The sequence below is a fragment of the Sitophilus oryzae genome, unplaced genomic scaffold (genome assembly GCF_002938485.1).
Source record: "Sitophilus oryzae breed Bouriz unplaced genomic scaffold, Soryzae_2.0 scaffold_379_pilon_pilon, whole genome shotgun sequence".
Lineage (NCBI taxonomy): Eukaryota > Metazoa > Arthropoda > Insecta > Coleoptera > Curculionidae > Sitophilus > Sitophilus oryzae.
Window position 1 is genome coordinate 893,742 of NW_022146950.1, and position 72,089 is coordinate 965,830.

At 34.2% G+C, this 72,089-nt stretch overlaps 6 protein-coding genes across 11 annotated transcripts in view; 3 read left to right on the forward strand and 3 right to left on the reverse strand.

Annotated features, from left to right (window-relative positions):
* The first annotated feature begins 7,958 nt into the window (after positions 1-7,958).
* LOC115885297 (dynactin subunit 5) lies at positions 7,959-9,712 on the forward strand. Of its 2 annotated transcripts, none has more exons than XM_030904158.1 (5): positions 7,959-8,035; positions 8,092-8,143; positions 8,202-8,389; positions 8,454-8,565; positions 8,693-9,711. In XM_030904158.1, the coding sequence occupies exons 2-5, from the start codon at positions 8,096-8,098 to the stop codon at positions 8,891-8,893; spliced, it is 549 nt and encodes a 182-aa protein (XP_030760018.1). In that variant the 5' UTR covers positions 7,959-8,035; positions 8,092-8,095; the 3' UTR covers positions 8,894-9,711. The 2 variants fall into 2 exon arrangements, with proteins under 2 accessions (XP_030760018.1, XP_030760017.1); XM_030904157.1 differs by having other exon boundaries at positions 7,996-8,025; positions 8,693-9,712.
* Positions 9,713-10,077: 365 nt separating this feature from the next.
* On the reverse strand, positions 10,078-12,202 carry LOC115885298 (leucine-rich repeat-containing protein 15-like). The gene has a single exon (XM_030904159.1). It carries the CDS (start codon positions 11,332-11,334, stop codon positions 10,420-10,422), a length of 915 nt encoding a protein of 304 aa, XP_030760019.1. The 5' UTR covers positions 11,335-12,202; the 3' UTR covers positions 10,078-10,419.
* A 6,526-nt stretch (positions 12,203-18,728) lies between these two features.
* On the reverse strand, positions 18,729-42,916 carry LOC115885256 (DNA topoisomerase 3-beta-1). 2 transcript variants are annotated; one of them, XM_030904104.1, is made up of 13 exons: positions 42,874-42,916; positions 42,639-42,819; positions 42,315-42,584; positions 42,126-42,263; positions 41,724-42,072; positions 41,468-41,668; positions 41,316-41,416; positions 32,864-33,087; positions 25,041-25,313; positions 23,511-23,728; positions 21,783-22,007; positions 20,594-20,749; positions 18,729-19,108 (listed from the first exon to the last, which is right to left on the reverse strand). In XM_030904104.1, the coding sequence occupies exons 2-13, from the start codon at positions 42,727-42,729 to the stop codon at positions 18,778-18,780; spliced, it is 2,577 nt and encodes an 858-aa protein (XP_030759964.1). In that variant the 5' UTR covers positions 42,730-42,819; positions 42,874-42,916; the 3' UTR covers positions 18,729-18,777. The 2 variants fall into 2 exon arrangements, with proteins under 2 accessions (XP_030759964.1, XP_030759963.1); XM_030904103.1 differs by having other exon boundaries at positions 42,639-42,907.
* A 200-nt stretch (positions 42,917-43,116) lies between these two features.
* On the forward strand, positions 43,117-47,110 carry LOC115885253 (maternal effect protein staufen-like). Of its 2 annotated transcripts, none has more exons than XM_030904096.1 (8): positions 43,117-43,415; positions 43,489-43,569; positions 43,855-43,958; positions 44,019-44,270; positions 44,328-45,005; positions 46,294-46,464; positions 46,525-46,646; positions 46,982-47,110. In XM_030904096.1, the coding sequence occupies exons 1-8, from the start codon at positions 43,304-43,306 to the stop codon at positions 47,061-47,063; spliced, it is 1,602 nt and encodes a 533-aa protein (XP_030759956.1). In that variant the 5' UTR covers positions 43,117-43,303; the 3' UTR covers positions 47,064-47,110. The 2 variants fall into 2 exon arrangements, with proteins under 2 accessions (XP_030759956.1, XP_030759957.1); XM_030904097.1 differs by having other exon boundaries at positions 46,985-47,107.
* Positions 47,111-47,218: 108 nt separating this feature from the next.
* Positions 47,219-56,701, forward strand: LOC115885252 (electron transfer flavoprotein-ubiquinone oxidoreductase, mitochondrial). The gene is made up of 10 exons (XM_030904095.1): positions 47,219-47,387; positions 47,581-47,679; positions 47,829-47,950; positions 48,005-48,194; positions 48,255-48,404; positions 50,293-50,475; positions 52,806-53,010; positions 53,064-53,233; positions 54,157-54,420; positions 56,188-56,701. The coding sequence occupies exons 1-10, from the start codon at positions 47,354-47,356 to the stop codon at positions 56,568-56,570; spliced, it is 1,800 nt and encodes a 599-aa protein (XP_030759955.1). The 5' UTR covers positions 47,219-47,353; the 3' UTR covers positions 56,571-56,701.
* Positions 56,702-65,727: 9,026 nt separating this feature from the next.
* LOC115885270 (helix-loop-helix protein 1) overlaps positions 65,728-72,089 on the reverse strand; it is an 11,599-nt gene continuing 5,237 nt past the window's right edge. For 2 of the 3 annotated variants that reach the window (XM_030904120.1, XM_030904121.1), the window contains exons 2-3: positions 67,251-67,377; positions 65,728-66,504 (exon numbers count right to left, since the gene is read on the reverse strand). In XM_030904120.1, the coding sequence (XP_030759980.1) occupies positions 66,258-66,504; positions 67,251-67,318 (315 nt within the window). In that variant the 5' untranslated portion in view covers positions 67,319-67,377 and the 3' untranslated portion in view covers positions 65,728-66,257. Of the gene's footprint in view, positions 66,505-67,250; positions 67,378-71,504; positions 71,581-72,089 lie in introns of those variants that run through there. The other variant, XM_030904122.1, reaches the window with a different exon arrangement.

Here is a 72,089-nt window from a genome sequence, read left to right on the forward strand (position 1 = left end):
AGAAGATCGTGCTGGGACCGTGAGAACCTGCAGCTTTGATCCCCCTGATTCGGAGATGTCCTTTGACGATTTCATGGCCCGATACAACAGCAGTGAGAAGGCTCGCTATGGTGTAACCAAAGAAGATCAACGAGACCTCTTTTCCGTGCCTCCTGATTATTCGCTCGCTCATTGTGTGGCTCGAGATTTGCGGATGTCCAGAGGAATCGCTGCGACGTTCAATGAGAAGTTTGGGCGTGTCGGAGAACTACGCCGACAGGATCCAGAGGTTGGAAGCGTCTTGAGGCTAACCGACAATGCACATGGTCAAGCAAGGCACATCTTCTACCTGGTCACCAAGGAATGGTCCCCGAGTAAGCCGACTTATCTCAATCTATGGAAGACCCTGATTGAACTGAGAGAAGCCCTGCTAAACAACAACATTGCACGATTAGCCATTCCGAAGCTGGCGTGTGGACTCGATGGTTTGAGTTGGCGTACAATCCGGAACATGATTGAAGTCTTGTTCAGATTTACGGGAATCGAGATCCTCGTTTGCTGCTACAACCCAAAGCTGAGATCGGGAGAGAAAACTGTAGACTGCTATTTCTACCAGACTTCGCAATGTACCAGGGGCCAGCTTTGCAAATACCTCATTCACCGTATACATCTCGGGACGAGCATGTGCCTAAGAAGGGGGCAGTGTTGCGAGCCGGTGTGGACTCGACCTAACCTCACAATATGGCCCGCCCTCGGATGACCTTAACATTGCATAGACACCGCAATGATTCATTCGTTCGAGAAGAATCGAGACCCACTAGAATGGACTCGTACATACGAGAACATTCGAAAACCTTCCCTATGCGCCTAACGATCTTTGGACTATTCTAGATTTCTTTTACCTGTCGGTATAAAAGCCGGCGGCAGTAGTAGCCTAGAGAGGGCAGTTATAAATATACAGTTGACGCGCTAAAATTCAAAATAAATTCTTAGTTATAAATCGTTTGTAAATAGTTCTATAAGTCTTTTATCGTTATTGTTTTTGTTAATTAGTGTTAAATAAATAGTGTTTAAATAAATTATGACTTTCTATCCACACGGAACCGACGAAAAACGTAACAATCCTAACAAAAATACTCTTCGTCAGCACATCAGCGCAGCGGCCAGCAGCCTGCATGACGTAACGCCTGCATCAGCGAATTTATACTCGCCGCACAATTTTATAAAAGTAAACAATATAATATCGTCCGTAAAAGGCGTAGAATAATAATAAATGTAACACAATGTTTTTTTTGGCAGTGGCAAATATTGGCAATATTTTTGTACATATTCCAAAGCTGGAGACTTTAAGCCAGGGTTCGGAAGTAGTTAATTAAGACGTAATTTACCTGATTAACTACGTGTAGTTTTTCTTCAAAAACTACGTCTTTTCCCGTTCATTATCACTAATATGAAAACTACGTTAATAAACTATGTATTGATATTAAGGAAACGTGTACATATTCCAAAGCTGGAGACTTTAAGCATTGAACGGATACTAATTTCCATGCGGAATATTGCCGAATAGTCTTACACCTTATAAATGTCTCTGATTTTTTAAATATAAAACACTATAAAGAAATAGAATAGAAGGAAACGTTTCCAAATAAAAATATGGCATAAAACAGGACATGACAGCTGGCTCTGTATCCATCATGACAGTTATTATAAACAATTTGCAAAAAAGCACTATAAACAATTCCACTATTTTATAATCTTAGAAATATTCAGAATACACTCAAAATAATTCATACTTATAATTGAAATATATTATTTATTTGATAGTCAACTTACGACTTAAAAAAAACTAATAAACGTGCTTACATTTAGTATTTATAGACTTGTATTCAGTTAAGATAAAAAATGAAAATAAAAATATTTCACTTTTGGCCAGGTTTATAGACTAAATACCCCTATGTGCGGCGCCGGCGCGGCGGGAGCGGCGTTTGGATATGGTTAGATTAGGTTATTTAATCAGGTAAATTTCCTCTTAATTAACTACTTCCGAACCCTGCTCGCATCTCCGAAAAAGCCATATAACAATACACGGCATATACGCAAAGTTACGCATCACGTGTATTGTTATATGGTTTTTTCGGAGATGCGAGATGTGAGCGATATGTGGTCAAGAATAGGTCCCCAGAGACGGCGCTGGTTGCCGGAAAGCAGAAACCTGCCTCCACTATGTTCGTACCACGGGGGTGTCACTTGTATGGGAAAACAGGCAACAGTCAAATTTAAACGTGCCAGGACCAACGACAAAGAAAGCAACATCTGCCAGGCATTGGCTTTCTTTGTCACTCACATTGCTTAAATCATGATACCGCGGCCATTTTGTCAACAAAGAAGCTGGCCGGCTGTCCTGGCAAGTGATTTAAAACAATTTTGCTTTTTACAATATTAAATTACCATTTGGATGTATTTAATGCGATTATTCAATTAACTGGTAAGTCAGAAATTACACACAAATACTTTATTCGTAAATACAACTAAGATGTAAACGTAGTTTGTATTTTTAGATTTCAACTTTTGCAAAGACCCGCCGATAGAACTTGCCTGGCAGCGTACCTGTTTAACTAAACGTATTATTTCCTGAAAATAATATCAAAACACGTAAGTACCTCTATAATTTATGATGAAAAATGATTTTGATTATGTTTTATGTTATTTAAATACTTTCTAACCTCAAATAATAGTAAGATCCTTGTTTATATCGCACAGCCCGTTCAAAACTGTATTGTCTTCAAAAAATGTTAACAAAAAGAAACAATTATTACAAAAACAATATCCTTTTAATCTGATTTATACCTCAGAAGGATGCCAGTAAAATTTTATTAAATCAACATTATATTATTTGGCTATTAATATGCAAAAAGGAGCATATTGCCTTAACTTAAATTTTCTTTTACTTCTGTTGACAATGTTCTCTATATTCTCTATTTTAGTTAGTAAACTTTTGAACAGGATGTGCGATATATAAAATACATAATATATCCAAGGGTATGATCTGATAAAAGTATTTTTTGATGCATTTTTTGGTTGTTTATGCACGTTGGCTTGGTTTATGTTTTATTAACCTTATATTTATTTGGTATAATAGTTTTTTTTGCCTTTGGAATGGCATGCATTGAGGCTAGATAGTGTTTGATTAGATCATTAAAGGAATTTAAATTTGCACATATTTTTTGTGATATTAGTGAGTTATTATGATACAACTACTAGGTAGTTGTATCATAGTGCCTTATTATTTACCTATTATATACTTATGTATTATCACTGATAACATACTACTAAAATGTATTTTTAATAGATGTTATCTTTCCAATTCACTAGTTATTTGCAAAATGTATTTTGAACTAATTTAAGTCATTATTGATCATCTTTCTTTTTCAGGTTCCGGGATATTCTTTTTCATTGTTAAAAAAATATATATATTTCAATATTATTGTAATATAAATCGCAGCTCTAAAAAGTAAATGATATTGTTTACTAATGTGTAATTTATTTACTATGAATTTTCTCTGAAAATAATAAGTCTTTAATAATATCATTGATTTGCTGTGTAAAGTTAATAGACATATTTTTTTAATACATTAAATTATATTAAAGTAATAAAAAATATGTTTATTAACTTTAAACAGTAAGTCAGTGATACTTATAAAAATATTTTTTTTTAAATTTCCCCTCTTTTAAGGCCCGCCCCTCCAATTCCCCTCAATTTAGCTAGTACTGCCAGGCGACACCAGGTGGCGTCTGTTTCCATTTTTTAACATGAAGTTAGCATTTCTTTAATGTACCTATTCTCTGGTTCGTACCCTTAGACAGGACAACGTCAGGCCGTCACTAACACCTCCTTACGAAGGGCCTTACAGGGTTTTGCAGAGAGCCGAAAAGTACTACAAAGTTGAAGAAAAGGAAAAACCTAACATCTCAGTTGACCGACTCAAGCCTGCCTACCTACCATCCAGCTACACTGTTCGCGAAGAGCATTCCTACGCCAACTGGACAGCACAAATTTCGACTGCGATGGCACAAACACCAAGTAAGTGAAGTAAGTCATCCGTTCGCTTCAAAATTTCCGCCGGCCAGCTCACGCGGGGGGAGTATTGTGGCAACACCGCCGTCTCAGCTGTTCATAAAAATGGTTTGGCAACAGCGACCAGAAAACTACCTTTGGCAACATTGATCTGTAGCAACAAGCCCTCAGGGTGCAGCCACACTATCCTAAAAACGGCGTATCGGCGTAACGGCGTAATGACCTTGAATGGATTTCCAGTAATTCTATTGGCTGAAATATTTGACAGATGAATTTGACAGATAAAATTTCTGACAGATGAATTTTTCAGCCAATAGAATTACTGGAAATCCATTCAAGGTCATTACGCCGTTACGCCGATACGCCGTTTTTAAGATAGTATGGATGCACCCTCACAGATCAATTGTGCTGACTGACAGAAGACAGGTGTCATCAGAATGAAGCAACACGAAGCAGTGCCTTCTATTAAAAGATCAGCCTCCGGGCGAGATTTATGACGTCACGCTAGTTAGATATAACGGATTAATAAATATGTTGTAGAATACATGGAAAACATAATTATTCCTCAGATTTTTGGTTTGTATTTTAAAAATGATATAGTTTAAATGAAATATACATAATATACAGTTAATAACTACAACATATATACCTATTTATAGTAGTAAATACTTTGGAAAATAAACTATGAACCATACAAATGCAGCAAATGTTTTACAATGTACAAATAATGTATAGGTACATAAGATAATGGGTAAAATGTAAATATATTTTAAATTTTGGGGTTTGAAAATCGATCTAATTTAACAAAAAACATTTAATATCTACTAATAGTGATGTATTATTATTTGCATTCACAAAATGTATATGTATATTTTGCCAGTATCAATGTTCGAAAAATTATATTTACAAATAATACAATATTATCTAAAAAAAGGCGTCAGCGATGGCTATGAAATGAAGAGCGCTGGCATTTTATATGTTAAATTATTCTAAAATTTTTGATTTTCTTGGGATATTTAGGTTCGGGAAAAACGCTGATTAAGTTTTCATTTGGGTTTTCATTATTTTTATTTCGTTTAAAAAAAACGTTTCGGCTAACTATAGCCTTCACAGTGTTGTGTCATATGAGAAAAATAGTGTCAAATATAATCCAAAAAATTACATATACAATATAATTCACACCTCATAATGTTTACTGCAATTAATAAACTAATATAAACTTATCAAAAGATGACCACATATTTTTTAAAATTATTATTCTTAACACTAAAATTATCTACATTGACTATGGAGTACGCAGTAAACATTATGTGCGTGGTGTGAATATTTTATATGCAATTTTTGATTATATTCGACACTATTTTTTTCATATGACACAACACTGATAGAGGCTATAATGTTAGCCGAACTGTTTTTTTAAAACCAAATAAAATAATGAAAAACCAAATGAAAAAAATCAATCAAGTGTTTTTCCCGAACCTAAATTCCAAGAAAATCAAAAAATTTAGAATATTTAGAATCAAGGTTCAAGAATATCAAATTTTCCAAGATTGTAAAATTCTAGTTAATTATTTTATGTGTACAGTTATTTAGGGAATGGCATCGATGTTCATTTCCAAGCCAACTAGACGCCGATTTTTTTTATCGATGATACGGTATAATTCTTACGTAAAATGTAAATAACATTAGACCAATTAAAACAAAGAAATATGAATTTCTTAGTATTTTTAGTAACACCTTTATTCTTAAAACTTAATTTTGTATTATGCAAATATACCAATTTTATTGTTATTTTATTCATATTGTATTCAGCCATCACTTAAATATTTGATATTAATTTGGTATTATAAATAATCAATACTATTCATTAAAAATTACTGAACAAATATATGTTATGCTTAACATACATTATATATTATCAAACAAAAACACATTCTTCTTTTTTAAACTGTATCAGTTACAAAAATCTTTTTAAAATTTGAACTCAAAATAATAATCTTTTTCATGATCTCTAATACACATATTCTTTATTTTTCCCTAGATCATAATACCTACTTACGTGTTTGAATCTATCGAAACTGAACCAGCAACACTTGGAGTGGAGATTCCACAATATGAATAAAATAAACATAATTGTCCAGTTTTCATTAATGCCATCATGGGAGAATATTATTTTTAAATTTATTAAAGATATTTTCAATAAAATTCTCTTGATTTATAACTCGTACCCACTTTTCTTGCTCTTCCGGACACTTTAGGCTGCCTAGTATAATAACTATCCTTAGTAACCATCCTTTCCACCAGGAACACAACAAAGATGAGGCATAGCACCAATAACACACTCCACTTAAGCTTTATTGATGAATTGTTAGAGTCTTAAAAACACACACAAAAAATCACGATAAGTAAAAAAGGTATGGGCACTTTTAGGTTAAATCACTTGCACCACGTGTAATTTTTAAAATTTCTATTTTTTTGTGCGAAACCGAGAGTGACCATATATCTGGTAGTAGTTTATGTCACTTCAACACCAAAATAATTAGTTTTTTGCACTACAATAATAAATAATACCAAAAATCAAAGAGTTAAAACCAAAAATCAAGCGAAAAAATATGAAACGGAATCTAACCCAATATCTAAGTATGTACAGCTGATGAAGTAAACAAAAGTCCGCCCGTAGGCTGATCTTTTAATAGAAGGCATTGCACGAAGCGGTGGTGTCAATAATTTCCCGCTAACAAAGCTAATCACGCAAAACTACTTCGAGTTTATTAGAGAACAACGGCATACGGTCGAGTCAGCCCATAGATAAATGCAACAAGTTTAGATTGGAAAGCCCGTATAAATTTTGGATCGCGAAATTATTTTGGGTCGCGACCGTTATACGCGATCTGGCGCTGCTATAGCGGTCGCTAAGAACAACGGCAAACAAAAACAGAAATAATTTTCTCTTGTCAAAGTCAGAATCTTCATAAATCATAATAATGTTTCAAAATCTAAACCGCTCTCATTAAAGAAATCCCGAAAAGTGTTTATAGCGTCCATTTTCAAAGTAATTATTGCTATCTTGTGAGTTTAATTCAAGTTTTATTTACTCCAACCGGTGATAATTGTGAAAAAGTGGCATTAAAAACTTAAAAAGCTGTGCTGCGAACTGTGAACTGCAAAAACCATCGTGGATCGTGGTATACCTAACGTCGGTTTCCAATGTTTCATAGGTATTTCATACATGCGTTCTTATATAAAATAAAGTTTCTTGTATGCAACACACTGTATTTTATTTATAAAATTAAACGAAAATAATAATAAATTTGAATAAACAATATTTGGCGATATAATTCCGGAAAAAGCCGAACCGCTCCGAAATTTTCAAAAGTTTTGTGTCGCGACCGTTGCAAGAATAGCGCCAAATAGTGTTTACATTGTCCTTATGGGCACTTTCCAATCTAAACTTGTTTCATTTATCTATGCGTCAGCCGCTGCTGGCACGTATACGTAGACGTAAAGAATCTTTTACGTGTATAAAAAATATAAGAAATGCGCATGCGTACGTAAACGTTTACGTGTTTGTAAGCCGACTCGACCGTATGCCGTTGTTCTCTATTATTTTTAAGTATTTGTTAAATTTTCTAAAAAATAAACCAAATAAAATTGGTGTAAAAACAAGTGAGAGTTTTAGTTCAACGGCTAGAGCCCCCACATGCTCCTTCCTTATCTTCTTCAAAGGAAAACCCCTATAAAGAAGAGATATTTGACCTACTTTATATATTATCTATGGCTGCATTACCTTTCTTATCTGAGGTAGGATGACGACAGCGTAGAAAATTAAAAGTAGAAAACGTTAAAAACATATGAAAAATATTCAACCATCCATTGATCATCATATAAAGTATATGATATGAAAAATAAAAAATAATTCTAGCCTCCATAAAAATAATATATTTTTGAAAAATGATGAGCAAAATTTCTAGGTTAGATCAGGTTAGATTAAAGTTGACGTGACTTTTTTGTATTGTTTTGTAATTTGTATATTTTAGAACGATGGAACTGCAAGATATCAATTATAATAAACTGGATTATGTAGAAACAGTATGTAATAATTGTTTACTTTCATAAATGATTTAAATATATCGAATCGCTGTTTAAGGCTTCAGGAAACAAAGTATGTCGTCAAACAGTTTTGTGCGGATCACAAAATATAATTCTGCAAGGTAAAGTCATTGTCCAAGCTGAAGCAATCATAAGGGGCGACTTGGCTAACGTTAAAACAGGACGTTACTGTATAATTAGTAAGGAGGCAGTGCTTAGGCCACCCTACAAGAAGTTTAGCAAAGGGTGAGCAGACAAAAAACAATTATAAACAATTTATATAATTATTCACTGTTATATTGTTCTGTAGTGTAGCTTTTTTCCCGCTAAGCATTGGAGATCATGTTTTTATTGGCGAAAGGACTTTAATTAATGCAGCCCAAATTGGGAATTATGTTCACATAGGAAAAAATTGTGTTATAGTAAGTAAACATTTAGAACTGCGTAAATTAGGAAAAAAATATCATTCTTTTTATTAGATGATTACACGCCCCTACATGTAGAATATTAATTATTGTTTAAATATTATTAATTGTTTTATGTTTATAGGGTCGGCGATGTATACTTAGGGACTGCTGTGTGATTGAAGATAATACAATTCTAGCACCGGAAACGGTGGTACCCCCATTTTCAAGGTACGGTGGTGCACCAGGAGTTCCTGTGGGAGATTTGCCTGAATGCCAACCCGATTTAATGATTGACTATACGAGGAGTTACTATCAGCATTTTCAACCAACTAAACTTATATAGCATCTTTATTTAGATCTTACAATATTGCTAATCTTAAGTTTTATGTGATATATCTAAAAATATTTAACACAGTAAACGTATTTTATAATTATTAAATAATTATGTACATTTTTATATTTTCCCGCAGGGTAACCCAGCGTTCTAGAAATGCCTTGCATGAAGTTTTCTGGTATGAAATTTTTTATTTAAATCTGTTTTACAAAATATATGGACAATAACAGGGTGGTCTGAATTGTATTTGGGAAACTTCGGTAGCACATTTTGCAAATAAAAATAAGTAAAAAAGTTTGTATAATGGTATATCCTAATATGTTTCGTTTCACAGATACAGATACAGGGTGTAAGTAGTTTTATTTTTATTTCAGTTTTTTCCAAATAATTTCTGTTTTTTGTCATGAGAAAATTTATTTCGTTGTAAATATGACCCCCTACTTGTAGAGGGTACCACCTAGGTACATTTTCCTATTTTTCAGCTGGTTTGAAGAGTAATAACTTTTCGTCCGTACCTGTATAAAAATAATGAGTGAAAAAATATACATTTCCCATATTTTTTATGTAAAAAAAGTCTCTTGGTAAAAATCGCTAAGAGCAACCGTTTTCAAGATATTTTGAATGAAAATAGTCAATACATGTCATTATTGAAAAGTAAACATGTTGAATAGATAGTTATTTGATTGAAATGATAAATTTGCAAACCTATTTTTTAAGCTATTCATGTTTCTGTTGAATCTTTGGCACAAAAACATTTCAAATTTATTATTTGTCTAATAGCTATTTAGTCAATATGTATAATTTTCAATTATGACATGTATTGATTATTTCTGTACCAAATATTTTGAGAACCATTTCTCATAGCAAATTTTACCAAGAGACCGTTTTTACGTAAAATATGACGGAAATGTATATTTTTTCACTCAGTAATATAATACAGGTACAAACGAAAAGTTATTACTCTTCAAAACAGCTAAAAAGTACGTAGGTGGCGCCCCCTACAAGTAGCAGTCATACTGACATCGACATTTAATTTCTTATATCAAAAAACATCCAAAAATCGGCGTTAGATCAAAAATTATTTGGAAAAAATCGAGATAAAAACGAAACTTCCACACCCTGTATCTCCAAAACGAAACATTTTAGGATATGCCTACATTTATAAGAACTTTTTTACTTATTTTTATCTGCAGATTATACTGCCGAGTTTCCCGAATACAATTCGGACCACCCTGTATCGAAAAATAATTAAAATATGAGCAGCTTTTTCCCGCACATTTTATAAAAAAAATTGCAGTAAAAAATCTCAAACCAAAAACCCGATATTGAGGTTTTTCGGAAAGCTGTATCACCCTGTATAATATAATTTTTTAAACAAGAAAATTAATCATATGAAATCAAGAGCTTTGAACATTCTGTAATACATATATAACCCTTATTTATATTTAAAACTAGTAATACATTATAATAATTAAATTAATAATATCATTTAACCTAGGTTACAGCTACAATATAAGTTACATTCCATTTAACATTTAGTTTCTTATATTTTCATACCAACTTATACATTCGTCAGTTAACGGATTGTTACCTATATACCATAACACTTTCGGAGATATATCTACCAATCTTTTTGGAATACATTTTAGTTGGTTGTGTTCTAGTCTAACCCAATCCACTTTCTTTAATGTCCCTAAACTAGCCTCGCTGATCTCTTCCAGTTCGTTTTTGTGTAAAAACAACCACCCAAACATTTCAATACCATTAAAAGCACCATCACTCAGATATTTTATTCGGTTATTATTCAGGTACACTTGAGTAGACACGTTCAATTTGACGTTAGAATTATAATGAAGCCCATTAACGTTTTGTAGAGCCTTGGCTGGTATGTTTGTGATCCAGTTATACTCAAAATTCAGCACGGCGATGTTCGGGCTGCGTTGAAACCACTCGCTTGACCAATATCCTATTCTGTTCTGGTCCAATATCAAACTGTTTAAGTTAGGAATATCGTTGAAAGCTTTCGGATGGATGCTTTCGATGCTATTATTCGTTAGACAAAGCTCAGTTACAGGGAGATTGTTAAAAACACCTTCGCGAACTGTACTGAAGTTATTATGCCTTAGTTTAATCAAGTAGAGTTTGGGAAGGTTTGAAAAACATCCCCCGTCCAAATCTGTCACACTACTATTCTCTATAATGATATCCACTAAATTGGGCAACCCATATATAGCTCCTTTCCGTAAAACCGTAACATTTTGATCGAGTATTTGAATGAAGGAGACTTTTATCAAGGATTCCGTAGGCGCGAAACAGCCGCTTATTGTTTTAATGTCTTTGGCTCCTCCTAGCGTCACGTTCGTGTCGAAAAATGTATCTTGGCAAGAAAGCGCAACGTGAACGAACGAAAAAAACGCGAAAAAAGCCGCAACTGTTGTCGCCGAAGCCATTTTATTTATACTGAAGTCGTTTTGACAGTTTCGAGCGCGATAAAAAATTTATACGCTGAAAGCGTTCATGGGGTTGTTATCTTTGAATGGAAGGAAAAGGTCAGCGCTTGGGTTACTTAATATGAAGTAATTGTTAAAAATAGGCTGGCTATATTGGGTTTTTATTATTAGACGTAGAGACAGTTCAATCAATGTAGGAGAAGTAAATAAATTAATTCTTATTATGTAAATTTACATAAAATTTGCGCTATTGTAGGGTATATTTTTATTCGATTTCTACTATTTTAAATGTCTTAACGTGCATTGGCTTCCCCTGCGTAGTAGATATTTTTTATTTAAATGCGTAACTTGAAATTAAAAACATCCTTTCATTCACATTTTATTACACATATATTATCACATAAATAATTAAAATGTTCTTAATTGTTATCAGTTTATTAATGAAAATAAATATCAAATACGCAAGCAATAAATAATTCCATATTTTTTAATTAAATAAAAATTGATAGAAATCTATACAGGGTGAGTCTTAAATAAGTGCAAATATTTTCAGGACTAGTAGATCTGGACAAAAGGAACATACGGTAATCGAAAAACATTTTGCGATGCACGTTATCAATCATATCGAAGTTGACACTAAAGCATATAAACCTGACGAAATGAAATTTTGGTAAAAATGTTTAAATTTGTTGTATAATTTTTTAGGATACCAAGCAGCTGTTCATTTTACTTTACAGAGCAAATGATCGTAACAGATATTTTATATAGATTAAAGCTGCAAAAATTAGTTTAAACCGTAATTAACATAAATTCATCACAATCTGGCAGCGCTGTCGCCATCGCTTGTCACTCAAAGTTTATCGCGCGCATCGAAAATTGTTTTGCGATTAACGTATTTTCCCGATTTAAAGAAAAATGATGTTTTAAAAAAAAATTGAGAGCCACCGAATTTTTTCTATATTTATATCCCTTTTAGTGCCGTAACAATGGTAATATAATATAACGTGGGAAAATTTGCGGCAAACAGGCAGTTCTAAAAAGTTTTCTAAAATATACAGGAAAAACCCATAGACGTGTTCCTGGGGTCTAAATATACCACCCGTAAAAATATTTGTGCTTATTTCAGACTTACCCTGTATAAAGATCTTCATATTATCGATTTAAAAGGGTATAATGATGCGTGAATATTTCAAAATTAATTAAAATTAAATTTAATTTATTTTTAAAAAGCAATCATCTCCCAATTATTTTTGTACTTAGTAACTTAAGTCTGTATAAAGAAAAAAAAAGAGAGAGTAGTCAATACTACCTACTTCAGTTTAAAACAGTGCATTTAATATAATTAATTTTTAGTATAATTTCAATTAATAAATATAAAATATGACCAGTTGATTAATAAGATTTATTTAGCAACGCAAAATCTTAATTTGATTATTATTCAAGTAGTACTTAGTCCACCGGGGGTGCAAGGGGTATTGAAGCGATACATATAGCCTAGCTTACCCAAAAGTCAACCTCACCTTCACGTGGTGCACCCTGTTTACACAAACGAGGCTCTGACGTCCGAGTATAGGCGGTATAACCTTATACAACCCTCAGACCTACCATCTTCTGGGGAAAAGGAGTAATAAAATACACCTAGCCGGCCGAGAACGTAGCACAAGGGAACTATCGTCGCAGTCCTCACTGTGCCATAGCCATCCCGTGCTACAGTTGCAGCCAAAACTGTGCGGCAGCGTAACCGCCACAGTTAAACCTTTTCACGCAGCTTACACACAGCAATGATGGAACATTCGAGTGGGACAAAATTATCGTCCGGAGGTAAAATACCCCCTCAATCGGATCTCCGGGAGGGGGTGCCTACTCGAGCGTATCATCGGAGAAACAAAAACATCAATGTTTCACGTTCGCGGCGTGGAACGTCCGCACTCTACTGGACAAGATAAATTCAAATCGACCAGAGAGAAGAACAGCACTGGTCTCACAGGAACTCCACCGATTAAATATAGATGTTGCCGCTCTAAGCGAAACACGCTTTGCAGATGAAGGTAGTCTCACTGAGGAGCATTACACCTTCTTTTGGAAAGGTCATCCCGCAACACACAGGAGAATTCATGGTGTAGGCATTGCGATCAAAAACGAAATCGCCACCAAGTTAACAGAAGTACCTATTGGTGTCTCCGAACGTCTTATGACCCTAAGGTACCCCATATCAGACAAAACTTACGTCAACATCATTAGTGCCTACGCTCCCACCCTTGACGCTAAAATTGAAGATAAGGATAAATTTTACCAGGCTTTACAAAATGCCCTTCAACGAATTCCAAAGCACGAACGAATCATCTTGCTAGGTGACTTTAATGCCCGTGTAGGCAAACAACAGGAAATATGGCCTCACGTATTGGGAAAACATGGAATGGGAAACGCAAATAGCAATGGTGAACGCTTATTAACAACATGCGCAGAGTATAATCTTTGCATCACCAATACGTGGTTCATGTTGAAGGACAAGTTTAAAGGTACCTGGAAACATCCTAGATCAGGCCACTGGCATCAATTGGACCACATAATCGTTCGAAGGACGCATCTAAAAGATGTTAGGCTCACAAAAGCTAGAGTAGATGCCGAATGCGGCACTGACCACCGACTTTTAATTTCAAAATGAAAATCCAGTTAAAACCCAAACATCCACGCTGTAAAAGCAAAACAACATGACCAGATTGAACGTACGGGGTCTAGAAAACAACAATACCGCCGACGCCCTCCGGGAAGCCATCAAAGAATCACTTCCACCGATAACTTCAATCTCAGTATTGGAAGCTGAACAAGGCTGGACACAATTAAGGGATGCGATTCACAAAACCAGCGAAGCAGTACTGGGAAAGTCGAACAAAAAGAAACAACCAGACTGGTTTGACGAAAATCAACCGCATATACAGGCTTTGTTGGAACAAAAGCATAGAGCATATCAAGCCGTCACTGCAAATCCACATAATCCAAGACTGGTAGACAACTTTAAAGCAGCCAACAACACGCTTCGAAGAGAACTGCGCCAAGTAAAGGATAACTGGTGGTCACAAAAGCGAATCAGATTCAAGAGTACGCCACGCATCACGATTATCGTAAATTCTTCGAGGCTGTAAAAGAAGTATACGGCCCAACTAAGAAGGTAAGCTGCCCAGTCATGGCTCAAAATGGCGAACTTCTAAAAGAGGAAGAACAAATTAGAAATCGCTGGAAAGAACATTACAGCCATATCCTTAACCAAGAAAACAACCCCAATGTGGAAGCATTAAACACAATACCTCAGTATAACAGCCTCGATGTATTAGACATCCCAATAACAGAACAAGAAATAAAGACCTCCATAAAACAGCTTAAAACAACAAATCAGTTGGCTGTGACGATATTCCGGCGGAAATCTATAAGTGTGCAAGTAAAGAACTTATTGGTCATCTTAAGGCTCTCTTTGATGTCGTATGGGAAAGCGGAGAGGTACCTCAGGATTTTCGAACGCGAATATAGTGAATATATTTAAGAACAAAGGAAGTGCATCAGACTGCGGAAATTACCGGGGAATTTCGCTATTGGCTATCGGCGGAAAAATTCTTGCAAAAATAATGTCAAACCGCCTGCACCCATATATAGAAAAAATCCTTCCAGAATCGCAAAGGGGTTTTCGTACCAACCGCGGCACCGTCGATTCCATATTTTCCATCCGTCAACTACAGGAAAAAGTAAAAGAGCAGGAGTCTAAACTTTATGTTGCATTCATCGATCTAACAAAAGCCTTCGACTCTGTGAACAGAGATGCGCTTTGGGCAATTATGGAAAAGTTCGGAGTACCCAACAAATTTCTTACAGTGTGTAAAAGCCTCCAAAACAACAAGTCAAGAGTGTCACATCATGGATCACTGAGAGACCCATTCCTAACAAATACAGGAGTTAGGCAGGGATGTGTCTTAGCGCCTCTCCTATTCAACATATTCATGGCAGCGCTCTCCATTATAGTGGACAGCAAACTGCAGGAGAGAGGATTGGGCATTAGATACTGATATGACGGCGGTCTGTTCAACATAAAAAGACTCAGGGCAAAAACACGTACAAAATTTATCACAGAACTTCAATACGCTGACGACTGCACTCTAGTTGCAAACACGGTACAACAATTACAAGAAATGTTGAACACATATACCTGGGCATACGAGGCTTTGAGCCTTAAGCTAAACATCGACAAAACTAAAATCATGTGCACTCACCCGGAAGATCACAACAATGCTATAAAAATCGGAGAAGAACTATTGGAATATGTGGCGGAATTCAATTACCTTGGCAGTTTGATTTCGGAAAAGGCCAATATTGACTCTGAAATTCAGCACAGGATTAGTAGCGCCTCAAGGGCATTCTGGAAATTAAAAGACAGGGTTTTCTACAATCATGACTTGAGTACAAAAACAAAACTTGCAGTATACCGAGCAATTATAATCCCCACCATGATATATGGGAGCGAAACCTGGGTGCCTTACCGCCGACACATGAACGCATTGAACAAGTTGCAACAGAGACACCTTAGACAACTCTTAAGAGTCCGGTGGTTCCATCATGTCTCAAACGTATCGGTCCTTGAAAAATCTAACTGCGAGAGTATTGAAGTCATGGTCACAAAATCCCGCTTAAGATGGGCTGGTCACGTATGCAGAATGCAAGAAAACCGCATACCAAAATCTCTGCTTTACGGTGAGCTTGTGGACGGTAAGAGGAGGCCGGGTGGACAACTGAAAAGATACAAGGACATTTTCCACGAAAATTTAAAGGGAATTAACATGCAGAATGAGTGGGAAAAAGCAGCTCACAATAGAACTCAATGGAGAAGGGTTGTAAACTCAGTTAACAGCGGCAACCAAAAAGTAGAGAGGCAACAAAGCAATGAGATTTTTGAATGTCCGGAGTGCGGTAGGCAGATAACATCACGTATCGGGCTTTTCAGTCACAGAAAAGCTCATGAAAGAAAACGCCTTGCGTGACCATTTTCTTTATGTGTGTCGAATACTCGTCAGCGAGTAACGGCTGTATGTATGTATGTACTTAGTCCACCGAGAGCACAAGTGACAGCTGTTGCGTGTCATTTTAATTTACAAGTTAAGCCCCGTTCTCAGAACTTCGTATTGTCGCCAGCGACACGTCAAATGAACCAATGAGATTTGTGGAAAATTCAAACAGCTGTCAATTTTAAATTTAAACAACTCTCATTGGTCCTTTGAAGTGTCAAACTAACCTGTATAGTCAGCGACAGAACGTCGTTATGAGAACGGGGCTTTAAGCGTAGTTTTTACGTATACGAATTTCAGATGTTTTCTGCAAAAATCAATATGATGGTAACACAAAATTCGTAAAAAAGTTATACAGGGTGGTCCGAACTGTGTTCCGGAAACTTCGGCAGCATATTCTGCAGATAAAAATAAGTAAAAAAGTTCGTATAAATGTATGTCCTAAAATGCTTAGTTTCGGAGATACAGGGTGTAGAAGTTCCATTTTTATTACTAAATTTTCCAAATAATTTCTGAAGTAACGTCAATATTTCGATGAAAATTGGTGCCTGGTAGTTTTTTGACATAAAAAATTTGATTTTCATGTCAATATGACTCCTACTTGTAGAGCGCGCCACCTATATATTTTTAACCGGTTTGAAGAATAACTTTTTGTCTGTACCTGTATAAAACTACAGAGTAAAAAAATATACATTTACGATGTTTTTTACGTAAAAAAGGTCTCTTGGTAAAAATCGCTACAAGTAATGGTTCTCGAGATATTTGGAATCGAAATTATCTATACCTATCATCATTGACATAAATTAAACATATCGAATATCGACTAAATCGTTATTAGACTGAAATCATAAATATGTTTTTGTGCCAAAAGTTCAACAGAGACTGTTTTATCATATTTTTTTCGCAGAAAAAATTATGATTAATTTAAAAAAATTAAAATTTCCCAAATTTACTATTTCAATCAAACAACTATCTACTCAACCTGTTTATTTTTGGTCAATAATGACATGTATTGACTGTTTCCATTCTAAATATCTTGAGAACGGTAACTCCTAGAGATTTTTACCGAGAGACATTTTTTACGCAAAAAGTCACGAAATGTATATTTTATCACTCAGGAGTTTTATACAGGTACGGTTGAAAAGTTATTACTCTTCAAAGCAGTTAAAACCTTTGAATAAGAAGACTAAGGAAGGAGCATAATGCTATCCATGTATTCATACATGGTGGGCGGAAAAAGCACTCTAGGGTGGGGATCCTTGACAGTTCTGTTTGACGATTCATTTGACACATTTGAATTTGATTTGAAATTTTGTCGATTTGTCAGTCTTTACGGAGCTTATGTTATTTATTATTTATTCTATTACTGATAGTTGTATAAAGGTAGTAAATCTAGATGGAAATTGTGGCAGAACTTAAATTAACAGTGACACTATGGCGATTTATCGAAAAAGACTCTAAAATAGTTGGTTGTGTAGCGTGCGGTAGATCTCGGCAAAAATTGAGTGAAATAATGGAACAACTTTTCGTTAGTAAGTGACTATATAATATACATACGTGTAGTAAACCGATCGTTTATGAAATTCACTTAAATTAACTAAATTATATATTTTTCTTGCATTTTAGTTTTTATTTGTTACTTGTCAAAGATTAGATGTCAAAGAATTTAGATACGTCAGTTTGACTTACCTGCTTCAGTAGCGCATCGGATGTTTGTGTTAATAAATACTTATTATAACTTATCTATTTTTATTAGAATTATATATTTTTATAACAATTTTAATAACTACCAGCATTTATTCACAACGTAAAATAAAACAACAAATTATTGAGTCTACCCCACGTCTACCCTACTTCATAGTTTTACATTTTTTAAATAAAATTAGAACGACACTGATAAACCGGAATTTAAGTCGGCCATATTTGAGGCCCATCGCGGTGTACCTAAGATTTTTGATATGCTCCTTCCTTAGTCTTCTTATTCAAAGGTTAAAACACATGTAGGTGGCGCCCCCTACAATAGGAGTCATATTGACATCAAAAGTAAATTTTTCCATATCAAAAAACTCCCAGACCACCTATTTTTATCCAAATATTGACGTTACTTCAGAAATTATTTGGAAAAAATCGAAATAAAAATTACGAACTTTTTTACTTATTTTTATCTGCAGAATATGCTACCGAGGTTTCCGGAATACAGTTCGGACCATCCTGTATATAAACTTTCGTTACAGTTGAGGGGTTGGAATCTCTAGTGTTACAACAGAAAAATAAAACACTATTCATATTGTGGTGAATAGTGTTTTGATTCCTAAAAGCATTAAAGGTTAGAGCCAGAAAAACGCCTTTCTTTAGTTTAACCTTTTTTTCGTGAGGTTATAATAAATAAACAAGACTATACAAAATACGCTGCCAATTGCGCCATCTTGTCCTTTGGCTTTCCCCTGCCCCTACCTCCTCCGCCACGTCCCCCCCTACCGCCTGCGGATTTGCCGCCCCTGAACGGCCTAGGGGGTCGACTGGCGACGGCCGTTTTCGGCCTGTCGACAAGTTTGGCAAAGTCCTGACTGCAGAACGCGCAGCCTTTCATATCGGTGGCCTGGTTGGGCAGCTTCGATTTTTCCGCTTTGTATTCCACGTTTATCTGTTGGGCGCCGCAGTCACAGCTTTCTTCTAGGACCGTGATTTTTTGAGCGTCGTCGAAGAGGTTTATTATCGTGTCGCATCTGAAAATACATGCAATTTGTCAAATACATGATTACAAAGTCCCGCTTAAGATGGGCTGGTCACGTATGCAGAATGCAAGAAAACCGCATACCAAAATCTCTGATTTACGGTGAGCTTGTAGACGGTAAGAGGAGGCCGGGTGGACAACTCAAAAGGTACAAGGATATTTTCCACGAAAACTTAAAGGGAATTAACAAGCAGAATGAGTGGGAAGAAGCCAAGAACAGTTAACCTAATAGGACTGCTCATTCAGCCAAAAGTGTCTGCCAGGTGCATACGAAAACTCCTCGCTTTGTGACGTCATTGTAGTCCTTGTCATGGTTATTAGTCAAATACGTTTAAATTACCTATACGGAGGGTACCACTTAAATTCCTGTCCCGATGTTAAAGGATGGCAATAGAATTTCAATGCATTTCCTACATAAGTCTATCCTTGTGTGGTAGGAGGTTTGACTAAACAAGGATGAACCTATGTCCTGAAACCATTCGACTCGATTTTCTGTCCTCCTTCAATACTGGGACATAAATTCTCTCATTGCTCTTATGGGGAGGTCGCGGTATAGGTAATTTAAACGTATTTGTTATTAGTCCTTATCCAGCAACCAATAATACACACACGTGCATTATTGGTTGCCGAATGCAAAACGTTCATTATTTAGTTTATTTATTTAAACACCTTATATGTATGCAGTATAGAAAATTAATTATATAAATCGTATTAAATACTCGGAAAATGCATTTTTAAGAACAGCAATACACAGCATCACCTTTTGCAGGCATTCTTTTTAGAGTACTTCCATATTTTGCTTTAAAATAATGAGTAAACAATATCGTAGGCACTTAGTAAGCACTTTGTCACAATCCACAATACAAAATGAACGTATTTATACACTCTATAGCTCTAAAAACTTTAAAAACACCTTTTTCACATTTAAAATTGACAAAATAATTAACTCAAAATTTCTCAGCTGTTATTTTTATAAGTTTACCATAGGCAACTAATAATACAAACTATCATGACAAGGACTACAATGACGTCACAACTGTCAGCTGGAGCGCGGAAAGAGGCGAACGTCCGCCTTATGAGGATGAGCAATCCTATTAGTTTACCGTTCTTGGGAACAAACAGTTCACAATAGTACGGAATGGAGAAGAATTGTAAAGTCAGTTAACAGCGAGAACCAAAAAGTAAAGAGGCAACAAAGCAATGAGATTTTTGAATGTCTGGAGTGCGGTAGACAGATAACATGACGTATCGGGCTTTTCAGTCACAGAAAAGCTCATGAAAGAAAACGCCTTGCGTCATCATCTTCTAATGCGTGTCAAATACTCGTCAGCGAGTAATGGCAGTATGTATGTATCTGAAAATACAGTTTGTCCCGGTTGTTATGAATATTGAACCTTTTTTAGTAGAAGATTGAATTTTTCTCATGTAGTAGAAATTTGAATAAAGAAAGCTCCTCTAAATTTTTCTAAATACTTACTTATTACAACCCAATTTCCATTTTGGACCAGAAGACGGATCTAAAACCAAAATTCCATATTCGCATTCAGCACAATTGCACACGCCATTTGTATTTAGACCGTACACACAAGTTGGATGGGTACAAGAATTGCATCCATTTCCCTTCTTCATATCCCTGTTATAAATCAATATATTACACATGAAATTAAAAATCTTACCATACGATCGGAAAAAAACGACGTCAGACTGAGCTTGGAAACAAAGCTCGCTGTCGAATTGAATATTTAAAATATTAATATGGCGAAAGATATTGAATATCTCTTCCCAGCCAACTTGACGCCGTTTTTTTTTCTATTATACTGTGTTCTGTGTTCATAAATTTTGATATAATAAGATATAACTTACAACATCTAAATAAAGGGAGACAAAAATTTTTGCATTTTATCGCAATCAAACATTGTTTTCAACAAAAATCGATGTTGCCAAATTTATACAGATTGCGTTAGATCCACGGCTTTATCGGTATTTTATTATTATTAATGTTTTTTTTGGGTACAAATAAAAACGGTATACTAAATTATATATAAACGATATCAATTATACTTTTAGTTACATAGTCGAGGGCGTCATTTTTGAATTCATTGACGCCAACCATAGACATATTCAGCGCCGGGCTGACTAAATGGAATTTAAATTTGCCGCGCTGGAGTTTCAGGTGGTAGCTCTGCTGTAAAAAATGTCAAGTTGCCACATTTATTTATTTATTTCCTAATATTGTCATTCGTTTTGACAGTTTATTTTTGTATTACGAGTTTATGGTTTAAATGAATTGTGTTGTGATACTTTAAGTGTAAAAATTTTTACTAGCAGACCTTGCAGTCGAACATTGTTCTTTTTAGAACCTCATTTAGTGCGAAGTGTACAAGATAACTTAATAGCCGTTGGAAAAAACTCATCGCAACCTTATTACAATATTTTGAACGGGAAAAAAGTCATGGCCTTGTATGTCCCTTAAGTGCTGTTAAGGAGGTGAGTTTTGTTGATGTAAATAATTGCTTATATATTTATAATTAATTTATTTTTGTTTGCTGTCGGTCAAGCTTAATCACGTGACTACGAGTGGACACACTTTTATGAGTGGAGTGTTTTGTGTCCCCTTTATTTAGACGTCTTTGATTTGAATCCACTATAAAGGCAAAAAAACTTACTTGAAAGGTGGGTTATTGTAACAGTATGGACAAAACACAAAACTTTTTCCCTTATTTCCAGTGGTCCAACACAACAATTCAAAATCATCCAAGGGACATTTCAATTCCCTGAATAGTTTTATCGTGCCATTTTGAGGCAAACTGTATGTTTCGTCGCACTGGGGACAATGCAGTCTCGCTGGTTTGGCTTGAATATATTTCAAATATCTTCTGCATTTGCCACATCTGAAATACCATATCACTTTATAATAAACTAGCGTGTACCCGCGACTTCGTTCGCGTCGAATTAATCATTTGTAATGGTGATGATAAAGCAAAGCAAGAATTTCCATTAACATACAAACTGCATAAAATTTTCTCACATTTATGTCAGCATGAGAACAAAACAATACGGCGATATTATTATATAAATTGGTAATATTTGAGGGGTAGTTTCATCTCGTTGGAATTTGACTTTCGAAAAATTCATTTGCCAAAAATAAGCTTTTTACATCAAGCAGTTTAAGCAGAATCGTGGTTAATTAATTACCCAACTTTTTGGAACACCCTGTATGATTTTTTAAAAATTTCAAAATATGTAAAAAAACGAAATAAATTATGCGTGTCCAAGCGTTTTCCCGAAAAACTAACCGTTTTTTAAATAACAAATATTGTAATATTTGGGGGACGTTTTCACCCTCTTGAAATTTGAGATTCGAGAAACCCCTCCTTATCGAACCTCTACATCCCACAGTCAATCCGTTTGCCAAAAATCAGCTTTAAACGTCAAGCAGTTTAAGCGGAATAGTGATTACTCAATGGTCATATTTTATGAAACACCCTGTATAATTTTTTAAAAATCTTAAAAACAACAAAATAAAATACACGCGTTTAAGAGTTTTTCCGAAAAACTTATTAATTTATAGGGTTTTAAATAAAAAATATTCTAATATTTGAGGGGTGGTTTCACCCTCTTAGAATTGGAGTTTCGAAAAATCCCTTCTTATCAAACCCCTAGACCCTAAAGTCAATCCGTTTTCCAAAAATCAGCTTTTTACGTAAGCGCTTTAAGCAAGATCGTGATTAATCAATGACCAGATTTTTCGAAACACCCTGTATACATTTTTAAAAAATCTTAAAATATATAAAAAACAAAATAAAATATACGTGTTTCAGCGTTTTTCCGAAAAACTCACCGGTTTTTAAATAAAATATATTCTAATATTTGAGGGGTGGTTTCACCCCCTTAGAATTCGAGTTTCGAAAAATCCCTTCTTATCGAACCTCTACACCCTAAAGTCAATCTGTTTTCCAAAAATCAGCTTTTTACGTCAAGCGCCTTAAGCAGGATCGTGATTAATCAATGACAAGATTTTTCGAAACACCCTGTATACATTTTTAAAAAATCTTAAAATACGTAAAAAAAACAAAATAAAATATACGTATTTAAGCGTTTTTTCGGAACCTTGACCGTTTTTTAAATAAAAAATATTGTAATATTTGAGGGGTGGTTTCACCCCCTTGGAACTGGAATTTTGAAAATTCCCTTCTTATCGAACCTCTACACCCTAGAATCAACCTGTATGCCAAAATTGAGCTTCTTACGTTGAGTGGTTTGAGCAGGATCGTGATTAATCAGTGAGTAAGTCACTTAAGGATTTTATATATTCGTATAGATATGCCATGCCACTCAAATAATTTAATAATTTATACGCGTAAGCATATATGATCTAGGTTTATACGATATACCTTGAATGAGCTTTGCCTGAAGCACTAAGTGGTGAGAAAGAAACTTCAAAAAGTTGATCCATGGCATCGATACTTTTAACAAAATATTGGAATTTTAACTTGAAAATATCTATAGTGTGTTTCAGGACAGCTCCAAAATTAGCTTTACCTAAAGCAATCAAGTTCAATTGTTCCTCAACAGCCGATCTCATTGTAGGCAGGACTAATTGTGCATCAATCTAAAACATATTTGTTTTCTGACACTGAAAATAGAGTCCATACAAAATACCTTGGGTCAACTTTCGTTTAGCTGAAATCAGTTATTAGAAAAAAAAAATTGTCTTTAAAAAGCTACTGTAAACCACGGAAAACATAAATTTTCCTGCGGAAATGCGTAATTTCCAAATTTCGCACTTAGAATAATTGAAATCTGCTATAAAAAATACATTTTGCGTTTTATTTTTAATATTTTTCAGAACATATAAACAAAAAATTTTCCTGCGGAAATAAGCTGTTTTCATTTTCTAAGGAAATTTATTAGACTTTAGAATAGCTGAAATCAGTTATATAAAAAATAAATATATTTTTGCCTTTTAGTCCTTTTAGAAGCATTCACGAATTGAGGAAAATAAAAAATTTCCTGCGGAAATAAACTGTACCCATTTTCTGAGGAAATTTAATAGAGTAAGAATAGCTGAAATCAGTTATATAAAAAATAAATATATTTTTGCCTTTTAGAAGCGTTTACAAACTCAGGAAAATAAAAAATTTCCTGCGGAAATGCTTGATTTTCATTTTCCATTTATTCCTTATTATATTATCAGGTCTTGTAAAGTATATTCCCCTCCACAAGGAAAACACCCTCCACAAAAAGTAACACCCTCCACAAAGAAAAGCTAACCAAAGCAACCCAAATCCTAACCAATCTAATAATATTTTTGCAAAATCACAGTTAATTATTAAAATATAAAAACCACAGCTTAACACCCTCCACAAAGAAAAGCTAACCAAAGCAACATTCCGAGGTATTTATAGTTTACAAGAACCTATGTTATCTATTCTACAAGAATTGTTATTCCTCCGAAAGATGTTTTACCCCACCCAGCACCCCTATTCGCTCCTGGATCCTGTAAGCTTCTAAACTGAAAAATGTATTAAACACAAAGTGCACAAAATGACATTGACACATTTCCGCAGGAATTTTTTGTATTTCTTTGCTCGTAAAGGCTCGTATAAAACAAATATAAGTTCATTTTTCATGTAACTGATTTCGGCTATTCTAAAGTCAAAGCATTTTTTTATGTAAAATAAAAATAAAAAATATCCGCAGACACTTTTTGGTGTTTTTATGTTTAGAAAAATGTCTAAAACACACCCCGAAGACTAGTTTTGATGTAACAGATTTCGGCTATACTAAAGTCCGAAAAATGAAAATGACGCATTTCCGCAGGAAAAATTTTGGATATTTGTACTCCTAACGCCTTCTAGAACGCATATATAAAGTCATTTTTTATATAACAGATTTCGGCTAAACGAAAGTTGAGCCAATACCTTCTGATAGCCATGTACTAAAACAATCCCCAGAGTTGTTGGTTTAAGTTTTCTGCCTGGTGTTACAGTGACATAATTTCTTTGCGAAATGTTGTTGATATGGACGGGAATAGAAGCATCAGTTCCAATACCATGCTTCTCCATAAGAGTAATAAGTTCAGCTTCGGTTAAATAATCAGGAGGTGAAGTTTGATGTTCCGTTAATTTGGCGTTTTGTATGGGCACTAATTCATTTTCCTTTAGATTTGGTAAAATCTCATTTTTACCAAAGGCCTATCAAATGATATAATTAGTATATTGTCCTGTATTAGTAGTAGTGATGTGTCGGTATTTGAGTAACGCGATTTTTTGTAAAGCCGTGTCGCGCTCCACAACGAAGCAGGAACCTGTTACTGAAGAACGACGACCATAATAACGACAAAACTATAAATTATATAAGAAAAAATTGGTCAAGTGTGAGTCGGACTCGCGCACGAAGGGTTCCGTACTATTCATTATCTATACCTACATTAGACACTATATTATTATAAACTTTTTTTCCGATTTAGCTGAAATTTTGAATGCGCGTATAAGTAATTTAAAAAAAAATGAAGAAACACATTACTAAAAATTGTATTAATCAATAATAAACATGTAAAAAGTAAAAATAAATATACAGAGTGGTCCGAACTGTATTCCGGAAACTTCAGCAGCATATTCTGCAGATAAAAATAAGCGAAAATGTTCGTATAAATGTATGTCCTAAAATGCTTAGTTTCGGAAATACAGGGTGTAGAAGTTTCATTTTTATTTCGATTTTTTCCAAATAATTTCTGAAGTAACATCAATATTTTGGATAAAATTTGGTGTCTGGTAGTTTTTTGATATGAGAAATTCGATTTTGATGTCAATATGGCTACTACTTGTAGAAGGCGCCACCTACATATTTTTAACTGGTTTGAAGAGTAATAACTTTTCGTCCGTACCTGTATAAAACTACTAAGTAAAAAAATATACATTTACGGCGTTTTTAACGTAAAAAAGATCTCTTAATAAAAATCGCTACGAGTAATAGTATCTCGAGATATCTGAAATCGAAATTATCAATACCTGTCATCAGTGACATAAATTAAACATGTTGACTAAATAGTTAATAGAGGGAAATCATAAATATGAAATGTTTTTGTGCCAAATCATCACCAATCATCATTTTTCGAAGAAAATTTTATGATTAATTTAAAAAAATTAAAATTTTCCAAATTTATCTTTTTAGTCCAATAACTACCTACTCAACATGTTTATTTTTTTGTCAATAATGACATGTATTGACTATTCCCATTCTAAATATCTCGAGAAGGGTTGCTCGTAACGATTTTTACCAAGAGACATTTTTTACGTAAAAAAATACGAAAATCTATTCATTCACTCAGCAGTTCTATACAGATACGGACAAAAAGTTATTACTCTTCAAAACAGTTAAAACATATGTAGGTGGCGCCCTCTACAAATAGGAGTCATAATGACATCAAAATCAAATTTCTCATGTCAAAAAACTATCAGACGCCAATTTTCATCCAAATATTGACGTTACTTCAGAAATTATTTGGAAAATTTAGTAATAAAAATGAAATTTCTACACCGTGTATCTTCGAAACTAAGCATTTTAGGACATACATTTATAAGAAGTTTTTTACTTCTTTTTATCTGCAGAAAATGCTCCCGAAGTTTCCGGAATACAGTTCGGACCACCCTGTATAAAAATATGTAAAAATTAAAAAAATACGATTAAAAAATAGTCGCCTTGACTAGGATTCGAATCTGCCTTACTACGGCTCCAACGTCATAGCAGCGTAAAGTCCTAACGCTTTAACCACGCGGCCACCGAGGACTTGAAAGATTCTATGTAAAATTCTTACTTAAAAGATAATGTTTAGTGAAAGTACTCTTTTATTTATAAACATTTATTTAATTCTCTTTTTAGTAATTGTTCTTATAGCGGCAACATAGATATCTGTGAAAATTTCAACTGTCTAACTATAACGGTTCATAAGATAGACCTTTGTGACAAACGGACGGACGGACGGACAGCGAAGTCTTAGTAATAGGGTTCCCGTTTTTACCCTTTGGGTACGGAACCCTAAAAACAAAGAAGCAACATGCCCGAAAAAAAAGGAAATTTGTAAACGTACTTTCAATTGATTCAAAATATAATCCCAGTAAGAGTTATAGTCTGCAGAGAAAGAGAATTACATTTTCCAAACACACGGGAATAAAGTAAGACTCATTTTATTTTGATTATCTGACATGAACATTTAACTTCTAACTTTTCCATCAATAAGGAATATACCTATGGTAATCGCAAAACAATTTCCGATGCACGTGATCAACTTTGAGTGACAAGCGATGACGACAGCGCTGCCAGATTGTGATGGATTTATGAGATGAATCTTCATTTAAAATTGACAAACAACATATTTATTATATCGTTTTTTAAAGAGTTTTACGTTTTATTTTTAATTTACTAATTAATATTTTAGTTGATTTAATTGATTTTTTTGTTTTACAGCTTATGTTACTTATTACATAATATTGGCAAAAACTAATCCAATATGAAGATTATTGTAAGCATTATTATGGGTTATTTATTTATTGATGTACATCTTACAACGCCATAAGTGGTAATAACAAGTAAGAGAGAGTGCTATTAATGCTCAAAATAATAATCACAGAATTTAATAAAAACTAACTTTGAAAGTGGTATAATGTGCTTATCAATCAAACTTACTTTTCTGACTGCAGTCAAGGGTAATAAAAGACCTTTATTGTCACGTTCTCGTTCAAAATAGTTTTAAAAAAACAGGGAAGAAATGCTTCGCCATATTTTCAACACACAAATTTCAAGAAATGCAATACCAAAACTGGAAAATTTAATTCTTAAAAGAACTGTTTGTGCTTAAAAGTACATTTAAAAAAACTATGAAATTAAGCAAAAAATCGAGAATTACTCACAAAGATTCAAAAACAACACGATATTATACAAAATAATGACTGACACTAGGATAGTTGTCAAATAATAAAGGACAACATTGCTGAACACGGCGCAATGTAACCAACATAGCGATAATAAAATTCGGTTTAAACTACAGGGGAACTGTTTACATTTTATGCGAATGCCAACATCCTATTGTTATTGTTTGTTATGTTGCCAAGTCTACCGAAGCTTTGTCAAAGCCTTTGTTTATTTTTAATTTTGTATACGTATACTTTGGGGAAATCTTAAGAAAATAATAATATAATTAGCTTACTACATTTGAAAATTTCGATATTTATAATTTTATTTAGTACTTAATAAGATTCAAGTCAAAGATTACAAGAAATATTTGTAAATTTAGTCATTTTTACATCAACCGTTATGATTAATTTTTAATCTGGCAACGCCGCTCTGTTGTTATAGTATTTTCTATAGTAGGGGTTGGTAGGGGCAAGTCTATTGTTAACGTGGTCAACAGTGTCAATCTTTGAATAAGAAGACTAAGGAAGGAGCATAATGATATCCATGTATTCATGCATGGTGGGCGGAAAAAGCTCTCTAGGGTGGGGATCCTTGACAGTTCTGTTTGACGATTCATTTGACACATTTGAATTTGATTTGAAATTTTGTGGATTTGTCAGTCTTTACGGAGCTTATTTTATGTTATTTATTATTTATTCTACTACTGATAGTTGTATAAAGTTGTATAAAGGTAGTAAATCTAGATGGAAATTGTGGCAGAATTTAAATTAACAGTGACATTATCGCGATTTATCGAAAAAGACTCTAAAATAGTTGGTTGTGTAGCGTGCGGTAGATCTCGGCAAAAATTGAGTGAAATAATGGAACAACTTTTCGCTAGTAAGTGACTATATAATATACATACGTGTAGTAAACCGATCATTTATGAAATTCACTTAAATTAACTAAATTATATATTTTCTTGTCAAAGATTAGATGTCAAAGAATTTTGATACGTTAATTTGACTTACCTGCTTCAGTAGCGTATCGGATGTTTGTGTTAATAAATACTTATTATAACTTATCTATTTTTATTAGAATTATATATTTTTATAACAATTTTAATAACTACCAACATTTATTCACAACGTAAAATAAAATAACACATTATTGAGTCTACCCCACGTCTACCCTACATCATAGTTTTACATTTTTTAAATAAAATTAGAACGGCACTGATAAACCGGAATTTAAGTCGGCCATATTTGAGGCCCATCGCGGTGTACCCAAGATTTTTGATATGCTCCTTCCTTAGATCAGCTTTTATTTTTCCATATTTCTTAACTATTAGTGTATAATTGTTTCATTTTATATAAAGGACCAAAATTAGCATTTAAAATGGGTCTACACTGGGAAATGTGTAAGAATTAAAGAATTTAAACATCGTGGAGTGTCATTTCAAAAGTAAGTACTGTTCTGTGGTAATGCAGCATTTCCTTTTATTTACCTCAGAGATTTACCTATTTGTTAATATTTGTTTTATAATATAATATATTATGTATATTATAAGAAGTAATATTTATATTTTTGTTACAATATTGTCCGAATCAAAATCGTATAGCTGTATTTAATTATGAATACAAATAATTGGTATGTTTACATAAATTATAATTGGTATGTTTACATTTATAAAAAATAATGCCTATTTACGTTTTGTATTACTAAGATAAATATTTTATTTCAGGTTTCTGTGAGAGAAAAATTAAATGGTTTTCCCTGTTAGGATTTATTCATAGCATGATATTAAAAAGTCGAGCAAAAGAGAGTTCAAAAACAGCTGATTGTAAGGAATTGAAGAAAATATTTAAAAACTGATGAATTTTCACAGCCATTTATGTCGCGATTTATGGTGTTTCAACTGTTTTAACATCACCTAGGAAATTAACGTTAAGATATTAGGATCCTGCAGATAACTAGATAAGAAGTATGATTTAATAATATAGCCTAATATAGGCTAATATGTACAGATTCAAAGTGTACATGGTGGTGCCTTTCATACGATACGAAGGTTTCAAGGATTTTTGTTGTTGGAAGTTTGTATTGAAATTTTGAGAACATATGGAGGGTTCAGAAGTCAATCAAGTTAAGGGTGGCTGCAACGATGTCCCGTAATCCTGCGGTTAAAACATATCAGCTGGTTTTTATATATAAACACCAATTGTTTTGTTTTAGCAGCAGGATTACGGGACGTCGTTGCAGCCACCCTGTCAGTCATACAAATTCACTTTCATTTCCCTTGAAGCCTTCGCGTCCTATGAGAGGCGCCACCCTATATATATATATATATATATATATATATATATATATATATATATATATATATATATATATATATATATATATATATATAGATTTGTATATATTATATTAATATTATTTTACTAAAATTACACAATAGTTGTATAAGATCTCACCATCAAAAAAAGCGTTAGGGTTGGCTTTGAAAGCAAGATTTATGCCATTTTATAAAATGTAAATTTATATGGTGAATGTCATTGATTGTCAATTTTATTTTTATTTTGCTCACAATGCATTCTCAAGGTAGATATTTATATTCACCAACTTCATGTTTATATTTTCTTTTAGGAATTGAAGATATTCATGGTGTGGAAGTTGTTACTTTAATTACATAGTGCATATGAAATTGGTCCTTTACATCACATTTAAAATCGACGTAATGCTACTGTGCAAAATAGTGAGATGTGAACCCTAGGGAGAGCTACAGAAATAGTTTTGTTGAGAGACAAGTTATGATAGTGATTAGAATCGCATATTCTAGACTTTTACTTGTTTGTGTATAAAAATCGATATATTTTTGAGCTTTGCATATTTAATCATGGCATAGTACAGGACTCAAGTCATATTTAATATCGAGTAGATATAATATCAGATACCTACAAAGAAAAGACACTTAATATAAATATCTACAATAATATATCAGAGAATTTAAAAAGAAAATCACTTTCTATTTCATGTTTTCATTATTAACTTTTGGTTAAGATAATTAGCTGAAGCATAATTATCTTAACCAAAAGTTAATAATTTGTAACTCTACACTTTTTGCAACAGATATTTCGATAATTCGACATTATGAAAAAAAATCGGCGTCAGCCATGGCTATAAAATGAAGATCGCTGTTATTTTATATGTAAAATTATATGGGGAATGTCATCGATCATCATTTCCAAGCCAACTGGACGCCGTTTTTAACCAAACCTATCGTTGTTTATTATGGTATAACTGGTTTGAAAGCTCCATGCTAACAGAAAAGATAAATTTTGTGCTTTTTAATTATACATTATATTAATTATATTATTAATGTATATCTACTGATATTCAATATAAAAATTAGTTGTTCACATGTATCTACTTTTCTTTTGTAATTAATATTATCTAAATAACGAAACATCTTATATAATAGATCCATTAACATTTTAGTTTATCAATCACTATACGATAATACGTACCTATAATATCTTTTAATTATATCTAACTTTTAATTATTGAATATTTAATAAACACATTTTTTTATAGTGTTTGTTAAATATTTTATAGCATATATTATGTATTTATAATAATTTATTAGTTTTATTGCATGAACACATTTTTAAAATTTATTATTAAAAAAATATTTTATCTATGCCTCTAACCACCTACTTCTATATCTCTGGCTTTTACCAGCTTTTACTCATCAATGAAATCTCAAGGATAAATTCTGTTTTGATGCTCTTCTGCTTCGAATTCCCCTACCGCTTTCCTCTTTACCCCGCTGTCCATAAACTAGGGTAGTGGGGGCACTAACCGATAAAACGATGTAGGCACCTCGATTTTGTGAATTTATGAATGACTTGCTCTATCTATTTTTATTGTTAATCTAAGGTTTAAACTAATTTCTGCAGCTTTAATCTAAATAAAATATCTGTTACAATCATTTGCTCTATAAAGTAAAATGAAGAGTTGCTCGGTATCTTAAATTATACAACAAATTTAAACATTTTTGCCAAAATTTCATTTAATCAGGTTTATAGACTTTAGTGACAATTTCGATATGATTGATGACGTGCATCGGAAAATGTTTTGCGATTACAATAGATAAAAACATACATATAGATGAAGAAATTTAGCATATGGCCTAGGATATGGGCCTTAAGTATCTCAAATAATGATTCAAATTATGTTACTTTTTATTGGTTAAGCTGAACTATTTCTAAAGTAAACAGATTTTAAGAAAAAAATACTTATCTTACAAATGTATGCATTTTAATTTAAATTCTAACGGTTATGGTTATATAACGTGTATCAGAAGATATTAATCTAAATATTATTGGCAAAAATATAAAACTTAAATAAATAAAAATAAAAAAATAAAAAAAAAGATGTTCTTCAGTCTAAAGAAAATATGGCGAATAAAAAGTATTGAATACTAATAAATTATATTTTTTGTTTAATAGTTTTATTGTCAAAATTAAAAGATGACATAACTAAATTCTTCTAGCTATCTGCATGTTGTTTATTGTTAACAAATTTGGGGGGTTTATGAATTGTTATTGTTAATACAGAGATAACGGCAGGGAGAGGAGTAGGTAGGTACAGTGACCAGAAATACCGCATAGGCGGGAAAAGCGACGCTTTGGAAGCCGAAACCTCGGTTACAAAATCGCGATATTTCTCTAGAACGGTCGCTATTGTAACGCGACTAATATGGAACCGGTACTGCCATCACTAATTACCTAAGTACCCTTATAATAATTTAGAAACTACTACAAATTCAAAGTTAAACTTATTCACTTACATGCCAAGTCATCACAGTGGTAAATCCTGGATCGATTAAAGTTTTTCCAGTAATATAAAACACCTCATTATTGATTAATATCTTAATTGTTGTGCTTAAATACCGACAGTCTTTTGCCAGCGTTCCAATGAAGTGCCGAGTAATATAATCGTATAGTCTCCATGCGTCACCATCTAATTCATTTCTTGTAGCAGTTTTCATAGGGGTAATAGGCGGATGATCACCTGTAAAAAACTTTGAACTTAGAGGTTTTTAATATTTTCAAAACCTAACCTTATTATTATTTTCAAAACCTAAGTACATTTATTTTAATCGTAGAAACTAAAACTGTATATACAGGGCGCTGTATTCTTTTGTTCAGCAGTTATTCTTTTGATGATAATATTTTTTAATAATGAATTTATACCCTCCACAATACAAGAATCATACTTCTTCAGCTAATGGTAAATTTCTCATGAACAAATGACAACCAGTTCAAAAGGACCCAGTCCTGAACAGTTTTCTCGTTATAATTTGGTTTTAGTATTGTTACGTTTTTTCGCCAGTTCCGTGTGGATAGAAAGTCACAATTTATTTAAACACAATTTATTTAACACTAATTAACAAAAACAATAATGATAAAAGACTTAAAGAACTATTTATAACTATATTTACAAACTTATTTATCTACCGTATTTATTTAGAGCAAAAACAAGAAGCCTCGACCGTAGCACACTGTAGTTTATTATCGTCTGTCTCTTGCGCACCAGCATCGGTACATATATAGGCGTGCGACGGAGTCTAGAACGGTCTGGGCGGTGCTCGAGAATTCTTAGCCGCTGTGTTCTCGAATTTCTAGGCTCTTCTAGGTCATATTAAAGTGGAACTGGTTTCGCAGCACTGCCCCCTCCTTAGATACATGCTCGTCCCGAGATGTACACGGTGAATGAAGGTACTTGCAAAGCTGGCCCCTGGTACATTGAGAAGTCTGGTAGAATAAGCAGTCTACAGTTTTCTCGCCTGATCTCAGCTTTGGGTTGTAGCAGCAAACGAGGATCTAGATTCCCGTAAATCTAAACAAGATTTCAATCATGTTCCGGATTGTACGCCAACTCAAACCATCGAGTCCACACGCCAGCTTCGGAATGGCTAATCGTGTAATGTTGTTGTTTAGCAGGGCTTCTCTCAGTTCAATCAGGGTCTTCCATAGATTGAGATAAGTCGGCTTACTCGGCGACCATTCCTTAGTGACCAGGTAGAAGATGTGTCTTGCTTGGCCATGCGCATTGTCGATTAGCCTCAAGACGCTTCTAATCTCTGGATCCTGTCGGCGTAGTTCTCCGATACGCCCAAACTTCTCATTGAACGTCGCAGCAACTTCTCTGGACATTCGCAAATCTCGGGCCACACAGTGAGCGAGCGAATAATCAGGAGGCACGGAAAAGAGGTCCCGTTGTTCTTCTTTGGTCACACCATAGCGAGCCATCTCACTGCTGTTGTATCGGGCCATGAAGTCGTCAAAGGATATCTCCGAATCAGGGGGATCAAAGCTGCAGGTTCTCACGGTCCCAGCACGATCTTCTATTTCGCCTTGGTAGGGGCTCAAACGGTTGAAATGGACTATTCTGGGTTTTCCTTTTGGCAGTTTTCTAATGCGGTTTCTTGACACAGCTGACATTTCTTGGGGCTAAGTTTCAAACCAGAGCTCCCTAGTCGCTTGAAAACTTCTTCCAAGTTCTTCAGATGATTAACTCCATTAGTCTCTCAAAGGTAGCTGGCGCGTTGCACAATCCAAAAGGCATGACAGTAAATTGCCACAGTCCGGAGCCCACCGAGAACGCTGTCTTCTCTCTGTCTTTAGGCGCCATGTCGACTTGCCAATATCCACTCTTCAGATCCAAGGCAGAGATTATCGTCGACCCCGCCAGCGTGTCTAGAGTATCGTAGTATCGTCTATCCGCGGTAGGGGATAGCTATCCTTCTTGGTAACATTATTGAGCTGCCGATAATCAACACAGAACCTGGTGGTACCGTCTTTCTTCTTTATTAGTACTACCGGCGATGTCCACGGGCTGTTAGATGGTTCGATGACACCCTCTTCCTTCATTTCTCGAAGGACTTTGTCAGCTTCTTCGCGTTTGTGGATTTTTTAGGCGAGTATCAATTTTATGTTGTACTAAATTGGTACGACCTCTCTGCCCTGCTTCTCCTTTATCAAACACAACTTGATACTTGATTATCAGGTTTCTCAATTTCCTACTATTTTCGGGAGATAATCGCTTAACGATTACTAACTCCTTCACCATTTTGTCCCGAATTTTTGAAGTCGAAACTTTGGAGGCTTCCACGCTTCGAATGACTGAGGAGACCGAACAACAGTACCCTAACAGGGTTCCCTTCTTCAAGGATACAGAATAATAATTCGTGTTCATTACTCTTACCCGTACAGTCTTCTTCGCTCGTAGCAGGGCTTTTCCAACAGCGACCCCTCGAAAAATATAATATTGTTATGTAACGTTCACTGTTTGTACGATATTATTTATATACAGGTAATAACGGAGCGTCCGCGAGACGGCGCTACTAGCAATGCTATTGCTGCTGCGGCGGTCCGTTGTGTGGCAAATTAGTGTAGTGTGGCGGGGCACCGGGTAGTGTGGAGTAGTGGGGGGCAGAGAGCATGTTATGGTGGGGGGCTGGCCCCAATTTGGGGCCGTCTTCAGCCTTTTCCTCTTCCCGCCGCTTCAGACACGCGGCTTTGGGGTTCAGGTTTCGCTCTCTGACTTGCTGTTCCAAGGTCATGATAACCTCGACAGCCATGTTAAGTATACCCAATTTGGTCTGTGGCTTGTCCGTCTTTAAATGTGCCATAGACATTCTTCCCAATTCTTTCAGGGCTTCGTTGATATCCCGAATTCTTATCCGTTCCCGGACATTATTGGCCTGTCTACGCTCTTTTTCGCGTATGGCCTTCGTCGAACCATCCTCGTTAGTTTCGTCCTCGTCGGCATTACTTGACTGATATCGCCTAGACCGTTTACTGGACTTAGGACCACTGGTCGAGTTAGGTTGAACTACACTCTCCACAGAACTGGAGAGCTTGGTGTCGCTATCTGGCGGCTCTTTGCGCTTTTTTGTGTTATATGTGGGTCGCTCCACTTTGATAGAGTCCGAGAGGTGGGGATCTTGCGGCGGGGGGGCGCTGTACCCGAGTTGCGTCATCTGGTGGGGAGCTAAACTGTTGGGGAGCTGTCCGAATCCTATCTGTGACTCTGCGAGATTTCTCAACACGTTTATCGCATCATCTAATCTTTCTTCCATTCTTGCACCCTGCGTAGCCTCGGCTTGGTTTCTCAATAAGCCAATCGCGTCATCTAGATGTGCTTCAGGGGCGGCATGCATATTATGTAGATTTTGCGCGGTGTTGTTGACAGTGACAGCTTGCGTATAGTGAGGAGAATGAGGCGTATTGTGATTGGTCAGCCATCCTGTAGGTGCTAATGGTGGGGGTGAACTGACAGGTGTACTTGGGGCCGAACTATAGCTGCTTGCACTGGCTTGCTCCGCGGTAGGATATATCGAGCCCAAACCTTTGGCCACCACAGCGTCCGCATGTCCATTGGGAGCTCCAAAACCTCCTCCACCCCCTGGACCCGCTATAGTTGTCGCGGGGGCGCCGTTAGGCCTTAGGGAGGACATGGGGGGTCCGCGATGAGGCCGTACGCTTCGTAGGCCTGGTAGGTGGCGCCCTAGGCGGATGGCTAGTCGCCTGCCACGGCGTTGGGGGTACCATCGGATCCGAGGTAGTACGCTGAACCAGTGGCGGCGCCTGGAGAGGTGTAACGGGGGGAGTCTGTGAACTCATCTGAGCCATACACCGCTGCCCATTGTTGCCCATCCAAAGCCGTGGCCGCCGTAGGCTGCTGTGGTTCCTGCTGTGGCTTGGATAGGGGTTCCGAGTATTTTTCAGTTATATTTATCGAAAATTCCCATTTTCTAGAGTTCTACTCCACAATTTAGGCCGGTTTGTCCTCCGAAGGTCAGCAATACACCTCCTGGTCGCTCTGATCTGATCACTTGCTCGACATATTCAGGAAATAATGGATGGTATACTTTGTCTGCTAAACCTTTTGAGGTTTGGACTGTGGCAATGTTTATGTTGATTAAAACACTCTGGATATTCTCCTCTTTCGAAGCTTTAATGGCTTGTGATCCAGAATAATCAAACTCCCCAGCTTGTCCTATAGATAAACCATCTGATTCTATTATAAGGATCTTGTTAGGAATGTCAGTTTCAACAGGCACATCGCTGACGAATTTCAGTTTGTCTGTCAGTTTATCTCTGACACTTCTCTTGGAGACTGCACCTTCTTTGACAGAATCCCGCAATCTGTAATTTTCTCCATCCTGTGGTGGTGGTGTATGGAATCTGTGGTTACCACTTCTGTTACTTTCGGGTGAAGCTGATGGGCAGTCGCTTTCAGACGTGACCCCGGTGGTATCGTCAACCGGTTCCTGTTTCTTTTATACAGCATTCACAAGTTTTCCGTATCCCGCAATCTGTAATTCTCTCCATCCTGTGGTGGTGGTGTATGGAATCTGTGGTTACCACTTCTGTCACTTTCGGGTGAAGCTGATGGGCAATCGCTTTCAGACGTGACCCCGGTGGTATCGTCCATCGGTTCCTGTTTCTTTTATACAGCATTCACAAGTTTTCCGTATCCCGCAATCTGTAATTTTCTCCATCCTGTGGTGGTGGTGTATGGAATCTGTGGTTACCACTCAGCCGGTTGGATATTTACTACAGTCTCGTTCGTTTCCATTTGCAGTTGTACCCTTATGAACCCCTGGCTTCGCAATCTCGTTGCGCAGTTACGAAGATTTTGCGCTGTGATAGTTTCATGTTCGGGGTGCATTCTGCCCCATTCAGCATGCAGCCGCACCATGTATCCTCTTCGGCCTGGGCTGCTCTTTTCGTAGCACTCAAGAAGGTCGCTTCTGAGCTCATCAGTCCACTCAAAGCGTTGTCCATTTTCGTTGCGGTTGTCGTCATCGTTGGGCGGTCTGATTGGGGTTCTGCCACCTTGCCCATGACCTCTATCCGAGAGAGATCGGTTGTGAGAGCCCCTTTCACTAGTACCGTTAGGAACCAGAGTGTTAGGTGCGTGGAAAGGTGGTTAACCTTATTCCACACACCCGGCCGACACTAGGAGAAACAAGCGAATTCCCCCTTTGGATGTCACCTGGTTAGGCTGCCGGACCGATTTACATCCTCTAGCTGGGGAGCGTGGTGGCGCTACTCACCAAACCAATGATGTTAGTTGGCTTCCCTGCGCCTATATATAGCGCAGTATAATAGCGCGGTATATATATATATATATATATATATATATATATATATATATATATATATATATATATATATATATATATATATATATATATATATATATATATATATATATATATATAGGCGTGCGACAGAGTCTAGAACGGTCTGGGCGGTGCTGGAGAATTCTTAGCCGCTGTGTTCTCGAATTTCTAGGCTCTTCTAGGTCATATTAAAGTGGGACTGGTTTCGCAACAGTATATTCTCTTGATGATAATAATGTTATTTAATAATGAATTTATACCCTCCAATCCAAGAAGACCCAGTCCAGAAAAGTTTTCTCATTATAATTCGGTTTTAGTATATTCTTTTAATGATAATAATGTTATTTAATAATGAATTTATACCCTCCAATCCAAGAATCATACTTCTTCAGCTAATGGTAAACTGCTGATGGACAAATGCCATCCAGTTCAAAAGGACCCAGTCCTGGACAGTTTTCTCGTTATAATTTGGTTTTGGTATATTCTCTTGATGATAATAATGTTATTTAATAATGAATTTATACCCTCCAATCCAAGAATCGTACTTCTTCAGCTAATGGTAAACTGCTGATGGACAAATACAGAATAGTCATCCAGTTCAAGAGGACCCAGTCCAGAAAAGTTTTCTCGTTATAATTCGGTTTTAGTATATTCTTTTGATGATGATAATGTTATTTAATAATGAATTTATACCCTCAAATCCAAGAATCATACTTCTTCAACTAATGGTACACTGCTGATGGACAAATGCCATCCAGTTCAAAAGGACCCAGTCCTGGACAGTTTTCTGATTATAATTTGGTTTTAGTATATTCTCTTGATAATGTTATTTAATAAACTATAACCCTTGTATATGGATTTTTAAAGTAGCTCAACCTAAGACGTTTATGGATGTAAAGCACCAGATGGCGAGGCGTATTTCACGGTCTTTTACTACAGAAAAATATTTTTTGTTACTCTGAATTTTGAAGCGACCAATAAAAACAGAGAAAATAAAAATCGATAATTTTCCGACTGTGCCAATTGGTTACTAATCGACCAGATACTTTTTATCTATTAGATATGCTATAAAAGCTGGTAATTATACAATTCGACCATTGTAAATACCCGACAAATTCCGCAAGGCCGATGTTTTTCACTGATAAGAAAAAAAAATGTTTGTTTAGATAATTTTCGAGATATTTTTTCTTTCTGAATGCACATTTTTAAAGTATTTTATATTCTTCGCTTGATCTATTATACTGGTCGCACGTATCGAAGTTCTGTTTCTTCTAGTTTTAAAAAAATGTTCTTATTTCTTTGTAGTGGTTGTAGTGTAAAATTAGATTAGTTTTATTAAGTTTAATTATAATGTTTAGTGTAGAATACCACAAATAGTTTAGTAGTGTTTTTATAGTTTATTATTTTGTAGTTAAGTAGTAGGTGAAGGGATAATTTGGTTATTTTTTCTTTCATTTTGATTAATTAGTAAGTTTGATAATTTTTTCAGTGTAGAATACAAGAAGTAGTTGTGTAGTGTTTTTATAAGAGATTATATTAGTTTATTTTGTAGATGAGTAGTAGGTGAAGGTATTTGGGTATTTTTTCTTTTTGTTTTTCTTCTAATTGTAGTAATTCTATTAAATATTGTGATAGGTACTTTATATCTTCCTTCAACTTCGTTGAAAAGTGCATTATCACATAATTTTGGTTTTCTGGTAGTAGAATATACGAAAAAAAATCTGATCAAATTTATTTTAAATTAAATTAATCGAGTCTTATTAATCAAATTAATCTAGTCAAATAATAATAATAGTTAGTTTCTAAATACTACACAGGGTGAGTTTCCTACGATGTTCTCTATGGGTATCTCGGAAACTACTGGAGACTGGAGATAGAGAGTTGGTTAAATGGGGAAAGAATTGCAGTTTTGTGGGGTCATAAATATGCGCCTTTCGGATTTTTCGGAGAAGTTCAAGGCTTACTAGATATTTCGAAAAAAACAAATTTTGGCTATTTTAAAACTTTTGTCTCTAATTCCATTATAATCTACCGTATGATCGAATAAAAACGGTGTCAACGATGTCTATGAAATGAAGATCGCTGTCATTTTATATGTAAAATTATACGGGAAACATCATCGATCGTCATTTCATAGCCATCGCTGACGCCGTTTTTATTCGATCATACGGTATTTTAGACAAAAAGTTTTCACATAAAAGTTGTAGATAATCACATACCTAATGAGTTTGTGTTTTCTGTTTTTTTTTTCTAAAACCTGTCATTTTTGACATATATGACACAAACGTTATGTTTTTTTTATCTATTGGCGATGATGATATCTTGGCGATGACTTCATAAAAAGCGCCATTTTTTAAAGCTTTTCAGCGATATAGGTAGGTATAATATGTTTTTTTCGAAAAATTACAAGTTATAGCCAATTCTTTTCTTTCTTGGCTAAATTCCATACCAATAATACCATACCAATTAGTTGGCATAAACAATGTAAAAAGTTTTATGTTTTCAAAAAAAATATCGTAAAATTCGTAAAGCACTCAATTTAGAATAAAATAATCTAAGAATGAAATGATTCTTTTATAAACCTGCATTAAATCAAATTAAAATAGGTATGTAACTTTTTTAAATATTAATTAACAGCAATTAGCATTATCATAAATTATTATAAATAATGTACCAACATATCGAAATAATAATTTCCTTGTTAATACGGTTTAGAATTCTTAAAATAACAGGCAAAAATAATCCACAATTTACAATAAAATAAAAGTTTTGTTTAAATTTCTTAATCAGCTGATCACTATTTAAAGTTCGCAGAACCCCGGGCTATATTATTACATTACTCTTGAGGAAAATAACGAAAATAATCGATATTTTTGACTCCGCCCCGAAAAGTTCACGATTTGCCCTCCAGTTGGCAGCACATTTTGTCTAGTCGTTTGAACAACTTTAAGAATATATAAACAAGGCTATAACCTAACCTAACCTAACCTTACACCTTTGGGTAGAAAGGTTTTTGATTATAATATATATATATTACTTTCAAAAAAATGTCAAAACACAATTCAAAGAATTTCATTCACACTTTGCTACCTTAGTGACCTACCTGCATCATGTCCTTGCTTTGGTCTACTAATACCTTGTTCTAATATTGCTTTAACTTCATCGCCCCAATCACTACTATTCTGTTGTTGTTTTAAAGTCCCACTAAAAACAGAAAATTACTTCCTTTATAACATTTTAAATTAAAATATATACAGCAAATCAAAATTTTCTGGATATTTTGTAGTTTCTGTTCTGGGGTAACTTATATAACCCTGAGTATAAAGCCGTTCCGCTATCTGCATGGCATGGTGAGGTCCCATTCCCAACCCAGAACTCGCCACTCTCATTAGCTCCACTGTGTTCAAAGCTACTGGACGTGGCTTACTTTTTTCCTTCGCTGTGACACTAACAACCCTAAATTTTATATAAATATCAGTATTATAATGCAATATAATAATACTACACTTACTTTCCTTGCTTTTCTTGTTTAACCAATTGAAGAAACATACTAGCCACATCTTTATCAAAACATCTAATCCTCTCCCATTCTAAAGGTACCTCGTTATCATCTTTCGTCTTAACAGACACTTGCACCACCCAATAGGTTTCCGGTTTGAAAGACTGAATCTCGTCGTGTCTCTGAACACAAAAGCCTAAAGTTGGTGTTTGACATGGGCCATAAGAGATCAGTGATGCATCTAAATCACCATATCTCCCTTGAAAGAATTTTGTCTGGAACCTAGTGAAGGCGCATCCTATTCTTAAGTCCAGTTCTTGACGAGCATCTACACTTTTCGCTTCATTTTCATTCGGATGAGCTACATACATGTATTGTATAGTTAAATTATAATTAACAGTATTTAAAATATACCAAGATTATTAAAGGCTGCCTTAATATCTTTGTCAGTGATGGCTGAAAATCGAGCCCGGTACGTTACAGTGTCAGAATAGACATTTCCATTCATACTCTTAGCGACTGAAGCCATTACTTCAAAACATATATTTTCTCCTGTAATAAAAGGAAATATTGAAATTAAGTTCACGAAATTAAAAAACATACCTTCTTTATCACAATCGAGCCACAAAACGAGAATATCACAACCCTTTGCTTCTGCTGCAAGGAAAGCTGGCATTTTTAGCTTTGGCATGGCTTCTTTTTTCTCGATTGGACATGAAAATAATTCAACCGGGTCTACTCTATCCCAGTTATTGTATTTACCGATAAAGTCGACGCCCAGAACATGACCGCAGACAGAAGTCATCTTAAAATGTGCTGGAGCATTTGAAAAGGTGCCATTCCATTCGTGGATCGAACATGCACCATTGAAACCTTTAAATAATAATAATTCAATGTACGATCATCAAAAAAGTACCGCTGGCGGACCTTTTCTTGAGGTGTTTTTTCCATTACTTAATATACCAGCTAGAGAACCAGCTAATGAAGGCTTTTCAGCCACCATCAACACCGTTTTCATAATTTAACTTTAAAATTTCTCTCTCTTAAACTCAGACTGATTGCTAATAAAGGCTAATATGTAGGGTAATGTAACGTGGTAAATATTTAGCTAAAATTATTGTTTTTAAAAATTAAAAAAACCTTTAATTTAATCTTTTTTAACCTATTTCATAATCTATTTCGATATGACACATGACATTAACTGCTGTCAGACAAAACAAACCACAGACTATTTCAGCTAATGTCAAAAAGTAGATAAAGTGTATTAGTAGTAAAGAGTGGATCTTTGGTATTAATACTGGTAGGCGCATTCAACCGCGTAGTAAATAAACTCAATTTTGACCATAGATTTTAACTCGCATATGAAACCCGATATCCGATATCACCTGTCCTGTAATTATTGTGATCTGTGGTCCTCTATTTTTTCGGTTTTCCACTTCCTACTTCCTACTTTCTAATAATTCTTAATTCTGTAGTTCCCCTAATCCTTATTTTTTGTTCTGTGTAATATTTGAAATTCTTTTTCTAATTATTAAGTTTTTTATGTTTTTTTATTTAATTAAAAACATATTAAAAACAACTTGCTGTTTAACATGATAAATAAACTTACAAACACCTTCTATTTCTTAGCCTTACTTTCAGTAAGTAATCAATTAACTGTTTTAGAAATAAGGAATATTTTCGGTGATAAATATTGTATTCCTGGTAAGTATTGAATTAATTAAATGTAATGAAAATTTGTGTAATGATTATGTTGTTGTACCTTTATTTACTTCAGGAAGTGCTTTGGATTTTAGACAAACCGAGTCAATTGTTGAAACAAATAAACAATCTTTAAATTTAGGAGTTTCAATAAATGGTAAGTATTTTTATTTATATAGGGAGGTATGTTAGTATACAGCGGACGATCTATAGACATTTTTGGGAGACCCAAATTCATACAAAATAGGATTTTTTGGACCAAAATCATAATTTTATCGACTTTCAAAAATGGTTCGTCCTAGAAACAACATCATAGGCAGCTCTAAGGGGGGGTCGGAGGTCTCAGGCCCTCCACAGAGCTGTCTCTATTAGTATATAACATCTGTATTTAAATAGTAGATATTATACTGCATTTTATTACTAAATATTTTTATTTTTGAAGATGTAACTAGCCATGTAGATGAAGACAAGTCTGCAATGAGTTCTGTACACGAATTGTCTCAGTATAATAAAATATCATATTCATATGAATTAATTAATGAACAGGTAAATAAATTATATTTATGTATTATAATTTCTTACTTATCAATAAAACTAATGTTTCAGGGTCCTGCACATAGTAAGGTTTTTACATTAGTCTTATATTTAGGTGACGAGCAATATAATGCTGAGGGGAAAAGTCTAAAAACTGCTCAGCGAATAGCAGCTTCTACGGCTTTAAAAAGCACTCAGTATCAACATCCTCCCTTAAAAATTAATGAAAATGAAAAATCTCTCACACCTACAGTTTTGTTAAACAACTTATGTGCTAAACTAGGTCTTGCAGTAAAATATGGTGTGATAACAAATGATATACTGGTCAAGTTTTGTTTGAAATTGTTTTTATTTATATACTGATTGATTTATATTGTGCAGGAAGAGTTGGAATCACATGATGACAGCACAGATACATTTCCTAAGAAGTCATATTTACAAAGATTAAACGACACAGTATACTCTAACGGCTCAATTCATATCCGAAAAGATACTTCTGATAATAAAGGACCATTTACAGTTCAAGTAATGGTAAACGATGTGAAATTTAAAGGCAAAGCTCATACAGTACAAAATGCTAAACACGAAGCAGCTTTAAATGCTTTGAAATATTTAAAAGAAAATAAAGATTCTTTTTCATGTTTGAAAGACGATGGTTGTAAGCAACAGAGGCAGGCTGTTGTTAAGTCACCTATTTCTCTGGTTTATGAAGCAGCTCAAAAGCGAAATATGCTAGTTGAATTTGAGATTATTAACGAAGAAGGACCAGCACACAAGAAGTCTTTTACCACAAGATGTACGGCTGGCGATTTAACATCGACCGGTACAGGCAAATCCAAAAAGGAATCTAAAAAATTAGCGGCCGAAAATATTTTACCTAGTCTAAATAAAATTCCTGAAGTAAAGGATGTTAAACAAGTTATAAACTCCAGTAAGAAAAAGGACAAAAGACGTAACAAGAAAAACAAGGTAGTAAAGACGACCTTTGACAAAATTGATAGGATGCTTGATAATGTTATGGAATTTGGGAAAAGTTTATTTAATAAAGCAGAAGATGAGGTAGGTTAATTATATACAGGGTGTTTTAAAATAAGTACAAAGAAACACTATGACAGATTAGAGCAGAGAATGCTTAAAATCCGCCTTAACCACAATGTTTTTCGCCTTTTTTTTTTGCACACTCAATGTATTGTATGGTCGAAAAAATATAGCGCTCAGCCATCTAAGAAGTGATGATTGGCATTCACTTTTGCTATAATTTTACTTTAATTATTTTTAGATAATTTATACAGGGTTCGGCAATAGTGAGTCGGAAATTTGTAGCTCATAGAATAAAAAACTTGTGAATTTTGTTGTGAAGTGCAAACCTAAAGAATGTAGTGAATGTGTATTTCAGGAAAATATTTTAACTTCTATAGGGTGGCTCAAAAAAGTGTGGATGGATTGGAATGATTTTTTTTAAATGGAAAACCTTGTATATTATTGTATATTTGGCTTCCTTTCAGATAATTTTACATAATTCTAAGATATGAGTAAATATATTTAGATAGTTTCTCAGATATTAATAAATAAATAAAAAATAGATATTTTTCAACCTTTCTTAAAAAAATTAATAAATAAATAAAAAATAGATATTTTTCAACCTTTCTTAAAAAAATTATTAAAAATACAAGAACTCTCCTGAAATCAAAACTATATTAGGTATTTACTTTAGATGGTCTGTACTTACTTTACTATAAATATCGTAATCGTAAATCATAGAGGGTGTTCAAAATTCTACGCCAAACTTTCTAAAGTATAAAATATTTTTTTTTTCATTTTTTTATAGAACACCCTGTATGTTATTTTTTCAATAGATGGAGAATTAAAAAAATTAACATTTTTGTATTTAAAGTATTTCTTACTTTATTTTTTACAAAACCAAAGGTTCAAACCCGGTGTTTTGGGTTATAATAATACCTTTTGTGTCTTTATCTCTGGCCTTGTTCTCTGGCCAAACATTTGATTAATCTACACTTATAATGGACCTGATTAAGTTTAAAAATAAGTTATTGTGGTTTGTTTCTTTGAAGTCGTAGACACTGTTTCAATTGCGTGAAAGCTGATATTCTCGGTTTTATATTTCATATGGCATTTTTAAAAAATTTCAAAGTTTTTTATTCTAGGAGCTACAGATGCCCGACACACTATTGCCAGACTCTGTATAAGTATGCCATATTTATCAAATATGTGATATATGTAAAAAAAACAGAAATGATGATCTATCACATAATATAATGCCATTACCATTTTTTTTAATCATGCAGTATATATAATTGATATTTTACTATTCTGTACATATTTTAAGGATTCAACAGATGAGGTAAAGCCAAAAAAGAATAAAAAAGTGGACACAAGATCAGCATCTGATGAGATATTAATCCTTGGCAAAATTTTACAATTAGAGATGCAATACAGTGATTTTTCTGAGAATACAAAACATTATGCACTTTTGGATTTAGGAACTAAACCTTCTTTTGTAAAAAAAGATTTCATGTATTTAAAAACTATGATTAATTCTTTTGTCTGTTTTTTATAGGTTTGTTTAGGTGAAGGTGTAAATAAAAAAAATTCCAGAGATTTGGCTGCCAAACATGGGATTAATGTGTTATATAAGTTAGGTTTGTTAGATAACATTCTTGGAAAATCATCTGATATCAGGTAATTATTCAAAAAATACACCATAAGCATAGGCATAAGTACCGATACCATGACAGACCAACCAGTTGACAGATAAACAAAGCTTTAAACGTCATTTGTCTAGAGATTGGTTGACAACTGACGTTTAAAGCAGTGTTTATCTGTCAACCATAACCTACATTTATTGGCTTGAAATTGGCTATAATGTCATTGATTCAACTTCAGTAGATATTTAGATATTCATGACGCCATTCTTTTCCCATCATATCGTCTTGATTTGCACACACAAACTATTTCTGTGTCTATAAATGGTTATTTAACTCAGCAAAGAACTCAGCTTATATTTTCTCTTACAGCAGTATTTTGGATAAAGAGGAGTCTTATCAAAAATTAATTTTAGAGGTTGTTGATACCAAAGAAGAAAGAAACGAATTATAGTTTTTAGCGTTTAAGTTTTTTAAAAATAAATTGTTTTTGAAGATTGTTTTCTTATTTTTGCTAGTTTTGTTCGGATGTATCGTTATTTTGAAAATATCGATATATCGTTCCCATCCCTACGCATCTCAGTTTACGCGTTTGTTTTGGTACTTTGGTTTCGAAATTTATTTTTATTTGAACCTTTGGTTTGGACCATAGAGGTTAAAATAAATAGTTTGGACTTTGGAATGCTCAACTAAGTTTGATTTTTCTAACATATTAGCAAGTATTTAAGTTTTGTAAGTGCCAAAATGAGCTTGCAGTGGGGAAATTCTCTAAAGTTAGGTAAGTAAAAAATAGTAATTAGTATGTGGTAAAAAAAAATAATTCATTAAATACATTATGATCAGTAATCGAGATTGCTTTGTTTAATGGCACAAACAATTTTGATCGTAGAGTGCTTAGATTATGCCTCAATTGTTTTGAATTTAGAAAATGTGACACATTTTTAATTTATAACCTTTGAACTCTTTTTCAGCCAAACAAATCTCAGCAAAACATTTTAGAAAATACTCGGATGTAAAAATAACAACACATTATACCATTTTCCCTAGGGAAAATGATGCCCGATGGACAGGTGAGTCTACAGGGAATCGTAAAAGTACCATGTGATAAAAATGGTGTCAGAGTAGTTTGGAAAATATGTAAAATCATTTCATTTCCAAGCCATCTTGACGCCGTTTTTTTCGATCGACAGTTATTTATATTCATTATACTTTAATTTAGATAAAGACATGAACAGAGATGTGGATGAGACAGATATATTAATTATTGGAGGAGGTCCTGCCGGTATGAGTGCTGCGATTCGAGCAAAACAGCTTGCTGAAGCAGATGGGAAGGAATTAAAAGTATGTAAAAATATCTTTTAAGAATAAGATATATATTTTCGAATCGTATTTTAGGTGACTGTGGTGGAAAAAGCCTCGCAAGTAGGTGGTCATATATTGTCGGGAGCTGTTTTACAGCCCACGGCATTGAATGAGCTCATTCCCAACTGGAAAGAAAAAAACGCTCCTCTAAATACACCTGTAACGGAGGACAAGTTTGCTTTTCTAACAAGCAGTGGTCGTGTTCCTGTACCTGTTCTGCCTGGTAACTAGCATTAAAATAAACGGTATTTTTATGTGGGTTTATTTCTAATTCTTTTTTCAGGCACCCCCATGTATAATCATGGAAATTACATTGTTAGGTTAGGACATGTCGTACAGTGGTTAGGGGAACAGGCTGAAGAGATGGGTGTAGATATATACCCAGGCATTGCTGCATCCGAGATACTGTATCACCAAGATGGCAGTGTAAAAGGTAGTAATATATTCTAGATGTTGTTAAGAAGTTAAATAGAAACGTTTGTGCGCTATGTGCGCGTATTTGAAGTGAAACTTCTTGCTAACAGCTTTTAAATTAAAGGATGTGAAGGACATATTTGAAAAAGTGTAGTTTGAAATGTTGAAAAAGTAATAAATTTAAATGTTTTCTACATGTAACAACTAGTTTTTTACGTGTAACAAATAGGTTTATACGTGTAAAATAAAAAAATAATTAACAATTTGATTCATTTTCACAAAATTTGTGTTAAGAGCTTGAACTCACTGACGACCAGGTCGCAACGACCTGGCCTGGGAGAAATGTTATAATATCCGAGTTAACTAAAAAGCGAAGTTGCTATTCGTGAGCTTATTAAATGTTCTAATATTAAATGATGCATTTAAAATATTCTTGGATTTTTCGTTAATAAATACGGGTGTGGTAAATGGAGTAAGTAAAATCTCCAACCCCGACTACACGATAACGTCGTTATTTTCGTGTTTTTCAAATTCGCGATGCTTGCTATCCCATCAGTCGTTTCATAACAGAATATTTCTACATCCTACGTCTATCTAATTTAATATGTGTAGAGTGAGACATGTAACTCGTGAGATCTTCAGCATTATATCAATAAAGGGCCGAACAAATAGCATTGTGTACGCGCGACCGACAAAAAGAGAGATATTCTGTTTCTTTTTTCTACTGATATGGACTTCTACTGATGGCTCTTATCGACTTTGGAAGTAAACATATTAGGGCTAGCGTAAAAAAAGGTCGTCAGACACTGGCTCTAAATATAAGCAGGTAGAAAGTTTAGCTTCCAGATATTTCAATGTTTACAATATAAATTCCTCTTTTTTATTGTTACTGAGAATCTTCAACAGTAAATACTTCTATTTTTATGAATGTTTAAGTTCTTTTTACTCTTAATTTTTTTTAAAAATATGTACCTAGTAGAAATATAGTTTAATGGACCCTATTCGAAAAACGTTAAATTAAATATAATATTCATCATTGGTTGCTGTTCCGGTTTTTACACTGTTTCATTATGCCTCTCTGCTTATCTCCGCTCATCCCTGATAAAGTTATATTTTCACTTTTTTTATATAATTTTAATTTTTTTAATTCTATTTATTTTTATAATTTAATTTATTTCTATTTTTTATTTCTCTGGCACTTTGTACCATTGTATCGGTTTTTTAATCGCGGTGCGATCCCTTTAGACACACATTTATTAATACTAATATTATTCTGTAAAACTTAATGGGGTCTAATAAAGAAATTTGAATTTGAATTTAAAATACAGTTGCCCTCCTTGTACATTACTACAATACAACTAAAAAACCAATTTAATAAAAAAAAAACAAGTGGTTGTAGAAAAACTTTAAATATGATTTTTTATTTTTTAACATCAAAACTGGAAGGTATAATAACAGGTATCATACCAATCACTAGATTTAAGTTTCCGTTTGATCCAGTCTGTATACTATTTCTTTGGATTTTCTGCACGTGTGCAAAAACTACACTAAAACACTACTTATATCTTATAGAAAATAAAATATTGTGCGTTGAATTTGAGGGATTTCATCTGAAAAATTTTTAATTTAGAAAAAAACCGGCAACAGCGGTAGAAAATAATAATATTTTAGTGCAGTCTACTGGTCGCAACGACCGAACGACGCGACGGCCAGGACGTTAGTATAAGCTGTATCATTTGATTTAATGGTTTTAGAGGTAGCAGCGGACCTGGCCGGTGCGACCTGGTCATCAGTGTGTTCGAGCTCTTATGATGTTTCTTTACTCATTTTTGAAAATCATATCACAACAAGCTGGATCATTGTGTAGCAGAACACTTCCCAATATTTTCTCTGTATTTTTGTCATAGGCATTGCCACTAGCGATGTAGGTATAGCCAAGGACGGTAGCCCGAAAGACACCTTCGAAAGAGGAATGGAACTCCACGCTAAATGTACAATTTTTGCTGAGGGTTGCCACGGTCATCTCACAAAACAAATAATCAACAAGTTTGACCTAAGAAAAAATTCCGAGCATCAAACTTACGGAATAGGTACGGTTATCGCAAAACATTTTCCGATGGACGTCATCAATCATATCGAAATTGACTCGAACTCCTATAAACCTGACTAAATGAAATTCCGGCAAAAATTAAATTTGTTGTATAATTTAAGATACCGAGCAGCTCTACATTTTACTTTATAGAGCAAATGATTGTAACAGGTATTTTATTTAGATTAAAGTTACAAAAATTAGTTTAAACCGAATTTTATTATCGCTATGTTTGTCATATTGTGCAGCAACGTTGTCGTTTATTATTTGACAATTATCATAATGTCAGTCATTATTTTGTATAATATTGTGTTGTTGAATCTTTGTGAGTAATTCTTTTTTTGCCTATTTTTAAAGTTTTATTTTTAATCGTACTTTTAAGCACAAGCAGTTCTTTTAAGAACAAAATTTTCGAGTTTTTGTATTAGTTCAGTCATTGGGGATCAAAAAGGGGCCTGCTTGGAAAAAAGTCCGGAAGTTTTGAAACTGCAGGTTTATAGGTTTTGGGATCCCTAACTAAAATCCATAAAATACATATTTCCAGATTTGCCGCCGGCGCCGCCATCTTGCCAAGATGGCGCCCAAAATCGGTATTTTGTAAATATCTCGAAAACTATGCGTTTTTCGCAAAAATTTGAAGAGAGCGAAATTAAAGAGAATAAAATTTCCTATAAAAAAGGTTATATATAAATACATAATATAGTCGATTTTCCGAAATCAAATGTCGATTAGTGTTCACTAAAACTAGTTTTAGTTTAGTTTCTTCAATTTTGTTATGAAACAGTGGCGTATCATTAATTCGCTCATTAATTTATGAATAATTAATTGTCGTGCTGGACAGCATTCATTGCGAACTTACCACCAGGTTCAGCATCGGTCTAGTTGTACCAAAGATGCCGAAGAATGGAGTTGGAAGAAAACAATAACAGGCATTACTCCAGTCACAACGTTGAAAGATCCAGCTCCAAAATCCCTATTGGCATTTTTATCCTGTAAATGCAAAACCAACAACTATGGTAAAGCTTGCGGATGCAGAAAAGCAGGATTAAAATGTTCAATGATTTGTGCATACTGCAATGGAAAATCCTGTGACAACGTCACTGAAGTGTCACACGACGAATCAGAGGAAGAGGAGTTGGACTTGCCTGTAGATATCCCTCTGGCGGCTGAAGATGAAGAGTTGGACGTATTGAGAGACCACCCTGATGAGCCCAGCACAGCACACACGATCGACTTTGACATCAATGAGCCAGATCCGTCGGACTTGTGCAGATAAGTTAAAGTTTTTAATTTATTTAGTGGAGTAGGCCTCCGGGGAGACCACGTTAAAATAAACGCTCTATGTACTTTACCTCTTGGGTGATGTGGAAACAAGTACACATTTTCAATAATTAAAATTAATTATTCATAGATTAATGAGCGAATTAATTATACGCCACTGTTTTATGACAAAATTGAAAAAACTAAGCTAAAACTAATTTTAGTGAACCCTAATCGACATTTGATTTCGGAAAATCGACTATACATAATATATCATATTTTACGCAAAATTATAAAATTTCCAGGGATTTTGAGCCTAAACAGTTGACTTTAGCGAAAAAATTTTTATAGGAAATTTTATTCTCTTTAATTTTGCTCTCCTCAAATTTTCGCGAAAAACGTATAGTTTTCGAGATATTCCCAAAACACCGATTTTGGGCGCCATCTTGGCAAGATGGCGGCGCCGGCGGCAAGTCTGGGAATGTGCATTTTATGGATTTTAGATAGGGACCCCAAAACCTATAAACCTGCAAAGTTGCAAAACTTCCGGACTTTTTTCCAAGCAAATATCCCCAATGACTGAACTATATTGTATTTCTTGAAATTGTGTTTTGAAAATATGCCGAAGCATTTAAACAGTCGAAGCAAAGAGCTTGTAGCTTCCCTGATAAACTATTTTGAACGAGAACGTGACAATAAAGGTCCTTTATTATTACCCTTGACTGCACATCATAGCACTATCAAAGTCTTTATTAAACACGTTAGTTTCTATTAAATTCTGTGATTATTAGTTTATGCATTAATGCCACCCTCTTACTTGTTATTACCACTTGAGGTGTTGTAAAATGTAACAGAATAACGTAAAAATCTTTAAAAAATATATAATAAATATATTGTTTCCCAATTTTACATTAATATTCATCTCATAAATCAATCACAATCTGGCAGCCTTGTCGCCATCGCTTGTCACTCAAAGTTGATCACGTGCATCGGAAATTATTTTGCGATTACTATATGTAAATATTTACCATATAATTCTTACGGTTCAGTACAAAAATATGTTAATAATAGGTCTAAAAGAACTATGGGAAATTAACCCCTCAAAACATAAACCTGGTCGTGTGGAACATACGATTGGTTGGCCCTTGGACAAAAACACCTACGGAGGGTCGTTTTTATACCACTTAAATGAAGAATCGCCCTTGGTGGCGGTGGGTTTCGTTGTAGGGTTAGACTATACCAACCCTTACCTGAGCCCGTTCAAAGAATTTCAAAGGTTTGTTCAAATATTCCCTTAAGGATTGAATTACAGTGTTTCTTTTTTGCTAGGTTCAAACTTCATCCTTCTGTCAGGCATTATTTTGAGGATGGAAATAGGATATCTTATGGAGCAAGAGCCTTAGTTGAAGGTGGATTCCAAAGCATACCAAAGCTTACGTTTCCAGGGGGGTGTTTAATAGGGTGTGCTGCCGGATTCATTAATCTACCTAAAGTCAAAGGTAATTATAGTCTGTCCAATGACAAGATCCTTGACAGTGATAGATGTGTCTGTCATTTTAATTTCAAAGTAGTTTATTTTATTTTACAAAGAAATAAGTTGGTACAACTAGAACGCATAGCAGGAAATTAATATATTTAAAATTTTACTGATAAGTGATTACTTCAAAATATTGTGAAAAAAAACTGTATAAAACTGAAAAAATGTAATCGAGTTATTTTATTAAAAAACGATATGTGTTTAACACAAAACAAACAAGAACAAAACACCAATTTCCTACTTTCAAGCTTCAAGAAACTTCCCGCATTTATTATTATATTTATCAATATAACTTATGTACAGATACAAATTTGTAATATTCCACAGGAATAAATAAAACAAACTATTTTATTAATAATAACATTTGCCAAATTTTATACCTTAAAGGTTGATTAATTAACTTTAATCTTAATTTTTTTAAACCAGTACCTTTTGACATTATTTTTCTGCAGTATTAAAATCCTTGTATCATACACGAGATGCACTTATCTACGACGAGATGGTATACAAACTTTATTGATGGTAACTTTATTGGTGTATAAGACTTTCCGCCTGGGCACCGAGTATTAACTATAAACTGTGCTCTGGGTCTAGAGTTAATTTTTCCTCGATTTTTCTTCCACTTGGCTTCAAAAGACACAAAACACACGTAATTACACGAATCAAAATGTATCATCTTCCTAAACGCAGATATTTGACATAAGTTGACACAAAATTATAACCTATAATTTGGCAAGACTTTGACAAGCCTCAAAAATCTAAAGGCGAGTTCATACGCATCGGCGTCCGTTTGACGTTCATCGTTCTGTCAAACCAATAAATTGAAACACTTATACTCGTATTTTATTTGATATTGTTTCTAACAGAAGTATCTGTATACTTTAGGTACCCACAATGCGATGAAGAGCGGAATGCTGGCAGCAGAAAGTATATATGAAACGATATTCGGAGAAAAGCAAAAGACTGAGGGCTTTCAACCGTTCAGCTATGAGGATAAATTTAAAAATAGTTGGATTTATAAGGAACTGAAAGCAGTACGGAATATTAGGCCGAGTTTTCACAATCCCCTTGGTTTGTACGGAGGTATAGCATATAGCGGGTTCTCCATTGTGATTGGGGGAAGGGAACCTTGGACGTTCAAGCACGGAGGTATGTAAATTTAGATAATTATTATTAATTTGTGCTTTAAGTATCAATTAGTCCGGTAATAAAGAAGGGATGAGTTGCGGGAAACGATTGAAAATATTTTCTAATATTGCAAAATAAAAGCTGCTGTTATTGTTCATTATTTATAGTTAATCTATAATGATTAAAACATCTATAATAAATAAAATTAATTTAAGTGTTTTTTTTTGTCGAAATTTGAAAATGTCAACCTATAACTTACAGAATGTAGATAATTTAGAAGGTGGCAACATTGTATTCTCTCGAAGTACTGTAAAAAGAAATTTCGGAAACTGAACAAGCGGCACTCAAAAGTTTTTCAATATTTTCTGGTAAATGTTAAGAAATAAAATTTTGAACATTTTTTTTTCGCGAAAAAATCCTCAAATCGTGTTTCTGGTGTTGAAGTATACTACCAGTCAAAATACTTGCACTTATTTCTGGGACACCCTGTATGTATTTAGTATTTAGTCTTAATCATTTCTTCATCTCTACAGGGTCTGGCAAATTAGCGTCGGGAAATGTTTAAGTGCATATCTAAAATATGTACCTACTAGGATGTATTTCAGGAAAATATTTTAATTTTTATGGGGTGGCTCAAAAAAGTGTCAGTGGATCGCGATATTTTTTTTTAAAATGGAACACCCCGTATATTATTGTATTTTTGGCTTCCTTTCAGATCATTTTATATAATCCTAAGATATGAGTAAATAGATTTCGATAGTTTCAGAAATATCAATGAATAAATAAAAAATATGTATTTTTTAGCCTTTCTTAAAAAAAATCATTAAAAATACAAGAACTGTCCTGAAACCAAAACTATATTAGTTATTTACTTTAGATGGTCTGTATTTACTTTACTATAAATATGGTAATCGTAAATCATACAGGGCGTTCAAAATTCTACGCCAAACTTTCTAAAATATAAAACAATTTTATTTCGTTTTTTTTTAAATAACCATCAAAAATGGCTATTCATTTTTTAATTCTCCATCTATTGAAAAAATAATAAGTTTCAGTTAAAAAAAAACAAAGAAAAATTATTTTATTTTTTAGAAAGTTTGGCATAGAATTTTGAACATCCTGTATGATTAACGATTACCATATTTATAGCAAAGTATGAACAGACCATCTAAAGTAAATACCTAATATAGTTTTGATTTCAGAACAGTTCTTGTATTTTTAATATTTTTTTTAAGAAAGGCTGGAAAATATATTTTTTATTTATTTATTAATATCTCTGAAACAAACCATCTAAAGTAAATACCTAATATAGTTTTGATTTCAGAAAAGTTCTTGTATTTTTAATATTTTTTTTAAAAAAAGGCTGGAAAATATATTTTTTATTTATTTATTAATATCTCTGAAACAAATAAAATATATTTACTCATATCTTTGGATTATGTAAAGTGTTCTGGAAGGAAGCCAAAAATGCAATAATATACAGGGTGTTCCATTAAAAAAAATAATCCAGATCCACTCACACTTTTTTAAGTTAAAATATTCTCCTAAAATACATCCTGGTACATACTTTAGGTTTGCACTTAAACAAACTTTTCAAGTTTTTTATTCCAGGAGCTACAGATGCCCGACGCACTTTTGCCGGACCCTGTATAAATATAAGAAAAATTGTTCTTAATGCACAATTTTATTTACTGTTTTAAAATGACCAAATGCTTTGTACCGCAAACTTCTTCTGGGATAGAAACACTGTTAAAATCGACTCCATTTTAAATAAAAATTTTCTTATAGACCCAGACTACAAAAGACTGAAGCCAGCCAAGGATAGCAAGCCAATTGACTACCCTAAGCCAGATGGAAAAATAAGCTTTGATCTTCTAACGTCGGTGGCCCTGACCGGTACAAATCACGAAGCTGATCAACCACCTCATCTCACCTTGAAGGATGACGCGGTACCTGTCAAACACAACCTAGCCGTCTACGATGGTCCCGAGGGACGGTTTTGTCCCGCCGGGGTTTACGAATTCGTACCGCTGGAGACTGGAGGACAAAGACTGCAAATTAACGCCGCGAATTGCATACACTGCAAAACGTGCGATATTAAGGATCCGAGCCAGAATATCAACTGGGTCGTACCGGAAGGTGGTGGGGGCCCGGCTTACAACGGCATGTAATCGTGCTGTTGTAATATTTTAATTAATTGTTATAATTAGGGCTATATATTTATATCTTTTTATAAGCAAAAATCTATTTTTTATTTCTATACAAAATAAAATATTTATTTACATTATTTAAAAACCTAAAATGTTTACTCATTGTTACCTACATTATCCCATCCTTTATTTCTTTTATCCTTTGTCTATTTTTTAATAAAACAATAGAAAAAATGAGATGGCTTCATTTCGGAATTTCAGTACCGCGCCTCTTATTAGGAACCGGGATTTCCTGTTCTTTTTCGGTACTTTCAGTACTGACTAATTTTTGTTCAATGGTGGTGCAGTTCATCAATCAGAAAGCAAGGGATGGTTTTTCAAAGAAAAATGGGTAAAAAATGAGATTTTTAATGAAAATAATATCAAATTATTAAGTAATCAGTCATGAAAAAATAAACATGAAAACAAGTAAAGAAAAAAGTATAGGTAACTTAAATTTCCATCAAACAAAATAAACCAACTTAACTGAGTTTGAGACAAAAGCCCTAAAATATTGAATTAAAAAGCAAATATCTATTAAAACATAACATAATAAATAGTATAGGCAGGGCCGGATCTACCTACGGGCTGTTTGGGCTGCAGCCCAGGGCCCCGAGGTTACAAGGGGCCCCCAGACCCCGCGAAAAACAATAGACCCATAGGTGGGAACTGTTGAATCGTGAAATAAAATTAAAATTCAGGTTAAAAGTTTAAGCCAGACAAGATGGCCTTGCCACTATGATGCTGTCAAAGCCTTAAAAAATAATTATGATGACCAAAAAACAATTTTTTTCGGTGCTTGTGACATTGTCATTTTCTGTCTGAAAAAAATATTAATTTTTTAGTTAATTTTAGTGCTGTTAGGACTGCGGTTTTTTGGACATTTTTTTTCAGCTTTGTTTGGTGACCCAGCTCTGATATTTGTGAAATCTTTAAGAGTTTTTTTGCCGAAAAAACGCTGAAAGCTTTAATTATTTTTGCACCTTTACCTTAGGCCTTCCTGTGGTAAGTTGAGCATTATTTTTTTTTTGTTAGGTTAATTGAATTTTTTGATTTGTTCATATTGTTGAGCAACATACGACATTAATCAGATCAAGTGTTACAGGAATACGACGAAAAAGCTAAAAAATTAAGTACTAGTGTAATAATAGACTACAATTACATAAACAAGAGACGCATTATCCCAAAATTTTCAGATAAGTCTACAGGTGAATTCTCAGTATACGGCGCAGAAAGATTTAAAGAGACACGTTAAAAGTTGCGTTGGATAAGCTGATTATGGATTTAAATAAAAGGAGACAAGTCTATGAGACATATAGCAAAAAATTCAAATTTTTAATGGATTTGCAAGACAAAAATATCGAAAACATAGATTTGGAAATTGCACGTCATATTATTGATTACTATCCCGATGACGTAGACGAGCATTTAGTGAATGAGTGCATTCAATTAAAATCGTACTTACTCCAATCTATGTCTGAGTCTTACACCTCTTGCAGTGACATTTTTATGCTCATGTATGAAAATAAACTTATTAACGTGTTCCCTAACTGCTATACCATTTTAAAGATTTTTTTAACATTGCCAATCACTAGCTGTGAAGCAGAACGCTCCTTCTCCAAGATGTCCTATGTAGAAAATAAATATAGGACAACAATGTCGAACCATCGACTAAATAATTTATCACTTCTTTCCATAAATTGTGATCTAACAAAAGACTTGGAATGTGATGACCAAATAACTGTCAATTTCTGTGACTACAACCTATCAATTTTTTTACTAATTCATAATAAGTAAATAAATAAAATTGTTTTATTGTTTTTTTATATTCTTATAAAATATCACTATTTCGGTTTCTCTCTCACCCAAAGTTTGCCTGGAAGAGATTGCTACCACAGCAATAAGGTCGCCTTTTGTACAACTAATACTTGCGTAGATTTAAGTAACATTTATGTTACTTAAATCCACATATCACATATCACAAATACCGAAGTCTACAGCAGAATAGGCAGAGAAAGAGAATTGCTCAATATAATAAAAATAAGAAAAACATTATACTTAGGGAATATATTGAGAAATGAAAAATACCACGTCTTACAATTGATAGTTAAGGGTAAGATTGAAGGAAAGAGAGGTCTCGGCAGGAAGAAACTATCTTGGTTGAGAAACATCAGAAACTGGACTCACCTCACTTTTGAAGAACTTATAAGGAAAGCCGAGAATCGTGAAGATTTGCCAATGTGATCGCCAACCTCCACGAAAGAGACGGCACGTAAAGAAGAAGAATAATAATATATCATTATAGAAACAGTTTTTTGATATGGCTATTAGTTGAGTACTTATGTAGGCCCCTAAGTAGTTTCAGCCCAGGGCCCCACAAATTCACGATCCGCCCCTGAGTATAGGAACTTCCAAAGAGAAAAGAAGCAACAACAATAAGAAATAGCTTCATTACTTATTTAGAAGAGTTTGATTTCGACCGCTAGAAAGTATCAAGGAACTTTTCACATAAAAAATATTTTTTTAATTATTGTTACCGAGGCCTGGTTCTTGATGGCCAAAAAAGATCTTAACCCTAATTGATAGTATTAATTAGAGATTCTAGGACCGTACTAAAATATTTTCGTTCAACGATTGTGAAGTTCGTCAATTAGCAAGCAATAAGGGATGGTTTTCAAAAGGAAAACTGATAAAAAATTGAGTTTGAAATGAAAATAATATCAAATTATTAAGTCATGAGAAAGTAAACATGAACACAAGCGAAATTACATCAAACAACCTCAAAACCAACTTAACTAAATTAGAAAAAAAAACATTTTCAATTAAAGATGCAAATGCCTATAGAAACAACACAAAAAATATAACTAATACATTCTGCAATATCATACTAAATAATAAAATAACATACAGTACGTCTGCCCGTTCTGTAGCTACGGGGTATCCGTGAGAGGGGAAACGATATTCTCTCGATGAATTCGACAAATTTGCAAGTAGCCAATAAAATGAGTCGGCGGAGCGATTTGCGGTGACGTACTCGTCAAGTCGACGTATAAAATATATTGTTGTTTATTTAAATGTTTTTTGTCCGCATTCCTTTCATAGACACAGATCCAGCAGACGTACTGTATATAAACTTCAATAATTACTAATAAACAATATAGAAACTTCAGAAGTAAGAACAGTAAGAGATAGCATCACTACTTATTTTGTAGTAGTAGTAGTTAGTTTTTTTTGTGTAGTAGAGTTTGATTTCCACCGCTAGAAAGTATCAAAAAGTCGTACGTAACAAAAAATATATCTTTAATTATTATTACCGAGTCCCGAAAGTATTTTAAGTTAGTAATATTAACAAAAAATAATTTTAATTAAATAAGTTCATTGTACGTGTGTATTTAAATAATTACTTACTATAAAATGAATGAAAATGTTAACAGATGGCTAACCATAATATTTCATACTAATGCCAAGTAATATCTACAATCATTCTAAACCATTTTTATCTGTCTGTTTGCAAATCCTATGTTCAAATATACAGGGCAAACTAAAACACCTAATGATTTATAATGACGGGTAAAATTCAACTTTTGGAAGAGAGGGTCAGTAGCGTCACCCATTGTATGCATAAAAATTATTTCAAGAGGGCGTTTTCTTTCATGAGCTTTTCTGTGACTGCAGTCACAGATGAAAAGCCCGATAGGTGATGTTATCTCTCTTCCGCACTCCGGACATTCAAAAATCTCATTACTTTGTTGCCTCTTTACTATTTGGTTGTCGTTGTTAACTGAGCTTACAATTGTTGTCCATTGCGTTCTATTCTGCACTTCCTTCCACTTATTCTGCATGCTTTTCCCCTTTAAGTTTTCATGGAAAACATCCCTGTATCTTTTGAGTTGTCCACCCGGTTTCCTCTTACCATCTACAAGTTCACCGCAGTAAAGAAGAGACTTCGGTAGGAGGTTCTCTTGCATCCTGCATACGTGGCCAGTTCATCTTAAGCGGGATTTATTAATCATGACTTCAGCGCTCTCGCAGCTAGCTTTTTCAAGGACTGATAATTTTGAGACATCGTGGTGTACCATTTTATTCTTAACAGTTGTCTAAGATGTCTCTGTTGCAACTTGTTTAATGCGTTCGTGTGTCGGCGATACGGCATCGGCACCCAGGTTTCGCTTCCATATAACATGGTGGGAATTATTATTGCTCGGTACACTGCAAGTTTCGTTTTTGTGCTCAAGTCATGATTGTAGAAAACCTTGTCTTTTAATTTCCAGAATGCTCTTGAGGCGCTGCTAATTCTGTACTGAATTTGAGTTGATACTAGGTGAATTTGAGTGAGTTGATATTCTGTACGGAATTTTGAGTCGATATTCGCCCTTTCCAAAATCAAACTGCCGAGGTAATTGAATTCCGCTACATATACCAGTAGTTCCTCTCGGATTTTTATAGCACTGTTATGATTTTCCGGGGGAGTGCACATAATTTTAGTTTTATCGATATAATGGCTTAAGTCATCTTGGCAACAGAAGGCAGCTGGTGAGGATTGATACGTCTATGTCTTCTTGTCAGGCTATAGAATGTGGCGTCCCTCAGGGTTCAGTACTTGGCCCTATTTAGTTTCTGGTGTTTATTAACGACATTGCAAATCTAGACATTAGCGGTAAAATCTGCCTTTTTGCGCAACAAAATTTGATCGTATTTTCAAACTTCAAAAGAGAGCAGTTCGATATTTATTGGGACTGAACAGTAGAACTCTCTGCCAGAATTTCTTTAAAAATTACAAAATACTGACTCTTCCTTCTTTATTCATTTTTGAATCCGTTTGCTTAATCCGCAAGCACATATCTGCTATTCCCGAAAGCCATCTCACAACTATCCACTTAGGAATGCGGAGCACGATCTTTATCTGCCAACCCTGAGCTCAGAACTAGTTAAAGGCTCAATACTGTACAATGCCAAAAAAATGTACAATCATCTGCCTTTGAATACCAAGTCGCTTTCTTTCTTTCCCGCATTTCGCAAAGCTCTGAAATCTTACTTACTGGAGAGATTCCTTTATGCTGTAAACGACTTTTTTGTTGATGTTTAATCATGAACAATTTTGAATTTTAAAATTTTGATCATCTCACACTGGTTAAAAGTCTAGTATTTAATATTTTATAACTCTTTAATGATTATATCCATTTACAATTTTCCTATTGTAAAATTTTATTGATACCTACGCTTATTTTTGTGTTCTGCAATGTCCTGTGTTCTATTTGTAAATTTAATGACGTAATTTTTTTTGAATTGTATGATATTTTTTTATTATTTGTATATTTTTTGTGCTTTTGTTTGTAAATGCTTTGTCGATGAAGTTATTTTGGCTTTTTGTACAATAAAGCGTTATTTATTGAATATTGAATAAACACTAGATATACCAGGTGTTTTTTAGATGTGGCTCACCTTAACGGCTCACTCCTATTTTTTTTATTTTTTTTAGATAAAAAAACGAAATTTGGTATGTTGTCCAATCCAAACCAACCTTTTCTTGAGTTAAAACGAGTCATAAAACTCTTCATAAAATCTCGACAGTAAAAAGCATAGTTTTTTTCTTTTTATATAATATATATTCAATACAACCCCCCTACAAACGCCACTGCCTCGTTTAACAAGACAAGTGCATTGTAGACAGTAAAATCAGATCGTAAGCCTGACGGACTACAAGTAGTTTTTTACATGGCCCATTGAGCTCCCGCCCCTTTCGACACGGAGGGATAATACGGGCACGTGCAAAATTCAATTGTGTACGGGTGTCATTACATGCACTAAGGGTGTCGGAAGGGCGATACGGAATTAGCTTTAAGTTGGATGAGTATTTAATCTCGTTATGCTCGTTACTTTTTCACGAACAAAACGCTGCAAGAAATACCGGGTGTTTCTCGAAAGTAGCACCCCTAAGCTCATCCCCAAAAAATAACTTTTTTATTTTATTTTTAATAAATAAACGACATTTGGCACGTTAGAATATGACATAAGTCAGGTTTGATTGACGTACTCGATTGTTTTCGGCAGTGACGTAACTACCGGTATTCAAAACTGCATGCATTACAGTACGTCTGTCGGTTCTGTGGCTACGGGGTATCTGTGAGAGAGGAAACGATATTCTCTCGATGTTTTTCGTAAAAAATTAGACGACGCGTCCCATCAATAAAAATTCGACAAATTTGCAAGTAGCCAATAAAATGAGTGGGCGGAGCAATTTGCGGTGACGTACTCGTCAAGTCGACGTATAAAATATATTGCTGTTTATTTAAATGTTTTTTGTCCGCATTCCTTTCATAGACACAGATCCAGCAGACGAACTGTACAAATTCATATTGAAGAATTTATGTACTGTAAAATACAAACTACAGCCAAAGAGTAGAAATTTGCTAGAACAATAGATATGCTTATTTTCTCATTATTCTAATTGATTAACATTACCTACTAATTGGATTATGAAACTTTATTAGCCGACAATACTGGTTGGTATGGTACCGGCAAAAAAAAGTTTTTTTAATTTCACTCAAATTGAGTTATTTGGGTCATAAATGACCTAAATACAAAATATTTTCATGGTGTCTGTCTGTCTGTCCGTCTGTCTGTAACACGATAACTCAAAAACCGCTAAACTGATTTTAACCAAATTTGGCACAAAAATACTGTGGTACCCGAGAATCTGGCCATTATAGTTTTTGGTGGGGGTGGGGGGTTGGTAAGGGGGTATGGGAGGGGATTAAAAATTTTAAAAAATCGTAACTCCAAAATTACAGTAGCTAGCGAAACGCGGTTTTCAATTTAAGATTTTAGGAATAATATTTGCAAGAAAATTTGTAATAACATCAAAACCAATCGCAGTTTTTGAGATATTCCGTGTTTCCGTAGTCCGTTTTTGAGAAAATCCGTGTGGAGAACTCCAAACTCCCATCGGACGCGACCCCGGGTGGTGGATAGGGGAAATAACCGCGGACCAAAATTGGAGAACTTCCTTTACTTTGAAACTAAAAGAACTGCCTACCAACTTTTTATTAACATATTTTAGTATGGGCGGCTATACGTGCCTCCCGGCGCCAATTTTTTTGTTTATTTCCTGGCTTCTTACCTACTACATAAAAAAATCGTGCTGCTAAGAATATCAATTTGGTCGCAAATGGCAGTGTACGAAGTACAAAGTGTCTCTGAAATAAGCATTCCTTTTAATTTTGTGGAAGTTTATGTGAATTTTGCTGAGAGAACGAGTACATGAAAAATACTTGAAAAGAGATGTTCAAAACCTAGATCTAGATAAAGAACATTAAAAAGATTAAACCTTACGCATTAGTTATCTAGACATCACGTTGCTCTGTTAGCTTTAAGATCTAGGTATGTCGATGTACAGAATGAGTTGAACTTTATATTAACATCCAATGACAAAACAGAAGTCGATGAAGACAACATTAGAAATGTGCAAAATAATATTTTTTAATATTTTTAGAAAGTACTATTTTAAATCTCTCCCCCAAAGGTCTGAAAAACTACTTGAAAGCGTCACGAACCTTAGAAATCAATTCGATCAATTGAAAAATAAAGCTGATAATTTTGCAAGTGAGTGAAACATTACAGCACGATTTAGTAGTAAAAGATAGATAAAACGATGAAAACTATACTTTAATGAAAAAAAATTAAATGTCCTCGAAACAAACAAAGATATTTTCGAATTAATATATTTTACAAAAATTTGGATACAAGTTAATTCAACATATTTTTTGGTTTATAGGAAATGGAAAGTAACTTTAAAATTTTAGAGAAATCTGTACATTTCAAACTATTTCGATGCAGAATTGCAATAGGAAGCAAAGATTCTTTAGAACGTCCGTATTCAGAACAAATATCTTGAAGACATATCGAGCTACTTTGGAAAAACACCCGGTATGTTTCTAAGTGTAAGAAATTAAGTGATGCATATTTTTAATTGTGTATTTTATATGTAAAAATATTTTAAAAAATCCAGAAATACGTATATTGTATATCTATGTTTTGTTTCAAATCGATATCTGGAAATATACGCCCGAAACCATATTCCCCAGGGATGCAGATTTACGGACTAGGTCCCAGATGTTTCAGAAAGCCTGTTATTTAATTTGACGGTTAAACAGCTTCTCGCCAGAAGGTCTCTCTATCTATATTTGGCAATTTTACTCTTATTTTTTGTCGCTGTCTTGTTAAATTGTTATAAAATATTTCCAAGAGTGTTTGTGAGAGGAATTTGATAACTTACAAACATTACCTTCGCACAATAATGTAGGCTAAGCTGCAATCTCACAAAAAAACTTCAGTCTTTTTTTGATTTAAATCATTTTACTGTCTTAAGTCATTTGATTTTAAATCATTTTTTGTAAGTCCATTTCACTAGTTTGAAAAAGTATCAAAATAAGCCTTGGGCATTTCACGTTTTATGTAAAACTGGCTAGCTATTTTTACACAAATGAAGAAGGAAATTAAAGATAAAGGGTTATACTATATCTGTATTGTAGCACATTTTTAGACCACTTCTTTATTTTTAAGATTTTGATGGTCAAACATGAACAAAATATTCCTTATGTTTGGTCTAAATTTTCTCGAAAATAAAGACATAATTTAAAATTCCGTTATAATAAGGAAATAGATTGAAGTTTTGTGATTACAGTGATATATAATTTATATGGTTTTGTAACAAATTGCTCGTTATTTTATGGCAAATGCTGAAACTCTGAAAACCTTAATCAAGCCTTAATTAAAGCACGTGTGTTTAGAATTTTGGATGTAGCTTAACACGACATGATCGAGCTAAGCTTTAGGCAGATTTCTGAAATATAATATATATTTCCTTCGGCCACACGACCCCTGAGAGCAACCCGAACAGTACAGCGTAGTAGTTGCGTAGCTAGATATTCTGTGGTAGTAGACTCTTAAGACAAAATTAATAAGTTAAATTTAGTAAGGAAAGGAGGCATTTTCAATAAAACACATTTGTTAACAAAAACAAAATTAATAATTTATTTAAACAATAAAAATTTATATAAATTACGATGTACATAATAAAATAAAAATATCAATATAATATGTTAAAAAGAAATTGATTCCATATAATATGACTAGATTTTAACAGCCTAAGGTTATAAAATTAAACAGATCCACATGATTAAAAGCACTATTATTTTAATCTTAAAAAATTGAAATCTAGATATAGATCTATTTTATATCTAATATGCTAATACACGTAAGTACTAAATAGGTACTTTCATTCTCTTGATCATAATATGTACGTAAAAAAAACGGCGTCAGCGATGGCTATGAAATGAAGATCGCTGTCATTTTATATGTAAAATTATATGGGGATTGTCAATGATCGTCATTTCTGTCCGTTTTTTCGATCATACGGTATTATTCGACAGATATGTAGGTGTATAGGCAAGTATAGGCCCCCATAGACGCTCAGTGCTATCGCTCAGGCCGCCTGTGCGAACCTTGTTTGTGATTTGGTTTGTGCAGATATCTCGGTACCAGTTTTGCCACTATTAGAATTATAATATATTATGAATAATACTGTGCAGTCCGCTGCTGTTAAAGAACTGAGCATCTGTGGGGGCTCTATAATTACTAGAAAACTTATTAGCTTAGCTGACGATAATTTCAAGCTTTCAAAACATGATTTAAGTAAGCTATGTAACAAATGGCCAACCGTAAAATCTCAATTTTGGATAGTTTCTTATCGGGGGGCAGCGTTGGTAACAATTTTCTCAGTTCGGCAAACGCCACATTAAAAGCCTCCACTCTGATCCTCTCTCTGGTCGCGTGGGCCGTTCTATATTTCTGAGTCGCTCTTCTGCGTCTACGCCTTTCCTCTCTACTCAGCATGGACATATCACTGGTTTTATCTCTAAAACAAGAACATATTTGTTTATTTAAGTCAATTAAAATTTAATTTGCTTTTAAGTTATTGAGATTCTATTATGCTGTATACTTTCGGGTCGCCCTCAGGAGTCGCGTAAAGCGGATGTGTGGCCGAAGGAAATATATATTATATTTCAGAAATCTGCCACTTACTTACTGCTACTTTACTATCAGCTAAAATTACATATACTATCGTATTTAATTTTTTTGAAAAAACGCGCTATGTTTGTTAAATTGTATGAAAGCGCCCCCTAGCATCTACGGTCAAAACCTTATTATTATTATTTTTACGGTATAATATACAGTAAGGAACGCTCTTTTAAACGAGCCCTCGTTTATTGGATTCTGATCATCCAGTCCGGAGTTATTAACATTTAAATAAAGATAGATCTAACCTTCCCCCACCACTATATTTTAGCAGATAGGGGAAAATGGTTCTAACAAAAAAAATCCAAAATTTACTGAAGATTATGAAGCTATTATTTATAGTACCCATTATCTAGGCAAAATTCTGTAAACATTTTATTTTCTTATTTTCCATAGCAGTCGCGCCCACTAGCGGTCTTTTTACAAACTTGAAAATAATTTCCAGCAATTTCTCATAGCCCCTTTAGTTATAAATATTTTTTTACGCAGGCCCTACGACTAATACTTTCCGAGATACAGCCGAGAGCTATTCTTAGTGGGACACCCTGTACAGTCCGTTAAAAAATTGAATTTTTACACACTTACTTTTTTTTCGACACTACGTTACTGCAGGATGTTATTGTTTGCAGTACCTCTCTGCTTTCAATGTTCATTATGTCATTATCACAAGGAGGAGTGGTACAATACCAGTCTTCTAGTACCTTAATTTTGCCTAAAATAACAGGAAAAGTGGATATTAATAAGCAAGTTTATCACTATATAGCAAAATATACACTCAGAGGCAAAAAAAAACGCAACGGCGAAATTTTTGGCCAAATTTAAAGTGTTATATTTTTTATTATTTTTAGCCCTATTTTCATGAAATTTTTAGCAAGCTGTACATAATTATATCAACTTTAATTCGTAAACTAAGTTTTTAATAAACCTTAGTATTTGGCATATTATACAGGGATAATCGAAGGGTTGTTTTTTTACCTTAACTTTAAAAGATCCTGTGCAATAATTTCGTGTGTGCAAAAAATTTGCAATTTTTTCATTTATCATTACTTTTTGATGTAATTTTTTAATATGACGAGATGGTTTTGGTGATTATTATCATAACGTCATATTACGCTGCATTGGATACTCTATACTAAATTAAAAAGAAACGTTAAAGACCAAAAATACAGTCCTGGTTTTAATAAACATTAATAACGATAACAGAACTAATGGTATTAAAGAAAACATCTGTAAAACGGCCCACAGACGATCCAATCTGTTGTACAAGTTGGACGATTTGGTTTGGTCCAACTGTTTGAACGACAATCGTAACGTCTGTGGGCTTGTCGTTAAGACGCGGTTGGATCGTTTGGTAGTTCAGCATGTTTAAAGCGGGCCACTGACGATACTGCCGCGCCGTACAACAGAACCGTACAACAAGATTGAACAATTTTGCAGCAAATTGACAACGCTCACTCACGATCAAACATTTAGTTTAAAAGTGTTGTTCAAGTAAAAATGTCGGAAAGCGAAGAAGATATTTTGTTGGCAACAGCAACAGCTGCAGTATGTGCAGTGCAAATGATTGAAAAACGCAAGAAACGATATTGTAATCGAAGGTGGTGGTTTAAGGAATGGTTACGAAAAAGATCTACATATTCACATATATTAATTAACTCGAAGAATTACGGCTGTACCCAGATGATTGGCGTAATTATCTACGAATGGACGAAGAAAGCCCAAGCAGCATTTGGACGTCGGGACAACGTTGTGTCACGCGACCAAACGTCGGGGCGCAACGTCGGCACAACCTCGTGCCAACCCTAGTCTGCACTAGTTTGGAGAATAATTTTTGGGTCGAAACAACGTTGGATACCTACGTTGGCTAGCAGCCTAATTTAGTACAAACTGCAACGTTGTTTAAAATCCCAATTCAAAGAAATACAAAACTATAATAATATGGCGTCTAAGTCGCGTTTTATCTTAAATTGGGATAATTATAGTAAAAATATTATTTTTATGATTTAGTTAGAGACATATGCTAGATGGCAGTGAAGAAAAACAAAACAAAAGTATTTAAGTGTGGAGGATGTTTGAAGATCATAATTATTGAAACTCTTTAACCAACTCTGTAACTCGTTACCCAACAAGTTAAACGCAAACAACTTTATTGATAAATGTATTGTTTCTACTACTATTTTTTTTAGTAAAATGAGAATAATTTATTCGCAGTCGAAAAAAATAGTTTCCGCGTGTTGTTTAGGGTCAAATATTTCAAGTTAATGTATTTAAAAAGCAGGAATTGCTATTTCAGGAACGAAACATTTTCTTATTCAAGAACATGGCGGCTTTAACTTTGTTGTTTTGGAGATTAAGATGGAGTAGTTCGAGTAGTCGCATACTGGACTAATAAAGTCGCAGTTCAGCCTTAACAGGTAGTATACTAGTCCCAAGATTGCCTAATTTAATCATCCTAGAGTCTAGCTTGTGCCGCCCTCTATATTCTAAATAAACGAGGGAGTGGATAAAGTATCGGTAATATGTCGATGTATAATTTAAATTTAGTTTTATATGTGCCTTTCTTACGTCCCATTTTAATTACCTAAGTTTTTTTTTATAAAAACAAAAACAGCAATGAAAATTTTACATACAGAACAATGAAGTGAAAATTTAAGATTTAAGGTTATGGTTCAATACAGTTGCAAAAAGGTAGTGACTCGACGTCCTACCCACGTAAGAATAAGGAAATCTAAACAACGTTGGAATTAGTAAAACAGACGACGTTTGCATAACGTTGGAATAGGTCCTGAAAGTGACGTCGGAAAACTCTTTATTGCCCAACATTGTAACTACGTTGTCCGAATCACCTAAAGATCACTTAAGCAAAAAATGTAAGAAGACAACGTTTATTCGACGTCGCAGAAGCTTTTACTTTGTTGTAGTACTAGTGCAACGTCGGCACAACGTTACAACAACGTTTACATTGAAATTTATTTTAATACCCAATGTACGGAGCTAACTATTTTTTGTAACTAATCCAACGTTGTGTTTAGTAAACATGTGGTCGCAAGTCGTGAAAATGCTACTTGGGAGATATTTAGAGTTACTTAATTTAGTTGCACCCTTCATTAGAAGAAAAGATACGAATATGGGCTCCACTTCTTTGAATTTTGCAACTAGAGTACACATTGCCCGTTTTCTTGCTACACGATCATGATACTCTGGGGCTTTAACTTTCCAAAGACACGTAAAACTTCGGTAGATTTCAAAAAACTTAGTTAAAAATTGCTGGGAATATTTAGACATCTTTACAGAAATCGGCACGATTTTACTGCTGCAGTTAAAAGTTTTGAACTGCGATCCAATACAATTCAACTCAGTCGGTTGTACACACACACGATACAATATTGTCTGCGGCGTAGTATCGTGAGTGGCCCGCTTAACTATATCGTACAACTTGGTTGGATCAACGACAAGTTTGAACGTCTGTGGCTTTTTCACCGACTTGTTGCTACTATGTTAATACAGAAAAACATCGTGTAGTGAGATTGTGGTGTTTCATTATGGAGGAAAATAGGCAGTTTTGGACAGAATTTACTGAAATTTATAGATACTCATCATTAGATGAGTCATCATTAGAGAGATTATTAGAGACTCATCATTAGAGAGATTATCATCCGAAAACAACGCGACTACTAAAGCAGCTACGGTTTTTTTTGACATTGTTTGTGGCATAGTCAAACAAACACTGAGTCACTGAACTAATTATTCATTTAAAACATTTAACTAATCGTACTACAAGTCGCTTAGAATGTCGTTACGTTTGTGGCTAAAAGTATCTACGGTCTGTCTGAACGATTTTTCGTCCAACCTATCGTACGATCAGTTGTACAACCGATTGTATCGTCTGTGGGCCCTTTAATACTCAAGTATACAAACAGAAAAAAAAATTGCAAAAATTGCAAAAAAATTGCGAATTTTTGGAATTTAATTCCAGTACTGTCGAAGAAGAATTTTATAGATTGACTCATGGTGATACACTACTTTTTTTGGATCTCTATAAATACACATAACTAAAAAAATGTCCCTCACAGAGAAGTACTTTTATCAACAAACGCAATAGTCCGCAATACGCATGCACCTGACAAGAAGTACAGGCATCTATCCGCTGACTATTCTGACCGATCCCGTACCAGTCCTCGGTTCGATTAAGCGCTTCCGCGAACGACTGATTGTTTGTCAGAATCCGGAACTTAATGTACCGCGAACGTTCATATTCAAAGCGCGCCGGCGCGTCAGTCAGGGATTAGTCAGGGATCGCCTCCGCGAACAAAGCTAATAATCTCCAAAGCCGCCTTGTCATATTGAAAAACAAGTTCAAAAAGAAATGATAATTGAAAAAATTGCAAATTATTGGTGGCGAGTTCATTTCGTTCTTAAAAATTAAACAAGGCATGTTTTACCGCTGCAGTGCTGCAACCACATTGATATTATCCAAAAAATGAAATGCTCAAAAGACATGGTTCTTACTGTAAAATTATATTTTAGGAAAATTTACACACGAAATTATTCCACAGAGTGTTTTAAAATTAGGGTAAAAAAACAACCCCTCGATTAACCTTGCATAATATGCCAAATACTAAAGTTTATAAAAAACTGAGTTTACGAATTAAAGTTGATATAATTATATACAGCTTGCTAAAAAATTCATAAAAATAAGACTAAAAATAACAAAAATATAACACTTTAAATTTGACCAAAAATTTCTCCGTTGCGTTTTTTTGCATCTGAGGGTACATTCTTTAAAATTGTTCATATTTTCACCCAACCCTTCTTATAATAAAAACCGATAGAACGCACTGTACTAAATCATATTTCTATGTTTATTCAAGCGCAATGCAGGCGTATTTTCATAAACTGTGACATTCCGATACCGATGGCATCTCAATAATTCAGGAAAAAGGAGCATCGTTCAAAATCGAAAAATACGACCACTTTCTGCGAATTGGATAAGGAGGGCGGGAGGTGTTCCCGTGGGGCCCAAAGTCTCAGGAGAGCGATACAATCCCAACAGTGGCACGTGCATTGTGTTAACACCCTTGAATTACACTCACCATCGATCATTTTCACGCTAGTATTAATTTGATTAGAATTAGTTTTTTGGTGGGAAAACGTAGCATCTACTTGAGAAGGAAATAGAACATCTATTTGGGGATGATACGTTTTAGCACGCGGAAATAGAGATTAATCAAATTGTTTTTTTTTTCAAACGCCACAAAATTGTTAATTATTGCAAGTGATTGACAATATAAAAAAGTCATTTTAACGCCTGGGCATAAAAGACAAGCACTTTTACGTCTAAGCACAAAAGTACGAAAATATATTATTAAACTGACATATACATAAACTGTCAAATTCAACGAGCCGTAATCATAGTTTCTCGAT

Coding starts and splice junctions, on each gene's coding strand:
- LOC115885297 (XM_030904157.1), top strand. CDS start 8,006: ATGATGAGCAAAATTTCTAG. Junction 8,390..8,453: donor TACAAGAAGTTTAGCAAAGG/GTGAGCAGACAA, acceptor ATTGTTCTGTAG/TGTAGCTTTTTTCCCGCTAA. Junction 8,566..8,692: donor TAGGAAAAAATTGTGTTATA/GTAAGTAAACAT, acceptor TTATGTTTATAG/GGTCGGCGATGTATACTTAG.
- LOC115885298 (XM_030904159.1), bottom strand. CDS start 11,334: ATGGCTTCGGCGACAACAGTTGCGGCTTTTTTCGCGTTTTTTTCGTTC.
- LOC115885256 (XM_030904104.1), bottom strand. CDS start 42,729: ATGAAAACGGTGTTGATGGTGGCTGAAAAGCCTTCATTAGCTGGTTCT. Junction 42,585..42,638: donor AAAAAACACCTCAAGAAAAG/GTCCGCCAGCGG, acceptor TATTATTTAAAG/GTTTCAATGGTGCATGTTCG. Junction 42,073..42,125: donor GGCAGCCTTTAATAATCTTG/GTATATTTTAAA, acceptor ACATGTATGTAG/CTCATCCGAATGAAAATGAA.
- LOC115885253 (XM_030904096.1), top strand. CDS start 43,304: ATGATAAATAAACTTACAAACACCTTCTATTTCTTAGCCTTACTTTCA. Junction 43,570..43,854: donor TTTAGGAGTTTCAATAAATG/GTAAGTATTTTT, acceptor TTATTTTTGAAG/ATGTAACTAGCCATGTAGAT. Junction 44,271..44,327: donor TGATAACAAATGATATACTG/GTCAAGTTTTGT, acceptor TATATTGTGCAG/GAAGAGTTGGAATCACATGA.
- LOC115885252 (XM_030904095.1), top strand. CDS start 47,354: ATGAGCTTGCAGTGGGGAAATTCTCTAAAGTTAG. Junction 47,388..47,580: donor GGGAAATTCTCTAAAGTTAG/GTAAGTAAAAAA, acceptor ACTCTTTTTCAG/CCAAACAAATCTCAGCAAAA. Junction 48,195..48,254: donor TCCTGTACCTGTTCTGCCTG/GTAACTAGCATT, acceptor TTCTTTTTTCAG/GCACCCCCATGTATAATCAT.